Genomic DNA, 72,089 nt, shown 5'->3' on the forward strand with positions numbered 1-72,089 from the left:
TGGAAACAATTTTACTAGTGGTCTTCATATATTCACTGAGGATAAACATTACCCATTAACGGTGTTTGGGCAAAAATTGACCAGCGTATTAATGGCGGTCCACTCCGACTTTGATCTGCAGATTGCATCTGGAACTAACACATCGAGTGGTAGTTAATGAGGGGCTGGATGAAATGGCCGTTAATCAGACATGCGTTACTCCTGTAATTTGAACATCAAGCCACACGCTAAATATACGGTCAGACAATTGCGTAATTGCCACACGTTCGCTCGCTCGGCTGAAGATTATTCAAGGTGGAATGATTAACCGCTCTAGTCAACGCATTAAAGTGTTATCTTTATATTTCACATCTGGACGGGTATTAAAATCTTATCAACAGCCAGGTGTAAACATCAGAAAATCCCCACGGATATCCGCGAGGCCTGGACGCATAGGAGTTCAGCGTGGAGTAACTGTTGCTTGGCATTCGAAAATGTCAAAGGGATCGCTTTTACAAATTTGGTCAGGTATCGGGAGATTGCGTTTTATCAACATACAAATGAACAGCCGGTGATATTTTCATGCGATGTTCGACTTCAGTCTGGAATACAAATCCAGACGTGTGCTGGAGAGTTTCTAGTTAATCAATGAAAGGCCTCTGCCATGAATGATAAGAAGAAAGTGTGAAATCAGAAGAGACAACAAAAGTCAAGGAGATAAAATGACAGATTTGTATGTAACTGCCACCTAAACAATATTCAGAGACGAGACGCTTCGAGTCATTTGTTGTCTATCCTGACCCATTCTGACCATTTACTAAGGTCAAGCTCTACCGTTTGCAGAGTTTACCACAATTACTCTGCAATCAAAATCAAATTAAAGTTGATAACACTTGATGCATGTGCACAGTCTGACATAGGAACATTAAAACATGATTGAGGGGGTTTCTGCTATAAACTAATTATCTTAGTGTGGGTTATACTTAAAGAGCATTTCTCTTCGCCACATCCCTTCATCACAAGCCCAGGTGGTCGTCATAAACAAAGCGAATTGGATAATTGTGCCACTCACAGCCCGAGATGACATTAAAGTGAATTGTGCGCACGCTGCAGCGACTACATAAGCTTTATTACCCATAAAGCAGTGGGTCACAAAATTTTTGAGGTTGCAGCAACTTATCACGGAACGACCACCATTCCCATGCCGTAAACTCGGACTGACGTAGTTAAACAGACCCAAGAAGATAAATCGCAAATTATTTCGGACAAGAAACCACCCACCTGCACAGAAAAAGGCCACCTGCTGAGAAATAAAAACAACGTTGAGGTTTACAAGACACTCGGCAGAGCGGCTAACACACGTGCTTACATAAATAACTATGATAGTATAAAATTCAGAAAAAAAAATATGAATAATGAAAATGCCTGTTTAAATCTTTCATTAATTTTTAGACAGACTTTTAAAGGACATTTCGAAAAAAAGTACAACATTGCCAACATTTAGGATGTTAATAAATTAATATGGGTAAACAAAACAAAAAACACACCACAACACAACACACACCCCACAACACACACCACAACAACACACACCACAACGCAACGCCACAACACACGCCACAACGCAACACACACCACACCACCACACACACCACAACACACGCCACAACGCAACACATACCACAACACACACCACACCACAACAACACACACTACAACACACACCACAACGCAACACCACGCTAAACAACACACGCCACACCACACAACACACGCCACACCACAACACACACCACGCCACAACGCAACACACACCACAACACACACCACAACACACTCCACAACACAACATTTCCAACATTTAGGATGTTAATAAATTAGTATGGTTTAAATTCAATTCAATTCTTCACAATAAAAATGAATATACATATAAATAAAATTAATAAAATAAAATAATAAATAAAACGAAAGGAACTGAGATACAAAGTAATAAAAATTAAATGAAGTAGAAACTATATAGAAATGAAATTAGACTTCACTAGATTTTTTCATCATTCAATGTACTGTTATAGAATTTAGAAGATCACTGCGATCGCGGGTCTCAAATGTTATAGTCTTCATGATAAATAAACAAACGGTAGACTCCCGGCCAAAACGACAGTGTTGGCAGATATGGATATGACACAGCACCAGAAATAATATCAAAACACTTCAAAACAGCCTCCATTATTCGCAAACGGTGGATAAAACCTTGAAAAATTATATATGAGGCTGCCAAATCACAGAGATGCCGATTACAATTATTATAAATGACTAGAGGTCTACAAGTAATACTATCAGGGCATATCGAGCGATCTCTAACAAAGCAATAGTGATGCGTAGTACAAATATGTTTTTCTCACATAAGATTGCTGCGCCATTCCTATCAGATCCAATATTGACGGCAAATGCTTTTTAATTTTAGTCTCTCCGCAAAGACTTGTGTTCAAGGAATCCGCGTTGAAATGAAGCGAACAAACACTCAAAGTTTTCCCCACGTGAGCTGGAACGTCTTTAAAAATGGTTATGCAGCGACTGTGTTCTTCCACAACCAGGCGCTGCACAATATTTTGTGATCTTTAACGGCATGATGCTCACACTCGCTCTATCTGGTCCGTGCAGCTTGTGTTCAGTACTGTCATGCACGAACCAGTGGGCGGGGCTCGAGAAGTAGGCGTTGATATTCTTCTGTGGAGGCGGTGTTCAACCTATTATAGATAGGTGCATTCCAGGACCTGCCGTTCGCTGAGCCTCGTGTCAATAACAGTTGTTATTTCAGTAACAAGGGCGTTTTCTGGTCTGACACTTACAGGATGTTCGCTTGAATACGATTCCCTCTTATACAACACAAGCTCGGGTTAAAATTGTGGTCTTAGTTCACTGCACCTTTAAAGGGTTGTTCCTATTCATAAACCAATAGCAAATAGCAAGCTTTAGCAAATAACACTTTTTAAAATTACAGACAACACTGAGGAGTTCCTGCAGGCCACGTCAAGGACCTCAAACAAAAGTAATATGATTCAATTTTGAAGCAATAAAACTTAATTGCCTGTCTTTCTTCCCAAACGTGGCCCCAATGTGCCTTAGATCGAGCTACTCTCGAGGAACAACCGAGCTGAGAAAAAAAAACGTGCCTCGATTGCCCGCCAGATGTCAAGACACGAGAACTCCGTCTGTCAAAACAGCAGAAGGACTGGCAGTTCCCTCATGCCCACCGCTATTGCAAATCACACCATCCTCAGACAGTTCATCCCATGCCAGGTGCTGGAACGCTAAGGGAGAGAGAAACATACCTTGCATTGCACCGATGGTCCAGAAAAACCTTGCCTCCAAATTACCTGGCTGTGCAAGGGAATGAGTTACTGATGGTGAGTCATGTGACAGCTTGCCCTTCACACAGGGACAAGCAGACAATGACTTTGAGACTTCCAGAGAAAATGGACACGGAGAGGAAAGTGTGAATGTGAAAGAGCGAAGGAGTGAGAGAGGTGCGAGGAAAAGGATGTGTGATGCCGAGAAAGACGAGGAAGTGTCGAGAAAGAAAGACGATAGTGGATTCTGCATTGAGAATTGGAGACCGTCATGGATTTTATGCTCCGCTATATCTGCAAATGTGAAGGAGGTCTGTAATACTTGTCAAATCTTCAGGGGTCAAATTAGGCTGGACATGACCACCTTGCCACAAAATCTTGACTCTTGCAGTACTACTATTTACAAACAATAAACAAGGTTTCTTGTCTTTGACAGGTATAAAAATAGGAGCTAAATTATGACCGTGTAAAAGAAATTGCAGAAGCCATATTTATGTTCTCTGAAGGTTCATTTAAAGTTATCAAAAACTTTCATGCGGTGACGTTAAAAGAGTGTTTTCTCAACACGGTCATTGTTAAACATCCTAAAAACATTGGTATAAAAATGTTATTCTTACATTTTTAGTGGATAAAATAACGTCATAAATAACGCTTTAATAATGTAATCAAAACGTCAGCAAAACATGTTTTTGTTAGCTAGGACTCTACATGTAGTAGAAGCATGTGCTCTGCAGTCTGTGTGTCCAATAACAACAGCGTTTGCACAATATCAAAACCACTTGTGATTCTACAGCCCTGCAATTCATCTGGCAGCCCATCCCACAATACGATGCAAATCGCATGCACGTGCATCGATCACTGACAAACAAACATCCCATTATGCCTTACCTGAAAAAAAGTCATAAATAGCTCCCTAATGATTATACTGCAAATCACCCTTTAATGGCTTATGTTTTCATCAGCGAAACGGCAAAATTGGGCTTGGAGGACTTCATTACAAAAACAAAATGTCAAGCCATTTATTATCAGTCGTAATTTGAGCACGCGTCGTTCAGAGGAGTTGCTACGAGCATATGGTGAAAATATGAGACTTCAATCGGCACCCCATTGCACACGAATTGAATCAATAGCTCTGATAATACAGTCATAAAAGATGATATGGAATTAGAGTTTCTCTTTAATGGCGGTTTGGAGACGTGGAAGTTCCTCATACCTCTACAGTGATAAAAGAGATGGGATATTTAATGAGGATAGATAATTAAACATTTAATCATACATAGCGATACAAACAGCTAGCAGATGTCGACTACTTAAAAAAAAACGTATTAAAAAATGTGGTGTTTGCGATATAGTGTATGTAAATGCAGCCATTTGTATGTCAAGGTATGACAAATTTGACCAAATTACATGGATGAATGTTGCAGTAACTGTCTGGGTGATATAAAACCCCCAAAATCAAGAAAGAAATAGACAGCGTCTTTGTCTTAAAAAAGTAAATTTTGTTTTTTATAGGTTTTTTTTTCCGCACACTTACAATGTAATGCACTGTAAAAAAAATACCCCGATAAACGGCATCTGGGCCACCAGAAAAAAGTATTTTTTTGTAATTACAAGCAGTGTTGGGTGTAACTAGTTACGAAGTAATTAGTTACTGTAATATAATTACATTTCCCTTGAAAAAGTAAAGTAAGGGATTACTCTTATTTTTTCTGTAATTTAATTACAGTTACTTTTGATGTAATTAAACTAAATACTTTGTGTAATATACAGTATGTGTGTGTAATAGTGGAATTGACATCAAAATTCAAAGTCTAACTTTAAAATCTGTGCTTTAATGTATAATTCTCACATTTGTAATACTTTGGTCGGTTAATAAGAGAACTTTATGTAGTTTAATATTATTTATTTGAATGAATTAAATAAGCCCTTTCATGCCTATCCTTGAATCACTTAACTAATCAAGGTTGATATAGGATATAGAAAGTAATTAGTAATAAGTAACTAAATACTTTTTGGAGAGAGTAATTTGTACAGTAATCTAATTACACTATTGAATATGTAATTAGTAACTAGTAATTAATTACTTTTTGAGAGTAATTTACCCAACACTGATTACAAGTCATTTTACATCGAACTTGTACATTTGCAGTTTATTTCTGTGATTCAATATTATTTTTTACTGCATTTCAAAAATACATGAAATGTTTCTTTAAAATTCTGTGTAATTACAGGGTGCCTTGTGACAATTTTTATATTAAAAAAATGTATATAATTACCCCTTACCCCATTGTCAGTAGCTTACCGTACGTTTACAAAAATTGTCATAAACGAAATATGAAATCCCAAATGGCACCCTAGGCTCTTGTGGACCACGCTAGATGATGTAATGCAGCTTAAAGAATTGGTCTATTGTGTAGATTAGATGAGTGTGGGCAAAAATCTTCACCGAGGGGGTGTAGTGGCATTCATGAGCTCATTCTAAAACCCAAAAACACAAATGGAACATCATCAACATCAGATGTTAAACAGAAACCAAAATGACACAGAGTCAGTTGACATTTTGTATATGCCATTTTGGCAGATCCTGCTTGTGCTAATGTCTGGCTCATTCGCCACTACACCAAAAAGTCTGTATTTACACTAAAGACCTCATTAGTGGGGAAATAACATTTAGAGGGCTTTATGAGAGAGTGACAAGAGGACATAAGGATTTATGTGACCCGGTAATGAAAAAGATTGCTGAAGTGTCATCCAGCCCGCTAGCGCAATGATCCAATAATATGCGTCAAGCGGCCCCGGGGTTAATGGCAATGATCACGCTGAAGGGCCATCGTGGAGTTATCAGCGCTGCATTAATTCTGCTCATCGTTGACAAGATTCATGTTACCATTCCAACCAATGAGAGAGGATTTCATGAGATCCACAACAGAGACTGTGGCCCATTTAAATGTAAACACGCATTATGGGGATTACTGGATTTAGCTCGCCTATTTTGATTTGTAGAGTATTAGGAAGAAACCGATTGTTAATTGCCTTCTATTTAGTTTCTTTACGCATTTCTTGCCATATAATGACAATTCATAGCAATGTCTGTCAAACTTTAGGACCAAAAAAATATTAAAGCATCATAAAAGTAGTTCATAAAGTAGGATATCTGGACATTTTTGGTAATGGCTGTACAACGATTAGTTGCGACTAATCGTTTACAAAATAAAAGTTTTTGTTTACATAATATATGTGTAATGTATATAATAATTATGTATATATAAACACGCACACGTGCATGTAAATATTTAAGAAATATTTACATGTGTTGAAACATTTTAATATTTATATATAATCTCATATGTATCTTCTTAAAAATTAAACATGCATGTGTATGTATTTATATATACATAATTATTATATCATGTACACACACACATATATTATGTAAACAAAAACTTTTATTTTGCAAACGATCAGTCGTGACTAATCATTGAAAAGCCCTAAATCAAATACAGGTGTGCCGATTTAACACATGCATAACCTAAAAGAAGATTTGAGAGAATAGTTAATAATGTTAATGTCAAATCTCACAGAAGTTTTTTTTTACAGGAAATGTATGAATTTGTACGATGTTAATTATACAAAAAGATGCTTGTTAGAATTCGGCAATAATGAAGCCCCTCCCCCATTACTGGAGCAAAGATCGTACTATAACATGATGTTGTACGATTAAATATACCATTTCAAAGCTACGAATCGCTGTGAAATTGTGTTTTCAAACCTCCCAAATATACAATACATCTGTAAGATGTCTGCTAAAGATCTGGAAAACATCTGCTGTGTAAAAACATCTGATAAACTTCTTAGAGCAGTTTTACATACATTCTAAATGATACACATTTATGATGTCTGTATGACATCTGACAGCAGACATTTCAGTGACGTATTGAAGAAGAAGAAAAAAACGTCTTGCAGATGTAAATGCAGACATTAAATAGACGTTTCCCAGATTTATGTGTTCTATCAGGGCTAGTACAACATTTTTTTTAATTGAAACAACACACAAAATCTTTGTAAGACTTCAGAAGACTTGAATTATAACCCACACATTGTATTGACTGTTATTATGGCGCTTTTTAGACTAACCCGTCTGGAAAAGTACCGCACAAAGGTTCTTCTAAACATCTTCATTTTGTGTCCCCGACAGCATGTTCATTTTCGCATGAACTGTTCTCGGTTTTCATTTTGGCACCTCAGCCCTTCATACCCATTGAACTACTTGGACAGATTTCAACGCGGCAGGACGCACGCGAGAGGCGCAGGCCAGTAACAAAACGGGGCGCTTTGCCACAACCTTCCGTTCGCTTCTACAGATTAAAAAATGATTCCATGCTAGCATGTAGGAAATGTGCATCTGCGGTCATATAAAAATCCCTTATGGCTAACTAATGGCCCTGAAATAACGGCTTCCACTCAACAAGTACAAAGTAATGAGTTCTAGCTAGCTGGCCAACAAGATAGAAAGAGAGGGAGAGAGAGATCGCGAGAGGCCAAATCTCATCATGCATAATAGATTGTGCCAACAGCCTGCGTGGAGCTCTTGAGACCCAGTGCTTCATCATGCCTGGAACGGCGCAACGAGAGGGGACACCTGGGTTACCAAGGATGAATCTGAATGAGCGCGCCATGTATCAGAGAGAGCGAGGGCGCAGAGGAACCTACTCATCTGATGTCCTCTGGTCTTTAATCTTCTAGTCCATCTATGCTGACCTTATTTTTCCTGCTGTGTATGGACAGCATCTGATCTGTGTGTTAAATATTGCTCTTAAAGAAAAAGTTCACCAGGAAATTGAGCCTGTGTCGCTCTAACGCTTCATTATCTTTATTGTTCGTAAAACGCGAAAGCGTGGAATGTCAATGTTTTTCAATGAATATGCAAGTATAACAAATGGTGATTAGAATTGCCAAGCTCTTAAAACCAACCAATGAATTTGGTCACCCAAACAAGGTTCATTTGCCTAATAGGAGGCAGCTACTAATCTACTTTAAAGAATCATATGTAATCTTAATTTCATGTTTCACAAAAAGTTCTTTGTGGTGTAAAAAAGGTTCCCTGGATTATAAAAATGTAAGAAAGAGATGGTTCTTTAAAGAACCTTGGATTGAATGGTTCTTTCGTGGAATCAAAAATGGTTCTTCTATGGCATCACCGTAAAGAACCTATTAAGCACCTTTACATTTCAAGACTGTGGCTTTGGAAGACTTAAAACAGCTTAGTCTTGCTCCTTTTCCTCTCCAATCTAATTTACTTTTGCATTTAAGACTAGTGTGATGTGATTTGTTTCAATTTGTAACCCGTGCTGTTTATTTATCATTCATCTCAAACCTCGTCTAACGCATCTTTGCATACTATATTAAAATATGACGCAGAGTTGAAGTGCTGTGGATGGATTTTTTTGTGAGTGGCAGCTTAAATTTTTATTGTACACTTAAATATAAAGGTGCTTAAAAGGTTCCATAGAAGAACCATTTTTGGTTCCACAAAGAACCATTCAGTCAAAGGTTCTTTAAAGAACCATCACTTTCTTACCTTTTTATAATCTGAAGAACCTTTTTTTTAAACGGAAGGTTAGGGGTACTTTTTGGAACCAAAAGGTTCTTTTATGGCATCGAAGAACCTTTTGAAGCACCTTTTTTTAAAAGAGTGTATCCTTTTAAAGCCATACAAGCTTTTTGTGGAAAACACTACAATATATCATCATTTATGAGGGTTTTGAACCCTCATGGTTCAAAACCAGTATGAGACTCTTTCTTCTGTGGACGGCAAAAGAAGATATTTTGAGAAATGACTTGGTGGTTTTGTGTTCATACGAGCACAAGTCTATGGGGGTCATATTGTTTGGTTCCCACCATTCTTCAAAATATCTTATTTTGTGTTCTGCAGATGAAAGTCATACAGGTTTGGAATGACATGACGGTGAATATATGATGAAAAAACTGTTATTGGGTGAACAATCCCGTTAAGAAAATAATATGAGGTTTTTGCAACATGTCAGCAACCTTTTCACATGTATCTTTACTATAGCTACCTAAAATGGCAGGTGTCCTGTGGCCTGTTAAAGGCTTCGGTTTTTCATTTGTAATCACAGACATGATAGCCATGTTTTTTTCAGATACTGCAAAATTGCTTGTATTTTTAATTTTCTGTAAAACAAAAGCGGCAACAGTTGAGGAAAGTGAAAACTGCAAACTGAATTTGTATTTAGTAAATCTCAAAAGGTATTCCTGTCTTGTACATTCCTGTTAGTACCAGTGGCTTCCCCCACTCATACTGTGACATCCCGAACAGAGACTGTTTGGTAACCAACCTCTACCCATGTGGGTTTAACTCGCACTTCTGCTCCAAATTAACAACAGACTTCATTTATGTAATTTTTGTGGTCCTTCAGATAAGTTCTCCAGCACATTGCGTGTCTGATTAGAATTTGCATTGATTGACTTCATGAATATTTCTTGCTCATAATGAGTTCTCCCTTTAGATCTAACATCCTGTTTTTTCTTCTCTGAGAAGTACATTAGACAATACATTCTAAATTGCATTTATATACCATATACCATAGCACAGTGAGTGATGTAACGAACAGTAATAGCATTATATTTAGTTGTACTAAATAACTTTATTAACATACCATGGTATTACTACAGTGTAGTACATATCTGAACACATGCTAGTACTATTAATAGAAAAAACGTGGTGAAAACAAAATAACATTCTGACTCATAGTCATTTATTATTAAACTCCGGCACTTCCAGCAGTGTGGCAAGCTGGTTCATAGTAATACATTTTACTCTGCTGTGCACAACACAGATGACTGTAGTAAACTATTCCTCTTCTCCAACATCGTGCATGTAATGCTGACAGTGGGTGTGCTTCCAGTCCAGATTTTTAGCACATTGTGAACAGATCTTGGGAATAAATCCTCACTGCGACGCCACGTGGACTTCTGCATGTTCCACTCCATGTTTGCAAGCGCATGCTTTGCGATGCTGCATCAATTGCATACGAGATGATAAATCGCCACTGTCTACTGTGTGGCGCCTGAATGTTCTAGAAAGAAAAGGAAAACAATGGGGAAAAACAAACATTGCTCTTTTTTGCATTTGTCAATATGTCCCACATTTCTGTTCTGGTTTTAAAATAGGAACAGCCTCGCTTCTGTATACATTTCTAATTTAGCACGTAACACAATATGTTTACCCTTTATTTTATGTATAGATTTCTAGATATCATCTATGACTTATTCATCGGCCATTTGTTTGCTTAGTGGTAATGTAATAACTGTCAAACAATGAAAAGAGACTTCTAAACCTATTTCCGACAGTACTTTCATCTTATGAGATGGTAAACCAAATGGAATTTTAATATATACCCTTTAACTAAAAAGCTAAATGTTCTGTTGCCTCATTTCCAATGAAAATAAACCGTCATTGTAATGCAAGTCCTTCATTTTTCCTTTTTCATTCACGATGAATTGTGACCCAGACGTCTTTTGGATGCAATTCTTGACTCAACTATTTCAGCAACTGCAGCCTTAGGTAAGAGCAACACAACCACACAAAGAACCATTGTGCGCTTGCTTTTAATAAACATAAAAGTAAATTCTTTAATGCATCCAAGGTGATGCAACGTTTCCCAGGTACGGCACGTTTGAAGTTTATTGCAAAATGTAATACAGCAAATCAAAAAGGCATTACAAGTGTTCCGCACAAGCATTTCCAACCTCCTGTTTGTATTTCGTTGGATATCATTGTAGTATCTGGGGACACTAAGGGGCTCATCCATCCTAATAGCCATGGTTAAGTAAACACAGGAGTATGGAGACAGACCCATCTGTACGTTTCAACACAGTGCGTTCCTCACATCCAACGCTTTTAATCTTCATTTGTACCTTGCACTAAAACTACAATCTGTAAACCGCTACATTGCATCTTATTAGAATATTTAAGGGCTTTAGGATGTAATCCTTGTGGAGACTAGAACATCTTGTTGTTTGGGGGGGTCTGAATACGAGGTTTTTAAGGTGAATGCACACAATGACTTTATGTGCAGCAATTGGTTACTTTCCTCCTTGAAGGTTTGAAATAAATGCGATTATGCAAGCAGCGTTGGTTTTTCAAGCCATCAACTGTGAGGGGTCACAAGATTACGTGCGCTTTAAAAATGGTCGGTGCAATACCATTGATATAAATGTTTTCTCTTTGCCACGGAAGCCTCTGAAACTTAGGCGGGAAGTAATTGACAAAGTTTCTTCAAAACGCCTGCGAAGAATCGGCGAAATAAAAATGCATTTATCAAGCGCTCCACTTGCTTTTGAAGCAGACCGTCTCGCTTTCATCGTTGGCCTTTCAAGTAGCTTGACGAACAAAACAGACACTACCTTGTTCTTTGTCTTCATTTTCTAAGTAACATGTATAGCACGTGTAATTTATCTTAAGAACACATGAACCTTGTGGCAGTTGAACGATAACTAAAAAGAAAAACGGGAGCCCTGTTCTTGATCTTCAGCTGTCGACGGGGTTTAAAGGCTGTGGTGCACCGTGGGGGGCTTCAGATCCTCGAAAACGAAAGGTTTTTGTGAAGGGCACTCTACGCTAAAGGTCACTGGCTTGAGGGTTCACGTTCTTTGATGGTAATGAGAGGCCTTATGAAATAGCGCTAGATCCTAAACGAAATGGACACTGTGATACTACACTCGAGCCTAATAATCCTAAACTGAAGAAATGTATTATCTTGCATAACCTGCATTAACTTGCCATCGTGTCATTCCAGAAGCATGATTTATTTAATTTTATGGAACAAAGTGAATTTTTGAGGAACACCCTGGCTTATTGAAAATGTATTGTCTGAAATTATGGCCTGTGGTGTTGTTGATGTCTGTTATTTCGATCCCAAACATTTCTTTTTAACCCATCCTCCTGAAAGTTCAAGGATACAGTCACGAAGCCTTTATGATAAATGAATGAAACGCAGTTGCCGTCAACAGCAAAATGCAAAACGAACAAACATACACAATACACATCATCAAGGAACCCAACAAACATTCACAGTGAGAACACTTTTTAATACAAGATTCAATCATACAGTGTCTGAAGGCATTAATTGACCAACGCAGTTGAACATGAAGAAAGTTTTCGTCATGATGTAGATTCTTTCCTGGCTACTCTTGCAGCAACCGTGTTTTTGTCAGAGCTCAAACAGCATGGAGCGTCTCGCTCTGCGCACCACTGTTATTTGTTACACCTGGCACCGAGGTCAAGCAACGTCAGCACCTTTAATAATTCATTGCTTTAATGTTCTGATTCAATCTTTTGTCAGCTCCGCTTGTGTTTGCAATACAGCTTGCACACCTGGTAACATCGATGAAAATGAACTAAAAATTTAAAATATATCTGTGAATTACACGACTCATATACAACATACTAATCATTTCCCCTCTTCTGCCATACCATAGGATTGTTTCAAAACTTATTGTACTAGTAAACTAGATATACTGTAAGCTAAAACATTGAAACGCAGACTAAAATACTGTAAATACGCATGGCTGACTAAAGGCAACCTTCTGGGGTAAAGATTTAATCTTCAACTCAAGTTTTGTAATAAACACACTTATATGTGCTCTTGTTTTGACAGCATTCTTGAGATGGAGGAAAACTATCATCTTTATTCGTCATTGCTTTTATTTGACACGGTAAGTAAAGACAGCGTGTACTATTAAAACAAAGCAGCAAACGACAGCCATTTTTGTAATCTGCATCTTTGGTTTTTCCCCACCTAAGCATTTATTCAGCTGTGGTAATGAAAAAGTAGTAGCTTTATATCTACGGACTGATTGCTACGCTGATTTATAAATCATGTATTTTAACGCAATGCAACGCAACATAAAAGAAACTTAAAATTGCTACAAAAACGCTGATATTAAATACGTTAAGTTTGTCGTATGCTGTACTGAGATGAAGCGAATGTTTGAAAGAGAATTTAAATGAAAGAAATTATACCAGCACTCTAAAATAAATGGGTTTAAATCATAGGCTCTTAAAAACATACTGCACCTCAATCACACTCCATTTTAACATCAACCCTCAATACATCTTGGCTTTCTCGCAGAAAAAAGGTACAAAAGCAGTCACTGGGTTGGTACCCTTTTAAAAGTACGCTTGTACCAAAATAGTGCATATTAGAACCTCAAAGGTACATATTAGGACCTTTATAAAGGTACCGCATCAGTACCAGCGTTTGTACATTTTTTCTGAGTGTAGGTTAAATGGAAGCATTAGGAAACAAATTACAAGTAGGGACCAAAAAAACATTTATATAAAGTAATATCTGTGGAGAAATGTTTCAGACGTCTCGGATTCAACGGGTTGTCAGACTTGGAGGTTTCACACAGATCCTGCACGCTTCACACTAACCAACGCCACACTTTTATTATTGCAAATATCACTTCTGATTAAAAAAATATCTCGAGAGCATAAAACACAAATCAGAAAAAAAACACGATTTCAAAGAATATTTCTTTTTGATGGCACTAACTGCAATGTCATTAAAGCTTAATGCAAAGCTAAAGAATTACATCTCAGAAAACAACCCGTGATGAAAAGCTAACACTGAGGTTTTACAAATCGCAATACACTGTAGATCTGTTCTTAATAAACGATTTGAGATTGTATCAAAAACTCTGTAAAAACATTAGATTTTATTTAGCTTTTTTGTAGTTTTCTAATGATTTTGTAAATTAAACCAGTTTTTTTCCTCCTTATCCCTCAAGTATTTGCTCAAGGTTTTTTCTAATAACCATCACTATACAGTATATAAAAATAATCGTCCCTCATCTAAACACACAGCTCGTTTTTCTCTATTTCTTGTTTTTACCATCTGATTTACACACTCTCGGGCTATAAATACAGTTATATCCACAGGCAGAGAATATTATGTACAGAAGACACTTGCTGCAACACCACCAAGGCAGAATATGGCGTTCAACTGCAAACATAAACTTATGACGTTTAATAAATGATGCCATTGTGTAGAAGATGGGTTGCCGTTATCAAAATCTTCAGTCTTTATTTTGATTTATTTCGAGTGGATCCAAGGCATATACTCAATCATCACTGAAATATATATATATATAAAAATAACAAAAATAAAAGAAACAAACTACAAATCGTCTCAAAGCTCTTCCTAATTAAATCAAGTCTTTGACCGTCTCAAGGGCTATCAGTAGCTTGAGTTAAACTGGTACAGTATATACGTGGTTCTGACTTGAGCAATTAAGGATGCAAAGATCCAATTAAATCCCAAGATTTCTCCATGGCCCACGAGAAATACGATTAAACGTGATCAATATCAGAATCTGGACTGTCGGGTCAAAAGCAAAATCTGCATAGACAGCACACTCGAGACTACCACCTCCATTCACATGACTGACGAGAGGATATAAAAGAGATGTATCTTATACATTGATCTCAAGTCAGAACTCACTGCGATATGTTCTCTGTGATTTGATTTTTATTCGTACTTCCCCAAGATCGAACGGTGGAAAAAAGAAAAAGTAAAAAATATATATATAATAAAAATTAATGTAGATCTAGCGTAACAACTTTCAAATATACATTGGATTAAACAAATATCTCGTTTTGGCTACCTCTTCTTGTAGTGATTTTAACTAGACATGTGAAGAACAATAAAAACAGTTTAATTCTGTGTTAAAAGGCAAAACCATAATGAATCGACATCCCACGAAACTGTCTGCATGGCTGTCCAAGCCCATCCTTTTATTTCCCCTCTGTGATTGAATTTTTCTATGAAATCTTTTGCACCTGCAGTCAGTTTTGTTGTCCGATTATATTATTCAAGATTAACGAATTTAGAAGATAGAAAGAGTGCTGTTAGGCAAGGAGTTTGATTCCGTGTCAGAAAACAAAAACAAAACAAAAAACAAAAACAAACAAACAGAAAAAAATTAGTCAAAAAGCCCATCTAGACACAAAAGCGCCAGGACTGGAGGGTACATCCTCAACAGTTTAGCAAAAACCAGAGTAGTCAAGAGGCTGAGGTCGTTGTCTTTAGTTGATTATCCACGTAACCCCCATAACTCCCACCACTCCTTTAACAAGAGTCCACTTTAACAAAAACATCCTGTCACATTCAAACCCACATTCCCCATTTGCAGCACACCCTTTCAAACAATCCAATAATGCAGACAACACAACGGTTCGGAACTACGAAAGTTCCCTGTCCTCCGGATCCGGAGGCTCCTGCAAACATTAGGGAGGCACGTAAGGGGGTGGGGATCTGTATGGGGTCATGTTCTTGGGGCGGGAACCTTTACCCTCCATCGGGACGGAGAAGGGTGGTGGAGGCTGGTAGGGTGGGGCATTGGGATCCTCATCGTGTAGAGGTGCGTACTCTCCCAAAAGGTCCTGGTTTAGGGGTGTTGTCTCTGGACTAGCCATGTTGGGATACTCCGGTGGGGGAAGAGGAGGTTTTTCCTCCTGTAGGATAAGGGGCATGCTGGAAGATGGAGGCGGCTTGGAGTCATCGAGCTCATCTGCGAAAATGATCGGTACTCCTTTCTTGATGAAAGTCGCTTGGTCTTCGATAGTCAACTTGCCCTTGCGTTTCTTACGATAGCAAATCATGGCGATGATTCCTGCTATTAGCAAAATGGCAGCAACCACCACAGCCGGTATGACCGTGTGAAGATACACGTCGTCCGTGCTCTGTCTTCCCGCGCCCACGGCGGGAGTAACGGGAGATTGGGTGGGATCTGGAATCTCGCCCATTGGGACGAACATGTAGTTACGGCAGCTTCCTATACCTCTGACGGTGATATTTGAGGCCTTGAAGTCTGGCTCCATGACATATCTGAAGTGTGGTGAAGGTCTACCCTCGTTGTCGGAAATCCTTCTGCTCAAAAGCTGTATTTGATCTTTCGGGCAGGGGTTTTGCTGAAGGCTGTTGTTGGTCCATTCCACTATGATGGAGCCCTTCAAGATGTTCTTCAAGGTAACGGTGCTGCTGTTACGATCGCCAAACGATTGGGCGAGTTTCTTGACAAGGTGGATCTTCTTGTGAATGTCATTCGTGACAGTACGCGCATCCCCGTCAAATACGGCTGTGAACAACACCGGCGGCTTAACGTTGTTTCCCCAGCGATTGACACGGACCTCAAAGGCATCGATTGCGTATAGACCTCCTTTGTCTGTTGCCTGCATAAAGTACTCGTGCTTTCCTTCATGCTCTTGATCGGGTAATCCATAGAGCAACTGGCTTGTGCTATTGAACTGTATCCAAGAATCATCCCCGACCAAATCGTTGCCAAATCGCAAGGTAAGCTTCAACCTATCTGTAGTTCCGTCCTCTTTGTCGAAAAACGTATCCGGCGGAACCTTCACCTCAAAGTACGTGCCCACGTAGGCGTTCACCTGATCGATTGGGTTCTGGAGCTGTGGTTTAATATTGCCATTGGGCAAGACAACTACGGTAGTTGTTCGTCTCGGGGCCTTGGTTGTTGTGGTCTTGGGTATAGGGGTCGTCTTTGGCTTCTTCCCTGGTCGTTTTGTTGGTTTCCTAGTGGTGGGTGTGGCTGGGGTCACGGAGGCTCCAACGTATACAGGCCGGGTCATGGTGGGCTGGATGGTGATTGTGCTGGTGGTTTCCATGACTCGTGTTGGCTGAGGGGGGCCTAAGGTTGGAGTGTAAGCGATTGGTTCTCGCTGTCGAAGGGTTGGTTTCACAGGGAGTGGGACCGGACCGCGAACAGGTGGGGCAGAACTGTCAGTGGTAGGAGCAATGGAAGGAGACGTTGGTGTGGGAACAATACGAATTGGGGGTTCAGGGTAAGTTGTTGGGGGGAGTAATGAGGGAATAGGGGTTGGGGTGTTGTTCAGCTGCCTTCGCACCCTTTTGGGCACATGGGGCTTCTTGTTAGCGATGTGCCACCCAACGACAGGATATTTCAACTGTGCGGACATGGTCCCTTCTTTTGCTGGAACCTGAACGCTACTGATATCAGGTATGCTGCTTTGATCCAGATTGCAGCCCAGTTTCCAGGACAAAAGGGCACCGTTTTCCACAACCTTTTTGGCATTTCCCGGTCCCGCCATGAAAGCAGACATGTCAAACAAACGGTTGTTAACCACAGGCAAAATCTTCATGTGCTGCAGCCCCATGCCGGAGAATTTCTTCATCTTGGCAAGTAGCTCCACCCTCTGCTTGGAGCTCATCTTATTGAGGTCAGCATCCAGAATGACAGTAAGCACTGTGACGGGCTCCTCATTACCGCAGATGAAAGGCTGTGCGTCGTTGCTGGCCGATTGGATTGCGAGCTGAAAAGGGTCCGTGTCGGCGTGCTCCTCTGGGTGCACCTCGATGGAAAACACATCTGGGATTGGGGAGACACTGCTCTCATTGGAAACAGAAACAGAAATGTAGTGAACGCCCTTGTCTGTCTCTAGAGGAAGGCCTTGAAGTGTGCCACTCTCCACATCCCAATGCAACCATGCTGGGAGCACATCTTTGCTTGCTTCTGTGATCTGTAAAACAGAACAAAGAAAAAACTGAGTGCAACTGAATGATTCGCATTTGAAATACAACAGGACAAATGTGCTTGCATGGATGCAATGGCAAGCCAAAACACTTTAACCTCTAAAAGTGACTAATAATTATTTAGATGAATCCAAGTTCTGTCATTTTTAGTTTTCATATTCAGTCTTTTCCTCGCAAAAGCAAAAATTCTGCATCACGACAGGAGGGGAGAAGACTATAATGAATGAGCCCTCTTAGTGGCATAGAGCTCCCTGCAGTACGAGATACTCCACCAGCTGGAGAGCTGTTCAATGAGCGCTCAGTCAAAAATAACCAATAATGAATCAATGGCATGAGATTCATTACCCAAACAAGCCTCTTTACAAATACAAAAATATGTTTTTTTGCTTCTAGCTGTGTGAAGGGATAGTTCACCCCAAAAAGGAAATTTTACTAACCCTTTTACCCATTTACACACGTTTTTCTAAACCCGGATGACTTTGTTCTGTGAAACTCAAAAGGCCAGCCTTAGTCAACAGTCACTCGTATTGCATCTTTTTTTCACAATCGCATTGCACCACGAATGAATATACATTTTTGGGTAAATTCTCTCTTTGTTTGTTGTTAATTCCTGATTCTTACATTATGCTAAGCCAGCGCTAATGAGTCGGGTCAATAAAACTCTAACCAGTACACGGCAGTCACTAAGGGAATGGGGGGCATCAGCAGATGAGCTTTTATTTCAATTGATGGGCTTCAAAGATTTTTTTAAAAATCCACCAGCTCCTTTTGAATGTTCTCATCAACCAGTCAGAGCATGCATGCGCATTTGATCGTGAACCTGTTTGATAGGTTAGAGAGACGTTAATAATTCAGGTGGGAGTCTAATTATAGTCTGATCTGTAGTCCTGTTGATTGATTTAAAACACCAACGTTGCTGCACTTCGAATGATACGTGACTTGAACAGATCTGCTTAAAGGGTTAGTTCAAATAAATAGTTTGCCATTTACTTGCTCATGTTGCTCCAAATGCATGAGATTTTTTTTCGAGGCAGAATATTTACGCTCCTGGAGTTTATATAAAGTAAAACGAAGGAAAAAATGAGCAAAAACAAGAAAGCACTATAAAAGTAGCCCTTACAACTTAAGCACTATATTCCAGGTATTTTAAAGCCATACAAACTCAATTCGTTAAATTCCTAAATCTTATGAATATGCATTAGCTAAGATGGTAGACATTTAAAATTAATGATAAAAACAGCATTAGCGACACAATGGAACAAATCACGTCACACTAGTCTAAAATGAGATTACAAAAGAGAGTAGGGCTGTCACGATTATTAAATAATCGTCTCATTGCGATTGTTTTACCTCATCGCGATTGTTTCAGATCATCGCAATTATTGCACATCTCTATAGAAGACACTAGGGGGAGCTGTAGTGTATCTGCATATTGCATATTTTAGTGTATATATTGTTACTAAAGCATGGTAATACTTGTAAAATGTACCACCACAACACAATCACTTAAAAAAAAAACTAAAACATATACAAATTACCTGCAGTACAATTTAATATTATTTAAGCAAATCTCAGTGTGAAAACCAGTCTACCAAAATTTCATTAACACACAAGTAAAATTTAATTGTAGTCTTGCAAGTGAGAAAAAAACAGACTAGAAGCTTTTCTAAGGCTTCAATTCACACCTGATCAATTTACTTAATTTACAAGTATTTGGTGGTTGTATTATTGACAGGTAAAAGCCTAAACCTTAAATATATGATGACCCAATTTTTTCCGATGTATTTCCAAGAAAAAAACATAGTCTTGCATTCAGAACAATATGGTCGTTTCAATCGCTGAATCAAAAATGTATGAGAATTAAATGTCAAAGCTCAAAAACAGACAATTAATCGTCATAATCGCAATGATTTATTAGACAATTAATCGTTAATTAAATTTAATAATCATGACAGCCCTAAAAGAGAGTATGATTTCTAGTGAATGATGACTTTAATATATTTCATATCTTCTTAAGCCAAGTATTATCAAATATATTTTAATAGTAGATTCACAATAGCATCCATCCTGACAGCAGTGGCCATAATGGCGCTCTTTACTAGTATACATTATTAAAGATTGATTAAAGTGTTGTGTAGTGGTGCTTAGTGTGTCAACTGAAGCTCAGCTTTGAAAAGAATTTAAAGAGGCAAAATACAGGGCTCTAGACTAACATTTGAGAGAGGTGGCACCAGCCCTTAATTTGGTAGCACCAGAGTCATGGGGTGAGGTAAGAAAAAAGAATCCCTAAAACTTCATTCAAATGTGTTTAATACATTAATAAACTAATTAGAAATTAATACAAATCATTGTTTATGATTTAATTATTTTTATTGTATAGCCTATGTAAACTCTCTTTCAACACGTTGAATATGGTAAAGCACATCTTTCTTAAAGCTACTTTCTGCCAAACACAATTCCTTAAATATCAGTGAGTGTTTTTGGGCCCGTCCTTTGTTGTCTGAAGAACATTATAAACAGAGATCTTTATTATGCTTCTGCCCCTTTAAGAGCTAGCGAACTATACTGGAACACACATGCGTTTTGTTTCCCAACTGTTTGTTCACGAAACGGACTACTTATAAAAGGATTCTTGTTATTTTGGGAATTTTGACGTAATTTTGTGTTTAAATATCCATTTTTTTTCTGGGCTCGTGCATATCTCAAACAACCCGCGAGACCTGAAGGCTTTTAGCGATTAGGCTTTTATAAATAGCGACAGATTTAACGTGATGTATAAGGTTATACATGCGTTGCAGTATTGTTAGAGAGCTTTATACAATAGTTTAGTGCTTAAAGTTTAAACGCATGTTTCCTGCGTTAGCTCACATGCATACATTACACGCAACAGATTTCGTTATCTTTGCTGTTTTGTACCTTAGCCGGGGAAATTCTTGTTTTCTGCAGATGGCAAAACATATTAGAGTTTGCTCTGTCGGTCCTTCCGCTTCATCATAGCATGTAACATGCGCCTCTTACACCCGTGCATTACGTTTTGGGGGCGGGGTCACCGATAGATAAGTGAATGGTTTTTACTAGATAAGTGGAAAGGAGGGGAGACGAAAATGAGTGACTGAATGTGCCGCTTGCGCAATATAACATTTCTGCTAATTAAATTTATAATACGCAAAATCAATTATATATTGATCAGTTTGGCAGTCGCACCGGTGCGACCATTGATAAAAACTGGTCGCACTGGCAGTCTACAGCCCTGAAATAAAAACAACACATGTTCAAAGTTTATTGAGTCAAGACCCAGGAGAATGTCTCCTGACGTCAACAACAAGAGAGGATGAAGAAATAATAATAACTGATAAAACTGTAGTCAATGGTTGCTTTTTTCCCGTGAGCTGTTTTTTTTTTGTATATCAGAACAAAACCTTGCCTGATATGCTGCAGTTTGATTTTTGACTTTGAGTTAAAAATCAAGATTAGTGTTTGAATTTTGTACTAGCTCATATTTTGATGACTTTATTTTACCCGAGGGGTATTTAAAAGCAAATATAGAACAAATATGCCTTTGGGACATCATTTATAGCCTTTTTTGTTTCTTGAAAGTAAGTGCAATGACACCTGTCATCATTTATTTACCCTTAAGTCATTCAAAGCCTGTATATAACTCTTTCATCCGTGGAACACAAAAGAAGATTTTGAGAAAGTCAATATGGGCCAATGCTGTTTGGTTACCAACGTTGTTCAAAATATCTTTTGTATTCTGCAGGGAAAGTCATGCAGATTCGGAATAACATGAATAAATGAAGAATTTAAGTGAACTTTCTTTAAATACGCTAGCGATGACGCGATTTCACGGTACGCCTCAGTTCAGCACAAAACAGGGTTACGGTAAGTCTTCACCGCTGCCCTCTGAAACTAGAACAGGACCGTCAGCACACTGCCATTTAGGAAACCACACAGTTTCCATAGCGATGATTCATGCAACCCACACTAAAGACGTATAACTTCTGCCAAAGGCATGTTTCTCTTAACTAAAGAAAGCACAGAGAGGGAGGATTTAGTTAGTTGGGGAGTGAGTTATTTCTTTTATACGTTGCTTGCCATTGCATGCCTGCCAGGGTGCTTGTGAACAGCATGTATAGAAAACACAAGAGAACAAGTCTGAGCTGAAAGATTTTCCTCTAGATCCCAGAGCTGCAAAAACAAGGGACCATCTATTTAACAAACCTTAGGACCACTAATCTCTATAATAAGGTTGTAATATCAAAACCTAAAAAGCTCTGATGAGAAGAATAAACTTGTCCCTCCTGAAATGAAGGAATTACATGGATGAATCCAAACTCGCCTGGTTGCGGGGCGAATAAAGCCGCCCATTGTTAAGGCACACTTGCGGAGGAGACTGCCAGAAGAAAAGATCCCATTGTTGGGATATGAAGACAGCTGAAAAGATAAGATTCATAGTTCTGAAGGAGTAGGCTCAGGCATGTCTTTGTCTCCGGCTCGCTCTCTTAATATCACAAAGGCAGGGGGGTGAAGGAACTGGCTCGGAAATTTTGAAGAGGGAGAGCCCTTCAGTTTGGCCGGGTGGATGTTTGCAAGAACCGACCCATTTTCTTTGGTTAAAAATTAATCGTGGCCTCCGAATTCATTTGCACATGCTTCTTTAAATAAAGGGGCATCGCATTTTGTAAGGAGAGCAGGATTTGGGTTCTAATTTCGATACAGTGACGACAAATCTTTCATCTAGGGAAAACATCCTTTTGAGCGGACCGCAGAACGTGATCCATTTCACAGCTGAAAATTACAAGCGAAATGTGGGGTGTGTTCAGGTCGCCCGAGAGAGGGATTCGTGATTTCTGTGTGGCAGAAATCAAAACGGACTTGAAGCGGCCAATGACGGCCCGTTTCCGCTCCCTTCAATGAAAGTGATCAAATGAACGTCGATTCTGCGCGCTGACATTTTTCCGAGTGAAAGCAAACAGAATAAAAGCTCACCGGGAGAGCTGCTGTTTGTTTATATTAAAACTTAAAATTGCCATTCGACGAGGAGCGAATGTCAGCTTTTGATCTGTGCGGTGGAACAAGCATGAACAAAGAAAGAGAATCTCTGAATGTGCAGGACGGGGAGAAAAGACATTCAGGCACTGAAGATAAAACTCATGAATGCTAAGCAGCGTTGTTATCCTGGATTGTTATTGGAACACGGTCACGTTATGAAAGAGGGAAAATTACAGCCGTCCGGACCGCCGGGGCGGCAAACAGACAGACTTCCGCACACGGCGGCACGGCATTTGAATTCAACATGGTCCCATTTCCTATAGTCATTTTAGCAAAATAATGGCAGGAAAAATAAAGAGTAGCACAGGAGCTCATATATGCAGCAAATCCTCCAGAAACTATCACAAGGAGAACAGTCAAGGACACTTAACAAGTCAACCCCTCACTGCCCTCTAGTGGACATAAAACAAACCGCAGGGCAGGTTCCTCAGTCATTCAGAGTCATTTTGTTCCCTTCCCTTTTCAAAACGCAACTAAAATGAGGCAAGACAGAACCCACAGCCTCGTCGAGACCGCATAAAGACTCTGGGAAAGGGCAGCGGTGCGGCACAGTAATCCTATCTCGCGATGGCACTGCCCCGGTTGCTATGCAGACCATCTCTTAACAAATAAAACAGCAAGCACTATCTCGAGTTACTCGCATCTGCCCATCAACAAAGTGAGTGACTCCAAATTTCCGAAGCCGTTTTATTATGGGCTGCAGGGGTACGACTTTTCCACTGCCTCGCTGCTGAAGCTAATTAGGTTTCAGTGCCAGTCTGTGTGCTGAAGGAAAGGGAGGGGCAGGAGACGACGAAGATTCCTGCCGTCACGGACGAGCGGGAGAGGAATTCAGAGAAATAAAAGGGACGCGGAGAGAGAGAGCGATTCTCTTGTTCAAACAGAGACGGCATTAGCTGCAACAGAAACATCTGCCTCTATTTATTAGAACTGGAGAGATGTATGAGCGCTTGTCAGTTGCCTTCGACTCCAGCTTTGTGCTTTTATTTATGTTCAAACTGGACAAGGGGGGATGTTTTCGAGACCAGCTTTGCTTTGCTCTCTTTTAAGGGTATCCCCTCGGTTGCTTTTGATAAAAACGAAGCGAGAAATGGGAATGCATGAAGTAGGTCAGTGACTTCAAAGGGTGCAAGCGAGTTCTTTACGAATATCTGAGGGTCCGAGTGTCTCGTGCAAATTGTAGTGATGCTTTCGGTGTGAACAAAACGACGAGGACCTGAGTGACTCGACAAGATTGCCGTGCCCTTCAAAATATGCTTAAAAACGGCAGGACTGATATCAACAACAATAAACATGACAACATATTGGTGGGGTTTGTTGGGGGAAAGCATCACCATTACTGAACATATGATAGGATTTATTTATATCCCTGAATATCAATGGACGAGAATATCACTGACACTTCGGGGTGGGGCGGTTTTGACTAGGATCAAATAATAACCACCTAAACATACAGAACATGCTTGACATAACCCACAATAGCTTAAAGGAACAGTTACCACTGTTCTCCAAATTATCTTCTTTTGTGTTCTGCATGAGAAAGAAAGTCGTGGGGTGAATAAATTCATTTTCATTTTGGGGTAGGGTTGGCTCGATACCAACATTTTGGCTTCGGTACGGTACCAGAATGTAATGCCGGTAATATCGGTACCACAGGTGATCAATAACCAGCCCCAAAATAAATCATTTGAAAATATATTAAGAAGACTGCATGAAACTGCTCAAATCATATTTTATATTATTATTATATTTTATATAGCACAATTTTACTTTTACACTGTATTACTAAAAATGCTTTGGTTATATAGACTTATCATCATAATCCCACAAATATGAACGATAACATTTTGAACAACAATGAAATGTGTCAAGTAGGTCTATTTAACAGTAGCATTCAAGATGAATAAAACAAAATGCAGTCTTCACTGTATAAAATAAATATGCAATGACTCTAAATAAAGCTGCAAAAGTTCGTTTGCTCTTTAATATATGACACACATGTATTAGGTTACTGTCACTTTAAGGCAAATTCTTTTTGATGCGGATATATATTTAAAACACAACAGACTGTGCTTATGTGAACCTTTTGTGTTTTTGACATAACAGCTTGTATCTGACAGTATAGGAACATATACAAGACGCGAAAGAGAAGTTCATGATGATTAGTAGGCTAACGGAGATGTCTGGAACAGAGATGACGTTATATACTTATATACTCGTATGTATGCCGTTGAATGGGAAAGTACAGTCGCATCGCAGCATGTAACGTTAGAATATACGTTACACTGTAAAACAATCTAAAGATCTCTGAGCAAAAGTAGAAAGAGCCGAATTTGTAATAAATCACTCACAGTGATTTCGTCGCAAAAGTGCTTGTAGAGCGATTGATCTTGTTCTTCTATGTTGCCGGTTCTGCGCCAGATCTGTGGCATACTGCCGCATAGTGGTGAACTTTGGAACAGCAGCGTTTCAAGTACCGAAACGAGCAAAAATCTGGTATTGAACCGTTTGAAATCTAACATGTACCGGTAAATTTCCAGAACCGGTTTACCGCGCAACCCTATTTTGGGGTGAACTATGCCTTTGACCTCATTGCAATACAAAGCCTTGACAACCAATCACAACAATACGGCAACTCGCATCATCTCCAGGAAATAAATCATCTAGTTGATCTTATAAATAACATTGTATTCATAATCATAATACATGACTTCGCTGTCTTTCATTTCAATGAATACAAATGTATTTATAGATGACAGAACCGAGTTTAAATGGCATGAAGGCGAAATTCATTGCGGGCTATTGGTCTGGACAGGTCTGAATGGTTATAGAAGGGAACAGCTGTAGGCAGCTTTAACTGTTGGGCGTTAGATTCTTTGGCACAGCTGTCAAGACAGATTTTCCCAAAGTGCACAAAGGGGCTTGTGGTTGCGACTTAAAAATGCGCTTGACAGGGCAGAAATGATCCAGTGAATGTAGGATTACACAGCGGGCCGGGAAGAACCGCCCAACATTCAGACGGGACAGAGGAACACAATGAACAGAAAAGGGCAAGGGTCGTGCTTTTAACAACAGCTAACAGGGACTGGTTAGTAAAAATGGGCGCTGGGTGGTCAGCAAGACACCTGGTCAGGCTGACATTGTGTTTTTGACCATTAGTGGGTTGAGTGCTCTTCAAACGTTTTGAATGGTAGAGCTTGTTTCGTTTTAGACATCTACAAACAACCACAATAAAGCAGAAAAAAACGCCCTGGTAAACAAACAAATATAAGCACTTATGTGTATGCGTCTTGCCACAGTTCTGTCCCATCATGCATGCGGACCACGTGTTCTCAAGTAGTATTGCGTTATTACAGAGACCACCACATTTTATGGTCCATCAGTCATAAGCAAAGCGTAGAATAAGATTTTAGCAGCGCTCGGGGCAAAGTCATGTCGTCTCGCACCGACTGAGTAAACTGGCTGGCGAGTGTTGATGCGATATACCGCTGGAGTCCTAGAGGACAAATTTGTTAGCATACATTTGCAACACATCTGAGGTTCGAAAGGAGGCCTCTCACCTTTACTTTGCTCCCGGAGCCCTTGGCTTTGACGGGCACCTGCATTTGGAAAACCCTGCCCACCACCGCGGAGGAATCCGGCAAGCCGCTGGGCTGCGATATGCCCGCTTCCGCCTCCCGATGGTCTGCCAGCATGGTGGACTGCATAGATGCCTCGAGCTGCCTCACGTCGCCAAAAACTTCCCAGGACGCCCGCACATCCGCAACTAAAAGCACCATCACAGCCAGCAGCACCAAATCAGTCCTGTTCCCCAGCATGGGGCGGCCGGCATCCCGGAACTTCCTCAGTTTATTGCGCATGCCTGCTTTTATTTTCTCTCTCTCGCACAAAAGAGGACGTCCAGTTGAGGGGGCAGCATGCACCCCGCCGAGTCCGAAAGTACTGATCCTCTTTTGAAAAGCTCAATCCTTTCGTTTTGTTCTCGATGTCGGCCCCTCTTCCCTCCTTTTGTCAAAGCGCCCTCAGTGGTTCTCAAATCCCATAGTTTAGGGGCTGCCTCGAAGACCTGTGGTGAGAAAGAAAAAGAGAGGAATTCATTAGCAATAGAACATACCGACATGTCTGACTGAGGCATCCGTGACGTATCACAACGGCTTCGTAAATCACTTTGGGTTAATGGTATAAGCCAGATCTGATTTTTTTGGGGTGCCTGGCAGCGTCAGGGTTTCGCACCGGTTGCTTACCCACATACACACACAGGTGGATCAAGACTAATCTGATTACCATTCACAGATTTCTCTTGCGTTTTTCCCCTGACGCCCCGTGTCTTTCATTTGCTCCTTGCATTTTGTGTCAATGCACATCAGGGTTCAACAAAAATATTGTGGGTTTTTTTACCGCAGGCAGGGATGACCCGGAAAATAATTTTATATCAACATTAAATCAACATTGTTTTGATTATAATTCAAATAAAAATGATATTCAAGTCAATATTGCTGAATTTAGGCATACATAAATACACATACATTGCAATCAGATTTAAGTATTTGCAAATTTGCAATACTACTAGATCCTAGTTTTTAATACTTAGTTGTAATAGTAATACTTCAAATAAGTCACTACTTCAAATTACTAGGGATGTAACGATTCACCGTGAGCCGGTTGAAAATCGCTTATAATATGTGACGATTCAAGTCGGTTGAGACGTTATAAAAATCGCAGTACATGTTTTGAACAGCAGGGGCCGCTATTTTTCTTCAAACTTAGTAAACGTGGAGATGCTGATATTTCTTAAAAAAGTACAAGGGAGGAAAAGCACAGACAAAGTCTGAGTTTGTTTATATTAAATAGACTTTTGTATTATTCATTTTTTATTTGATTTGGAATTTGTTTTAAAACTGCACTTTAGTTTTGTTATTTGACATAAAATATATTTTTATTTTACGAAGAACTGTGCAGCATTAGAGAAATAATAAAAGGGCGGTTGTTCATTTAAAATTTTCCTCAACTCATTCTGTAAAAAAACGTGATTAAATCGCATCGTGCAAACACAAACATGTGTATATGAGTACGTTTTTATGTACATTGTTATATGTTTGTTTATAAATATACAATATATACATATAAAGAATATACGTATACGAGTATAGAGAAGTATATTTATAAACAAACATATAACAATATGTACATAAAAACGTACTCATATACAGAATTAAACACACACTGACATTAATAAATTGAATATGCAATCTTGCACTTAAACAATGCTATAGATTGCAAACGTCGATTCAGAATGTCCTGAGCAAGTTGTTCTTCATTTTAAGAACCAATCTTATCTATATAGCTACGTGAAGTTAAGCTTTGTCAAAAGCCCCCTGCACAGGACGACTAAATGACTCCATAAGGGTCAAAAGAAATGGGCTGCCAGCACGACCGACGGGTTCAAATGCTTCAGAAGAATGCATACCGACTGAATTGTCTCATGGGGGGCTCTCTACACTCTAGAGGTTTGTTATTCATGCAGGTCTTTCATTCAAAGAAAGCGAGGAGGAGAAAGCCCGCGGTGAAGGGATGGGATTTAGTGCAGGGTGGGCTGCAGATTTTACGCATGTTGAAGAGGGAGCAGCTCCGTACAATGCAGATGATTTCCCCAGAGAACCGCTCTTGAGCCGTGTCGTCCAACCTATGAACGAGAGGAGCGGATATAAGAAAGGTGGGGCGGTCTCTCACGCTCTCTGTCTCTCAAGAGGAGCTTCTTCTGAAGAACATCATAGTCAGAAAGGACCACATCGTGGATGCGACTCGCCCAGCCACCCTTCTGCGATTCATTCTAAAAACCAGCGGGAATGTTATCCATTTAACAACGATCAAACAATCAACGTCCGTTTTCAAAGTCAGGTTTATTTTGCCGTCTCAACCAGACGCTTGCAAAACAACGTCTCGGACTGTTGACAAAGCCACGGAAGGGAAATCAAAGACACATGGTCAATGGAAAAACAGAACTACTGTAGGGAACAAAAACATTTAAAGGTTGAGATAGAACATAAGGTGCGTTGGTGGATTACGGACCCCTGAGACTACTAAACTGCAGCTGGAATTTCAGAGAACGTATTACAAAAACCATCAGATTCACTCGACGGTTTGCAAGCCAAGAATCATCAAAGGCTGACAATCACCTGGGCTGCTTCCTGTATAGACTTTCAGATAAAAGTCAATCTAAATCCGATCCGTTCGGTTCAATAAGCTATTCATTTCAAGACACTACAGGTTTAGTGACCAATTTAAATTGGTGCAGCTCTTAAGAGCCACAGACTTCAGTCTGTGAATGCAGGGAGAACTCGGGTTCAAACACAAACTTTCATTATGCAAGATAACAACTTATAATAGAAGCACAGAATAGATGTACAAATAAATAATCCACAAAATGGTACTAGGCAAAGAAACGTCTTGTTTTTCAGATACCATAAAGTTAACACAACATGTTGCAAGTAGGGCTGAAACGATTCCTCGAGTAACTCGAGTTATTCGAATACAAAAAATCATCGAGGCAATTTTTGCTGCCTCGAAGCCTCGTATAATCCATTTAACTACAGTACACACGGAGCACTGCGTTTCCCCACGGACCGTTATTACTGACGCACAGCCCGCTAAACTCTATTCATGTTACAGTCTCATGCATTCACCGTGAGACACACGCATTTTAGTATGTTCACACGCTCACACGTGTTTCTCATGCTGATAAATAACTGATAGGTTTATAGGGCTGTGACGGTTGCCGTAACAACCGCACCACCGCGGTGGTAAAGTGCCATGACGGTGAACTGCCACCGGCTGTATTGCACGTCACTCTGACAAATATAGGTGTAATAAATATGAGAGTTGCGATAACGATTGCTAGTTGTAGCCTTTCAGTTGTGGGTGGTTTTATTTAAAAGATTTTAAATTAACAGAAATTATTGGCATACGTGTCCGTTGGTGCGTTCGAGCGCAGGCCTGCACGGCAAAACCCAGGTTATTCTGCGGCTTCTGCAATGGATCTTGTTGGGAAATGAACAGATACGTAAAATCAAAACTGGCTATGACCCGCTTGCTTAGTGTCGGAGCGCGCGCAGGTTTTGCCGCGGTTGCGGAGAGACATCTCTTCATTTGCGCTCCTGTGCACATCTTCTGAACGCGCATTTAGTGCAGCTGTACACATTTTAATCTGGACAATGTCAACAAGTAAGTTTCACATCAACGAGTCGGAAAAAGTAAAGTTTTTATGGCAATCTGAATAGGAAAGCCAAGGTAGGTTTAAACAGTTTGTTTCAAATGGAATTGTTAAGGACTGTAAGGGTTAATACGCCACTGACTGAAGTTACTGCAACAAGAGCTTTTTTATTTAGTATTTAGCTTTCTTATATCATTTAAGTTTTCATTATTTACTGATGTTTATTTCAATGTTTTATATGCTGTAGCGTGCCGTTTCACTGATGGATTTGCGCGTTAAACATTGACGGATGCTTCATCCTCATTTATTTCAAATATCATATTTCAATTATTTAACAATTTCAAGTATTTAAATAAGGTCTATATTTCTCTTCCACTCGTCATGTGGTTGCTACACGCAAATATAATAATATAAATATTATTTATATAAATAATATATATTTCTCAACCACCGCACCACCGCGGTCGATTTGTCTATTACCACCGCGGTGGTAAAAAACTGCCACCGTCACAGCCCTAATAGCTTATTGAAATGGTGAACTGATATTTTACTTAGTTTTAGTCTATTTTACGAGTGAAACTTGTTTTCCGGCTGCATTGAGTCCATCAAACTAGATGCGGACTAGTGGACACCGAATCCTGTTATTTACACATTTCATCTGTCTGGTCTGCGTGTCTGAGTGAATGAACTGCACAGTTTAACGTGCTACACGCGTGATGCTCATGAATTTGTCTGCGTCTGCGCTGAATGAGGACATGAACTTCACCTCCAGAGTTGCGCTGAGAGTTTATTTCACAAACATGTTATTGTTTGAGTGAAGAAACAGACATACTAAAAAATAAGGGTCTTCTGACAACCTTCCAAAATAAAAGTCATAGGCTATTGTTTGAAATTATTATTTCCATTTTTATTCATGTTTCTTATTTATATATTTGTATTATATTTTATTTTGAATTTAATATGGCAATGGAATGTACTAAATGGGTTTAGTTTTCACAGATATTAATGTATGCTATTTCAGCAATAAAAACTAATTGTTCTAAAAAGGAAACAAATTAGTTGTTTTACTCATTTTAAGAGACCTGTCTTATTTTCTCTTGTATATTTAGTATTGCTTTTTAATAAAGAAAAAGTACTTATTATCCGAATACCCGATTAATCGATGGAAAAATCAGTAGAATACTCGATTAGTAAAAGAATCGATAGCTGCAGCCCTAGTTGCAAGACATCAACAGTATCAAAATAGCACACTTTGATTATTTAATATTATTTAATATTTCAAAAAGTTACGTATTAGTCAGTATAGAGTTTTAGCAGTCTGGCACACAAATGTTGGTGATCAAAAGTTATGACGGTTTCGATTTCTAAAAAAAAAATTAATCGTATGTTGATTATATAATCTTACATTTTTATATATATTTGAAGATTTTAAATTGACATTACAAACCTACGGCATGAACGCATTTTTCTTCAATATCGTGCAGCTTTTTTGTAGACTTTAACTGATGAGGCGAAATAAAACATTTGTCTTTGTAATCGGGGTGGGCTTTATATCAGTTAAATAGTTAATCTGGCAAAAATGGTTGTATATCATTTCGATCATGGTTTCTATCAACTACACCGCTTTTTCTGAAGCCACTGAATCTTATGCCACAACAAAAGAAATATTTGATCACAGGTATGGACGAGTTTGTGGTTTGATAAAATCGAGACTGGCAAAAACAAACAGGCCGCGCAACCGGTGTCATCTCATTCAAGAACAAATGACTCTTGGGACTCGGTTCTTTTTGCAGAGTACATTATAATGCAAGTACAAGGGTTGCGAACGCCACATTTCATTTTCTAAGCCAAGTATCACGACCATTCCACCACTAGAACACCTGAATCTAGTAGTTCCTTCAACAAGACTGAATCACAGAAACATTTGCCCTTTAAACATTCCACACCTCCAGTCATGTTTATAACACCTGTCATTCACGTTTGAAACACGTGTTACATCATTGGCAAAAGCTGTTGACTAAAGACAACGACTCCACCTGGATCTGCCAAGTCTTAAAGCACATCATTGGAGTTGACAGATACGGCTCGAGGTACAGTCGGTGACATGACCCTCTTCAGCTTTCCACTACAGTCCCACTGTTGAGCATTTACAAAGAGCCTGATGGAACTGGCAGGTACATGAAAGCACTTAAACCTCACCTCCGGTTACGGATAAAGACGCCCTTTCAGTTCTCAGGAATGGCGGGCCGCTCACAAAAAGGTGGAAAAAATGCCTATCACAGCATTCCTCCCTTGATCAGTCCGGCATTGCACTGGTCGCAGGAACCCTGCCGCCAGGCTTACTGGCGGTACACACGGACCCTTTCAGCAGTCGAACGTGACCCGAGAAGCTTTTGAAACGGACCTTTCTGATTTCGAGACTCTAAAAGGGGAATGAAAATCATTTCATCGGTGAGGGAAAAAAAATGAGAATCCTGAAGGCCCCTATGTGCCAGCACCACTACAGAGGGCCATTGTGTATGGGCTCTGAAACAGTTCACTGGACGCTCGGGGAGATTAGAATTTGACAGGGATGTATGTAGGTTGGGGAGAGGGCAGGCGGTAATAGGTTTGCAGAAATCAGTAGAGCTGGCGAGGCGAGAGAATGCCCTTTGCCCCGGTACCATGGCGACACCCCTTGTCCATCACCCTCCAGGGGCCCGTGCTATTGGACAAGACTATAAAAGGCATCGAGTCGCGCGTTCCAGTTGGTGCAAGTCGCTATAATTTACTCACAGCTTTCACCTTTGAAAAATGAACCAAGGTGCCACTCCGGATTAGTCTAGAAGCCCACTTATCATCTGATCTTTTATAAAATGACAATGCAGAAAACTGCATTCATCTTAGTCCTATTTTCTAAATATAGAAAACGCATTACTCACCAAATTGGAATTCATTGCTGGAATATCTGCACAAATATTTCATTCCTCTCCAACTGGATAAACTAGTCCCGCACACCCTCCATCCCTATCCTAACTTCACAAATAATGTTTCCCGCATCGCTATGCGTCACCGCCGAATCTACAGCACCATGGCAAAAGCAATTATATTCTGCCCGAGTTGTGGGTTTGCAGTCTGAATTGAATGTGCTGAGATAAAAAGGCCAGGTACCATGAAATAATACTAAGACATTAAACAGACAACACGTCTCACTGTTGAGTTTGCAAACTGCACATTAAAGTAAACGTACAGGGAACCGGTTCTGTCCTTTTCAAGACGAGCTTACTTTTAAGAGCTAGTTCTTTTGTTTAGAAATACTCACAAATCATTAGTTGTTCAAGAAATGATTTGCTAAATCAGACAACGTTATATTAACGCTATATTACCATCTAACTCTGTGATTGAATGTTTATGTGACAATGTTTAGTTATATGGGGGTCACTTCTCATATTTACGTATTTCTGAATACCACATAGAAACGAATAGCCAAACTAAAGCGCCAAATTTGCATGGATTATATTGCCATTTGCATTCCTGACAGTTGAAGCGTTAGCTTGGTCCGCTAGCTACGCTAAAGTTTGCATCTCGTAATTTAACAAAATACATTAATCTGCTAATCGTAGTTATGTAGTTAATAATAATAGCAGTGTGGCAGAATAATTATTTTGATTTGAAGTTGAAACGCAACACAATAGTTTCTTACCACAGAATGCTGCCTTTAAATGTCTATTAAGCTATCTAAGTTATCCTACGGTTTGCTATCCGGAAAAAAACATGAATTAGCACTATTGTTGTACCGACACTGACAGGTTATTATTTATAATGAACTGATGTGTCAGTAAAAATGACCATTTAAATATCAAGCCGTGAATACCATATATAATACATACAGTATGTATTTGACTATGCATGTTAACTACACTATTGTACGGCATCTTTAGCTTAATCATCACCATTACATGTGTTCACTTACTAAAATCTAGTATGGAGTCAAATGTGTTTTATCATATTTAATTAAACACCTGACAAATAATCAGTAAGCTGTACATTCTATTTATTTCTTATTTTTGGTTGCTATTTGAAAAAGTTATTCAACTTGACACTATAACACTGATATTAGCTTATATTTTCGACCTGTTTTTGTAATGCATTGCTTCACTGTTACACTACAGTCTACCATAATAAAAGCTTTATCAATTGCCGCCACATACAAATATACTACCGGCACAAGCCTAATACTAAATGTGCAATATTTTTATTTACAATAAAAATAAAATCCAACAAACCATGTTTTATTCTGGTTGTTGTAAGGTAAAGGAAATGCTGTTCAAGCCACGAAAACAAGTTTACCACAAGCATACGGCTCTGCTTTGACTGCTGTAAAATATAAATGCTTGACAACTTCTCACCACAAACCAAGATCTGAAAATCCAGATATAAATAAACATCAACAACCAAGAACCCAGTAGCCTAACATAGGCAAGGTGATGTCTGATCTATTTTTAACAATTCTGAAACTAGAGCCGGACAAAGTTCAAGCGATAACTTCAATTAAAATGCTTCAGGCAGAAAACGGAGAATATAACCACAGGCAAGGTGCTCTCAAAGAAGTTTATAAAAGTTAAACCCAATATATTTTCAAAGCAAGCAAGCAAAGTAAACTTACTTCAAGAATACTTTAAGCATTATGTTGCCAGCAAAAGCCACAAAGTTAGTTTCTGTAGAAATAACGAAACTAAGAAACTGAACAGTGAGAAAAAAGGTACGCACCAACACATCCCATTTTTTGCATTCATGTAATAATTTCTGATTCAAGAAAGTAATATTCATGAATTATTAAACAGACAGAGATCCCAAATTGAATCAGAACTGCTTGACAACAGCTCACTTAAGCCAATTCATGCAACACTTCTGTATTCATTGGTGATGGCTAAGATACCCGATGCCACGGCTTCAAATCCCAAAAGAGCTACCACAACACTAAAATGTTCATCCGGTGATGCTTACACTATCCCGGTATAGTTCAGTGGAGTCCCTCAGTCGCACTCTTCCCTTTATAGTGAGGTATGCACCCTCAGCGGGGTCAGAGGTTACAACCACAATCCTCATTTGGCGAGTGAGTAACAGAGAGCGGGCCTCTCCCTAAAGAGACTGCCTGCGGTGATTTATGACTCGGATACGCTGCCATCAATAGCACAGGCGTTCACGTGAGCAGTCGGCCTGCATGTCCGCAGCCACTGAAACACCTCCAGGAGCCAATCAGACGACTCGTTTTCGCCTAAGCCCCGGTCGACTCGAAGCTGACCTTCTCCGCTTCGCACTTTACTTCTCCCCGCCCTTCTCCAACACAGCTGAGCCTTCTATTAATGGCAACCGCAGGGCACGGGGAAAAAGACAGAAGCTGGTTAGACGAGCCATATTCTCGACTGCAGAAGCACGCCAGTCGTGGCAACAGGATGAAAGTCACAGACTCTGGGCAGTTTACATGGGCAACGGCAGTAAAAGATATAGGCTGAACAGCCAAGTAGTCAGTGGATTTTGCAGTGACTGAACGAATCCATAAATGTGTTGTGCTTTTTTTGGCTGTTGAGAACAAAGAAGGAAAGCCAAGAATTTTTGGGAGCTTTGCTACTTATCTAAAAGAATACATCACGTGTAGGGGGAACGGGGCTAGAACATGGCAGGCCAGAATTCACATTACGAAAAGTTGACTGTTTAATGTATGAATCAATAAAAATATTAATTTTGAGCCAGATTGAAATCACATGTGAAGCAAAAAACAACAGCTGCTCATTGGTCAACAAATGGCTACATCAGAATACATTAATTTACAGCAAACTTACATTTTCAAACTATTGGTTGCACGTTGAAACATCACTTTATTTTTGTTTGACAACTTTCCTTTATGAAAATGTACTACAGTTTTATCAAAAGAGCCACGGCAAAATCACTGTAACCACGAATTAACAATGGTTTTGCTACGGTTACCATAGTTTAACCATGGTATTATAAAACTGGTTCAACAAATTGTAACAAATCGAGGCAAAAAAAACTACTAGGGATTTTGACAATTAATCGATGATCAATTAATTCATTGTGACCATTTAATCGATTAAATTGATTAATCGACAACCAATAAGCATCTACCACAAATGTTTAATCATGTATGCAAATGGAAGAAACTGCGAAACTGCATATAACACCTGACATGTTTTTTTTCCTTAAGTGATCAGACACATGCATTCAGTTCAAAACGTTTTTGAGATCACTAGAAACATTTCAGTCAAGTAACCCTAAACTTCTAAACAGTAATATACTGTACATCCTGTACCATTGTAGGCATTTCTATTACGTGGACTTGATACTGTTGCTTTTAGTGATTTTATTGATCAAACGATTAATTGATGAATAACTCTAACAATAAGTCGATTAATTGAACGTTTTCAGCCCTAGTAACTGAACTTTTTCTAATAAAACCATGCATCATTTTTGTAATGGGCTGTGATGCACAATTCGCATTTGCAGGATTCTTAAAAGCAACATAAACTTCAGTTCGACAACACCATAAAACATAAACGAAGCCAGTTTATGCCACGCTATGTCCCCCAATATAATTCAATTCATGGCACGCATGAGTGAGGCTTAGTGACTCTTTGTGGTACACAACAGGAAAGAACGGTATGGGGTAAATCCATAGTAAAACAACAGAGTGATACAAAACATAATAAAAGTGATCAGCAGGTCCACTGCTGCAAGGGGTGGGACGTCACACCCAGGGTCCTTTTAAAGGAAAGTGCCCTTGCAAACACTCGGGTCCACACATGTCTGCAGAGCAAACATGAACTGGATGACCCAACAGCATATTGATACTTGAGAAAGGGGTGTGGAAGACATATTGACCCCACATGCATGCCTACAACAATGGGAGTCTTAAAAGCCTCCGGCTTTTTACGAAAGCTCCATCTCAAGTGTCAACACCCACCTGTAAGCCGCCGCAAAAGATGTTTTTAAAAACTAGACCTTTAAATGGATTACAAAGCAATTATATCCACCCCCGCTTTGCACATCGCATTAATAAAGACGTTTTATGAGCGGCTAATCAAACAACGGTATCTGATAATGGCTGCGTGCAGGAATGACGTAACTTGGTTTGCTCTCGATTTCTTGCATGGGAATCCGTGTTTGATACCTCTGTGCTTGGAGATATGAAAACAGGCAAGGGTAGCGGTGCTTTACACCTCTCTAATGCATTTTTAATTTGATGACGAGCTAAAATGAATCGAGAGAAACAATTTAGGGAATTGCAGCGCTTTCCCAAACGAAAAGGAATGCATGTTCCCTTTGATTAAAACTTAGTCGGTCGTCAGCTATTTCTCTTTGATGGCAGTGTGGCTCGCGAAGTGTCTGACTGTGATTCACTTAACAGTCTTCTCGGTTGCCTGCAATTATGTGACGGCAACAAAACAATTACGAAATTAAAAACCAAAAGTAACTCTTGTTTAAACACACAAGTTCGTTGGAAGCAGGATCAATTACACTGCTTACAACACTGTTTTGAGACCTTTAACCTAGGACACTGTTAGTGAAGGGAAAAGTGTGATGCATCACAGGATGCAATTCACAGCAAGACTCTCAAAGGTTTAATAGCTAGTCATCCAATTTTTCCAATTAATGAAATGATAGTCCTTGGGCGATCCAGGCAGCCGTTCCAGAACTTCAAACACCATCCTTAAATCTCAACAAATTGTGGTTCAGAGACTTCTTTCAATAAAAATCATGCAGAGCAAGAGGAGTTCCGCTAGCAACACAGTGACCTTCGTAATTACGTCTGACAAGCTTTACTTCGGCTATGATAATGTAAAACTGCCATCTTGGTGCGAATCAGCCTACCACAGGGCACTCCAGGATCCAGATAAACCTAAATTGGCAAATCAAAAAATGATACATTTTAAAACATGAATTAAATCAAATACAATCGCATCCTTGGAGAAGATTGGGGCTAGTTGGTAAAAGGACGCCAGTGACAGCTGGGAACCCACAGGCTCCTAACATGTACCAAGACACCATCCTGACCCAAAATAACTTGACAGATACATCTTAATTGCTTGTAGGGCCAGTCACCCATCTCTGGCTCAAACCATGTCAAAAAGCCTTCAATAAGATTGGCATTTTGTCTCCCTTGTGTAACTTTTAACAAACCATCTAACTTTTAAAGTCAACATAAAACTGCATCCTATTATGCTTCCATTATGTCACATCCGTATTTGTGAAACAGGACAATAGAAGAGGAAAATATCCATTGGAATCTGAAAAGTGGTATCTGTGTGACAGGTGGACAAAGGGGAGGGTTTGGAAAATGTGAGCTTGGTGATTTCAACCTGGAAATTGTATCATTTTACAATTACACAAGCGATGAATCATTCTCAATAAGTTATAATAGGGTGGGTTTGATTTCATGTCGTCTAAAGCAGTGGTTCTCAAACTGGGGGCCCCAAGATGGTTCCAGGGGGGCCACAGATTTTGTGGCATTTTAGAAATATAGATATTTATCATAAATTTTGTACAGTCAAACATCAGAAAAACAACGCCACCAACCGAAAGAATTGATGTTTTAGCATTGTTTAACTGAATATTTTCTTGGTTTAATTAAAGTTTTAAGTTTAAGATTATAAGTCTTTATTTGGGGGGCCGCAAAGCAATGCACTCTACACAAAGGGGGCCTTACAACAAAAAAGTTTGATAACCACTGGTCTAAAGTAACTGGACCTGACTCTGCTGGTCTGGGCATTCTGGGAAGATATCTGGAACACACACCCGAAGAAAGATATTGTCTTTGGTCACCCGGTCATTTTTTATCACAGACAAGTCTACAAACAACACAAACACCCATACAGATTTCCGCAAGGTCAAATTAAAAGAGCACCAGACACCAAAAAACGGTTATCAGGACGACAACCAAAGGTAAGATAAAGCTGCTCTGTGAACGACGAACCGAAAGGTGGGCCAACCAAATTGCCCACTCTAATGAATCAGACATGGCTATGTTAAATGCTAATATTCTAAAGTGACCAAGGCAGGGAGATTAAATGAGATAAAGCAATAAAACACCGTTCAAGGACGTAAGACATTTACGCTCCATTATTTCCAGCAGAAGTAAAGCAAAAACATGGACACACATTCTGCCTTGTGAATTTATACTGAATCTCATTCAGGTTTCAGAATACCATGGTTTAAGGGACCAGATGGCCCGGTTTCACACGCACCTGACTTAACAGCGCTTGGTGACCGAAGGAGGGAATGTGCAAGATGTGTGAACGAGTTGCTGGGATGAAGCAGTGGAATGCTGGGACTGTCACATTTGGCACACTAGTCTGGACAGTCAGGGTGGATGGGAGGGGTCGGGGTGAAGCGAGATGGCTTTCGGCACATGCAACAACCAGAATTTCCCTCTATAAAGGCCACGGCACAGGTGCTTAACCGCACTAGTGACACGTGCATGTTGCTCGGGAGAAAGAGAGCTCTTCAAAGAAGATCAGTGTTTGTTCAGAACAAACGACAGCTCGACGGCATACGAATAACCCATTTTAGCTTACAAAAACCAAATCAAAGCCAGGCCACTGTCCTTCCAAAAAGTACACCGATTTGACATGAAGAGAATGGTAGGCAGCTCTCTTAACCCAAACCAGGGGCCGACAGATGGCCTTAGAGACGCAACCGCTGACTTGTTTAACAGAAACACATCTGTTGATGGTGTCTTGGTTCAACGACCTGTGTCAATAAATGGCTCACAATAGACATCAACCACCTATTTGCCTACTTAGCAAAGATGCCGAGATACGTGTGGTTTGGGCTAGACAATAACACACCCTAGCAGGAGAAAATGTACTGTTTGTTATGAAGCCTACAGACATAACACAGGACAACATCACTGATAACACTGTGCCGAGGCATCGCTCTATATCTGCGAAACCCGAGAAGACTAAACTGAAAAGTCATGGCGTTTTCTTGAGGAAAAAATATTTTCTGGAATATAAGCCACATAAATCAAATGCGCAGAGATATTAAAGAAATAAAAAGCCAAATATGAGAAAAAGCTCAAAATAAATCACATTTTCTGTGACTTTTTAGATGACAACCCCAGGTGATCCTACACTTTTTGTAATATGCTACGAGAGCCATATTTCAACTCAAGAAAGGCTAAAAACTGTGAAAAACGAACTAACCCGGCATACGAAAAGACTCATTTTTACAGGGCTTCATGTTTTCTTTGCCACAAATTTATGTATCGTTTAAACTTTCAGTCACTAAAAGTTTTTGCCCTTTCAACTTTGCAGAAGTTAAGACTTCAAAAACTAAAGCCAACTTTAAGTAGTTAGTGGGGACATTTAACAATGACTGATGTATTCAACCTAAAAACCATAAACTAGACGCTTGAAAAATCCTTGGCTGAAAGATTCTTTGCATGATATCAAAACAATTCTTTATCTTTTGTATCTGGAGCCGCACAGCATGTCAAAACAGAACCCCATTACATCCCATCCATCTTTTCTAGTTATTTTCCTATCCAATGTACAGCCATCTTCAGACAATACTCTCAAAGCAATGCTGACTTTCTCCATACAGACAAGCATTCCTGAAGTGGTATCGCCTTGCCAACCTTCCCACATGCACATGGAAAATCTGAACAACACCCTTTCTGATGGCGACTACATAGTCAAAATGGATGCTACTGGAAATCACAATCTGTCTGTAATCTGTTATGTCTTTGCACTAGTACGTGATGAACCACCTACAGTGCATGTGTCGATGTGACATAACCAAATAAAGACAGACAACGTCCTTCAGTGAGAAGACACGCGGTGTAGTTGACTTGCGAGAAATAGCACACATGCGTTCTTTTGGTTCCCTGGTTCCACAGCGGTTCTGCAGTATTTACTTGGTCAGCACTATGAGTTACCGAGCAGCTGGAAGCTTATACTGTTTGTCAGTGTCAAACACACCTGGTCTGCCCCTCTTTTCCCCACCACCTTCTCTCTTCTCTTCATCACAGGCCAAGATTTTAACACCAAAGGAGGTGTAAAAAACACGCTTGGAGTGATGTTTGGTGTCCAAGATGTTTAATGATTTAAGGGACTGCTGGGTTAGATGAGGCCTAACTAATGATCAACTGCTGCACATATCACACGTCATGACCTCAAAATAGAAAGACGGCAACGCTAGACTAAAGCCCATTGCACATTGAGTACCAAATTTGCGTCCGAAATTTCCGCACGTTAAAAAATAAATACGACCTCACGTTGTGTCAATCACATTTACACACTGCCTCCGATATTTTCGTCCGTCATAAAAAAAATCGGACCGGGTTCGATTTTCTGCGTTTTTCGCATCCGTCAAGCATTTTGAGTGGCCTTTTTTAACAATTCAGAGACACCGTACAAACGAGAGCCAAAAACAAAAAAACGCATACGAAAATGTCGGACTGTATGTGCAAAGACGTGAAAAATGACAAAATATAAGCACAACACACAGACATGTGCGTATAAATGAGGAGTTGAGATAACTCGTTTTTTGAAATTGTTCAAGTCATGTTTTTTTACTGTGCATTCTTAATATCAATCAAACCGCAGATAGTTTGTTTTGATTTAAGCCATAATAACTCAAAACAAATACAGCTAACGAACACAATAAAAAACATGATTTTTGGAAGTCCTCATTTTGGAAACAAACTCTTCAAATATATACATTTATATGTACAACTTGCATACATAAAATGAGTTGGGCAAAATAACCGAAAACCTATTCCACTCAAATAATTTTATTTCACAGTAACAATGTATACAACAACATAGCTATATAGTTGGCCACACCCACTTATTTGCATACCATGGTATACACCGAATTAAAAAAGTTGCAGTATGCATGTTTAGTCGCAACTATATATTTATACTGCCCAGCCCTAACAAGAAAGTTTTTTTTTTTATTAAAAATGTTTATCAAGCAAAACTTGTTACCAAAATGCTAGTGATGCTAGCAAGGCTATACAATGTTTTTGTTTTCTAGCCCATCCCTAAGCATCTATAATATTTTGGTCTGTGTGGCTAAGAGATTAAAAATCTTGTCATTCCAAACCTGTATGATTTGAAAGATATTTTCCATAGAAGAAAGTCATAGACAGGTTTTGAACATGATGGGGTGAATAAATGGTACCTTTGTGTTTTCATTATAAGCCTATGATTTGTAACCGTTTTATTGTCTGTCAGGAAAAATCATACGTCTGGTCACTTCAAAAATAACACCCCAGTGGTGCCAGGGTTGTGCTTTAATCCCCTAACCAGAATATGAGCAACGGCAATCCAAACACCACAAATCAGATGGAAAAAGACATGTTTTTGGTTCACCTTGCACTCTGTCTTTTGATTGTACCGTCACAGGAGTGGACAGATTTGATTCTGGAATTAGTCTGGGGCAGAGCCGACTGAAAAATCCACTATGGGCACTCAGTATAATTCCTTGAAGCGATATTCTACAAATTGACAAGTTGTGCGGCACGAGGACACCCCCTCCTCCGCGGCACAGTGCCATTCAAGGAAAATTAAATTGACGGATTTAAGATTCACAAGGAGTGGACGGAGCGCAGCCGGACGCGTGCCCTGAATTTTAAGATCTAATCAGACCCCCTGCTCATTGCCCACACGGATTTTATCGAGCGGTGCAAATGGCGTAGCCGAACACAGACACTTGTGAAAGATACTGAAACCATATTTCCTCGAAATGCATGCAGCAATGCATAAATGATTTATCTCATAAGGGTAGTCTTAATATGATCTGAAAGATGTGACCTGGGCTTAGCACGTATGGATGTTAAGAGTGATCAGTGTCGATCCAAAATCCACAAAGGAATATTCTGGTATAGATGGAGTGTAAAGATCGGAGAGGGTTAGTATTATGTGCCATAAAATAGCAAAACCATGTTTGCACTTCATAGGAGAATAAGTAGATATTGTTCACTAAATACTATGACTTCCTTATTACTCTTTGTAAGACTTTCTTTCTTCAGCAGAACACAAAAGATGATATTTTGAAGAGTGTTGGCAACCAAACAGCACTGGACCCCATTCGCTTCTATTGTATGGACGCAAAACCAATGCACTGTGGTCCAGTTAACAACATTTTCAAAATATCTTCTTTTGTGTTGTGTGGAAGAAATAAAGTCCTACATGACTAAATGATAAATGACAGGATTTTCATTTTTGGGTGAACTATCACTTTAAACCCCATTGACCTCCATTGTATGGACACAAAACCACTGAGACAAAGTAAATGTGGATTTAAGAATGCAATAAATGGCTCCAGACTGAAAAACGCAAGCCAAACTATAATAGTTAATACATCATTGTTCAAACCGAGTACACTGTTAATCATTTTCTTAAAGTAGATGTTTTCAGAACCCCACGCCTGAAGCGATCCACATGACCTCTGTTGTGACTTCGCAGGTGGCTTGAGTACAACTGGCTTTCTCGGCCACAACCAACCTCGCACTTTACAGTTAACCAGGCTAATCTGTTAAGCAACGGCAGGTGTTTTCCCCCTCTCTCTCCCGCTTGGTGTAGCTCTGGAGTTAGTGACAGATCTAAGCTCGATCAAGACGAACTCCACGGTCGCCTTCCTGAAGCATTCTTGCAAAGATCACAAAAGACACGTTGGCACTTCGGTAAACAGCGGGCAATTTGAGTCTAAGAGCAACTCAAAGCAGTGGCATGGAAGGCATCTTCCCTTCATCTAAAAGGATGCTGGACACAAATTGGCTCTTGCAAACATTAAACGTGCACAACGTTTCATTTCCCTCTTAAATCCTGCAGACACAACACCCTGTTTATCAGCCGGCCGTAGCGTCGGGCAGGATATGTAAACAGCATCTTTAAAAATCAATATTATTGCATTTTTAAGCAGGTAATTTAAGTGTGTGTTCATGTGAGTTGGCTTTTATCTGCTCGGCTTACCCCATCCAGAGCCGACAACGTGTCTTAGTCTCCAGGCCATCGCGCAAACATCCTATGCTACATTAAACTCGCGTTCAACAACGTGCTGAGCTAGTGAATCATGCCGTCTTCCCTGTAAGACAGATCTTACCTCCTGTTTTTCACCCTCTGCTGAGACCACAGGCCAGGACGTCTCCATTGAGTCCATAGAAATCAACCTGAAAAACACTAAGAACTTGGCAAGTCGACCACTGGGGAAAAAGTGCTTTCTTCTAATCGCCTCTTTGTGTTCGAGGTACACGGAGGAGAAGGTCGTGTGTTGTACTCAAAGCTGTTTTTCCTCAAACATGTCAAGAGTGCAGTTTTGGTCCAAAGGTCTCAACACTACCAGGGTTTTTCCTGGCTCAAAAAGAGGCGGAGGTGGTGCCATCCTGATCTTGTACACACACACACACACACACACACACACACACACACACACACACACACACACACACACATGTAACGTTAGGCCTACCGTACCTTTAAGTGGCTTAACCAAAGTGACTTTGAGTTTGACATATTAAAAGTTCTAATAAAATTAGATAAAAATGACAATTATTAAGTTATATAAAACATTACTTTTATTCAACCAAACAGAAATGTTTTTTTACTTTTCAGCCCACAATAGCCAACTGAATTAACCAGTCTTTCTAAATGAGCAAAGCTCATTCACACCTTGCATTCTCTGTGGTTCACTTTAAATGATTCAAGGATCTCTTATATTCGCTAGTGACTGAAAAGTTCAATAGTTTAAATGAATCGGTTCAAATGAGTCATTCGTGTTCGAGTCGTTCTGAACGCAATGTGCGTTCATACTGGCGAACTCGCTGTGTACAGTATACGCTGATTCAACGATCCAACTGCACAGCTAAAGACATTACAATGATGTACGTCATGTTAATTTAAGACATTTCAAGAAATTAAACGTACTTTGATGAAAACGGGCTGAAAAACCGTGAAACACAGGCTGGCTCTTGTTCTGCACCTCTTTTTAGCGCCTCAGTGTGCTGATAACGAAACAGCGCCTCCACTGTGGCCTAATGTCGCAACTGCAGTTACAAATGACAGTCTGTTAAATGCACGCAGCATTTCTTGTGAAGACTCGCAACATAATTTTGGTGAGAGCCTGAGGCGGCACGACATTTGACGGAGGCGGCCGCCTCCAATTTCTCTATGCAGGAAAAACCCTGACTACAGAAAGTCTTGACCCAAGTTATGCAGTGGCATTACAGCTACATGTTTTTCCCCTCACCAAATGTTGTCCTATTGCTTTTCTCAACTCTCTAAAGCTGTTGTTGCTAATATTGGTTTTGCTAGTCACGAATTATACAGTCAATCTGTGCCAATTAGAAATCTGCAGCATTACTTGTTTTTTAAATATGTAAAATCTGCACAGCCAAAACCAATTACAACAAATGGGCCTGTTTGTTTACTTCAAGTGCAAGAGATATTGGTTTTACGGGGTAATTGTCCACAACTAATAGGGCTATTTATTTTGATAATCGGCTAATCTAACGATTATTAGACTAATCGTTGATTCTTTATATATAATCACAAATACAAACGCTGTATATATGAGGGTTGTACGGTTTTGTTTTAAATCATAAATTAAATAAAAAATATGATTGAAAATGAGCAAAATAATCATGATTATTATGTTACCCATATTTGTACAGCACTGGTATATATGCAAATATATAGGCCTAAATTCAAATATAAATGCCGTGCTTCTCAAATAATGAAATCTATATTTTATGACATCACAATGGCAAAATATATATACGGGTAGTTGACAAATATACTATAAATGTGTCCTATGGTTTGTCAGCAAAAACTAACAATGAAGATAAATCTCTGTAGTGCTACTGTAGTGCTTGTCAACTACCCGTATATACATTTTGCCATTGTGATGTCATGAAATATTGATTTCATCATTAAATAATTATATTTTAAATATTAATAATATAATATTAACAGTTTGTTTTCTACATTTTGCCATTGTGATGTCATGAAATATTGATTTCATCATTAAATAATTATATTTTAAATATGAATATGAATAATATTATATTATTAACAGTTTGTTTTCTACATTTTTGCTATATCGCACACAATGAGACACATGATGTACAGTATATTTGTCAACTACCGATACACAAAAAAATCACAAAATCCACAAATAACTTCGTTGTCTTTTAATAAGATAAAATTAAACTCGTTCCCTCAAGTAAATGTACCATGGTTTTATAGAATAAAAGTGAAGTAACCATGTTTTTTGGTGGATTAATTACTATTTGCATATTAATGTATACACTGGGTTTTTTATTTACTATAGTTTAACGACATGGTTAAACTATGGTTACTGTAGCAAAACCATGGTTAATTTGTGGTTACCATTACTTAACTTTGGGTAAAGTCATTAACCCAAAGTTTTTTGGGTTAATGACCCAAAAAACCAACCATGGTTGGTTTTCATAAGTGTTTTTTTATTTCTACTGGTGTAACACAAAAGTATTCACATTCTACTCCCATAATGTGACGTTTTAACGAGAGAAACTATATTGATTGTGAAAAATATAAGAACCAGACTTGATTTTATCCTTTAAAAAAAATGACTGAATATGACCATTAGGATCTATATGAGGTCAGTCTATTGTTGTATAGAAATGGGATGAACAATTTGAGTTTCAGAATCAAAGTGATCACTCAGCAAGCTACAAAAATAACTTTTTAGGGGGATAAACATGCCAATAAATCATTAACTTGGTACAAAGACCTGCAACATGCTATAAAATGAACCCTTTTCTAAATTATTGAAATGTCCGAAATTGCGAACCAAGCTTTGGCCACATGCGCAAAGCAACATGACAAAACATGAACTCATTAAAAAAACATACGTCTCCGCAAAGGTATTGCGTGTTATTGCAGATAACAGATGTGCACACTAGTAGACATCTGAAAAAAAATCTGTTTGCCCCGTGCCAGTAAGAAATCCGGATTTCTCTGCTTTCTTCCTCTCGGCGCTCCACACCTCTGCTGATGATGCAAGTCTTATCACAGCACAGATCGTACGCAGCCTTGCATTAGAGCTGTTTCCCACTGCCTTTAAAGCCCCCTCCATCAGAAAAGAGACCCAGGGTTATTTACAAGCGGTGCTACAGAAATCTAGGTTAGGCTGCAATCGAAGTGTGAACTATTGCAGTCCTTCAAAAGACGGAAGCTGCTCGCTGGAAAATAAACAAGAGCTACGTATATGTGCATGCAAAGAAAGACAAGCTTGTGGCAGGACGCAGGAGCAGCCCGCCACCACGGAGCTCGGGCTGCGGCGTCATCTCAAATCCAATCACGCTGCAAGATTACAATGTCCGATTACGAAAGCACGAGAGATCCGGTGCACGACTCCACACATGATAAATTTTGTTGTGGTCGGCGACAGTACAGTATAATGAAACTTAAAGGCTTTGAGCAGAGAGATTTGCAACAAAGCACATAACTACTTCACAAACACATATTTGTGACTCCACCGTACAATCATCTACAATAAACTTCCAGGCACCCGCTGGGAGAAAAGCACTTCATACTTGTTCTATTTTTAAATCCAAACAATGGCGAAGTCACGTGTGCGAGGATAAATCAATATTGTCACCTACTGCTAACGTTTTCTTAGCGCTCCTCCAGAAGGGCCGCGCCGTAAAAGAGCATTTTACAAGGTACACCAGAAATAAATATCTCGGTGGACTGGTTAGCTCAAACAAATTACAACATAAATGAACATGCAATTACAGAAGCAAGAGAGTTCTTCTCAGGGGCAAACAAATCAATAACTCTTGACAAGTGCAACAGTACAACAGGCCAGAACGTCTTCTGCATCTTCAGCCCAAGGGGCATCGCAATACCTGCAATCGCAATCAAATTAAGGACATGGGAGAAAAAACCTAGGACTAATTCAGTCTCCCACCGCAGACTTTCAATAGTCCAAACTCGGATTGAAATGGGGGGGGGAGAACATGAAACTGGGCAGCATTTTCAGAAACCCGGAGATGAGGTTTAGAACGTGAAACCCAATATGCAGACGTGCTATTACAGAACATATACAAGAAAAAAGGTTAGGCAAGAAACGAATACCTGTCCTCTAATTTCATCCCGCTTTACTCGCTGGATTTTCCCTTGGGAAGGAATGAGGGGGTTGCAGAAAATAGACTTAACTACATGCCAAGACAGAGATATGGCCTTATTCCAGAACAACTCGGTAAAGCCTTGTTCCTATGAGATATTCAAAGCCTACACAACAAAGCATCTCAATACTGAGAAAGTTGAGAATGTGTTTATCTGCTACTAGGTACATGATGACCACATCTTGGCTACACTAAATTATGGCTGTCGAACGATTAATAGAGATTTATCGCATCCAGAATTAAAGTTTGCGTTTACGTAATATGTCTGTGTATTATGTCTGTGCATATTAGTTTTGTATAAACAACTAGGGCTGGGTTTTGCGACCAAATTGGCGATTCGATTCGATTCTTATTTATATGGTTTCGATTCGATATCGATTAGTTATCAGTACTTAGATTAAAATGCTAGTTTGCGGGCATGGAATCCACATTTAAGTATATATGCTGGTAACTGAAACTCTCCTTGCATGTCACCATTGCGTATCTCGGCTCCAAAACATTGATAAGATTGTGAAAGCCCTCGTTCTCAACTATCGCGTACAGGCGTAAATCCTTGCAAATCAGCATTACTATAGCGTCAGTTATTTTCTTAGCGCGAGGTGAATCTGACTGTAATTTGCAGGCAAAAGCAACGTCTAGCCGTTGCTGTCCAGAATCGCATGAACCAGATATCGCGTCAGGGTGACATCTCGACAGGTGGTTTCGTAGGTTTGTTGCAAAATCGTAGCTCTTGCGGGCACAACTTTCAAACGACAGTTGATTTGTCGACCTCAACTTTGCCGTCATTGCCTTTAAACATAAAGTGCTTCCACACATCAGACTTTAATTTAGCCGGCGCTGGGGTCCATTAGCTACCGTGAGCTTCCGCCATGATCCGTCCCCCTCTCCCACTTTTTATTTGAATTTGTTTTGTTTTAAATGTATCAGCACGAGTGATTGCGACATTTTCAGGAAGATAGGCGGATTTTCTCAATATTGTTTCATTAAATTGAAGATCGATTCAAATCGAAGAATCTATATTTTTTACCCAGCCCTAATAAACACATTCATATATTTAACAAAAATATAAAATTAATAAACATTTATATATAATTTCAATTATTATATTATATATATATATATACGTACACACGTGTATGTTTTTGCGTTTATGAATACAAAATGAATATGCCCAGTACACAGACATATTATGTAAACACAAACTTTTATTCTGGATTCGATTAACCGCAAACAATCACTTGACAGCCCTTTACACTACATAGCAACTTTAGTATAGAGTTAGACTGGACTAGAACCTAAAACCAGTTAGACCAATTATTATCCACTTAATGGAAATATCTTTAAGTAATATCTGTGATGTCATAAAACCTTTAGCACAACAACTTTTTCCCAAAAGCCTTATATTCTTAAATTGGAAGTGTGTACCACTTTAAAAATAAAATAAGAGAATTCAGATTTGCAACCATTTAGAGAGAATATATATATATAATATGGCATATTATTACTATACAAATATTTGATTTATATTTTTGTTTTTGTAGTCTATTGGTTATTTTTAATAGCATCTGAATGGGAATTAGCCTAAACAAAATACACTTAAACCATTAAAATCATTGTGAAATATACAAAAACGCATAACTTGTTAGTCGCGTTTCGACCGAACATCATTATTGAACACGAAGGCACAGCATTATAAACAATGCATGTGATACTATAAATAACTACACAACAAAGAACTGATAAACTGTAGACATTTAGAGTCAATCTGGAGACACGTTCAAGTTCACTTAGGTGCATTAAACGAAGAAAGTAAATGTTAAGAGAGGGAGAGAGTGGAAATGTCTGGTGTGTTTATGGAGGTCTTCGTGTCCCTCGACCAGAAGAGGGAAAAAACCCTCACACAGCTGAAAGGTTTGAAAACGTCTCCATGGAGAGTCGGACGTGACGAACATGCTAAAAAGCCAAACAAGCCAATAAGCAAAAAAATTCTCCTGGTTCATTAGCCGTACACACTGGGCTACTTTGTTGAGTTTCTATTAGGAGGCAGAGACAACAACAAATTCACACGAACAAATTTCAGGGATTTGATAGGGACACAGCCTGTGCTTATTTAACAAAATTTCCTTCCAAAACGTCAGACACAACAATGCCACATTATTTACAATCTAAAACCACACATCAAAGCAAAACGCGAACCGTAAATTTAAAAAAAAACGAGTGTTTATGAAGACCACAACCTTGAACAGCCTAAAACGTTCAACAGAGGCGCCAAAAGCAACAACCGTACAAAAATGACACCTTAAGAAATCATCTGAAAGCAACACGGAAATGAAGGTTGGTTGCACCATATTCACGATTTACATGAGCAATAACAGATTTAATCGCTTTTCTATTGAGATTGATTCTGTCGATCATCTGTTTGTGGTCAATAACACCTTAAATGACCCACTGATGTCCTTTAACGACTATATTAACACAGAACGTCAACAAACCGGGATAATATTTTTACACAGAAAATGAGTTACCCATACGGGATTTCACCACGCAAATACAAAAGCCCAAGTAATGTTCGTTTATTAAGTGGTCACCAACTTGACAGTTTATTTAATCGATCGCCCGAGACCTTCATTTAGTCCTCCAAAAATAGCTAAAGGACAGTTGTCAAAAGACATCATAACTAACGTAACAGCTCGCTAGACTACACTGCTCATTCAAACATACAAACACGAATCACGCCGTTGCGATTCGTGTCTTTACACGATCATTATTCGTTATCGCGCGACAACCGTTTACACGTTTGTGAGGGTCCGTGGTTTAAAAGCCCATCTTACCCGCTAACGACGCGTTTAAGGCGTCGCGACAAACTAAAAACGCTTGCGAGACGCGTAAACCGCCTCGTCGATTATAATAAAAGCGTTCCGGTATGTCGCGTCGGCGCTCGCAGTTAATATGTGGGTCTTACACCTGTTTGCATTCGGTTCGCAACAGAAGCGCCAGTCTCTCTGCAGCACAAACAAGCCAAGCCTAAAAATACCACCAGTAACGTTAAGCTGCCTCAAAAGCCCCCCGCGCGGTCTCTTACCTCCGTTTACACAGATCGGCGTCACATCTCGGCTATTTTAACGACTGGATGTCAAACTTGTTGGTGCATCCGAGCGCAAGGAGGAGAAGAAATCTCGCCCTTGTGCCCCTCTTCTCTTCATCTACACGAATCAATCTGCACACTTTCACTGTCCAGCCTCAAGGCCAGAGCAGCCGAACCCCGACACGCTCGCGTCGATCTGAACACCTCACTGTGCAGCCTCGAGACTCGACCAGCCGAGCGAAGATCCACGCCCTCGCGCATACTTTTACTGTGTCCGCCTGAAACTATTTCTAGCTTTGCATAACCATGTTAGTTTGAATCTACTTTATTATTTGCTCTGGTTTATTTTAATCTTCTTTAAAAAGTTTTGTACCGCCTAATACTTCGTAATGTGCATTTCTTTTTATATGCATAGAAACAAAAATGTATTTTGGTGTTCTACCATTTAATGATTAAAAATTGTATTTCAACAATAATAAGAATTATTCATTAAATATAGTAGTAGTAATACTACTAATACTAATACTAATATAAAATATAGTTTCCTTGCTTATGTTAAATTTCTACGTCAAAAAACTACTGAGGCCTGATTTATAATTCTTGAATAAAAACTTTCACTGGCCAGCTTCAAGACTCGACCAGCAAGAGTCCGTCCACTCGATCCCACAAACATCTGATACGAAAAACCACATTAAATGTTTAACAAAAACACACATTACCGTTTGAGATGAATTAAGATAAACTGTCCCGATGCCAACAAACAAATCCTTTATAATGCTTCTTGAACCGATGTTTAAACCAAAAGTGTCGACAGGTGAATATGTGTCGCTGGTTATTGCTGTCTTCTTCCGTGTATTTATACACTCGCTCTCAGATTGTCTCGTGTCCCTTTTAAGATACGACAAACCGGGATAGAGGTTGAATTATTCCTGGCAAATCCACGGGACGACTGCGCGCCGCTCGATTAGAAGTCCTACTTCGAGTCTTTATGACGGAGAAAACGAATGAAAAGAAAGATCAAATGAAAGTACATAACGACAGTCAAGGGCGATCACACGGCGGAGCGAGAGTTTCGGCAGACTGACATCCCGATGCAGAGGGCTGATGCGACCAAGCGAAATGAAGGTTTCGCAGCGGCTTTGTCGACGTGAGAGCTGATCTGCACTTGCTGTGTAACTCCAGTAGATGTGCTTTGAAGAATATCAGCCTTCAGACTGAGGAGGTGGAGGAATATACCTTTACACCCCACCCCTTAAAAGCCTCCACCTCTTGTTGCTACTGTGCTCCACTTCCCAGACCGTAACAGACAGATAGATATTATTATTACTATATAAAGAGTATGGTTCCAAAATGAGATAACTTCGTTTAAAAAAAAAATCAGGTTTTTTAATTGTGCATCCCAATTAATTTCAATCAAACTGCAGTTGGTTGGCTTCGATTTAAGCCATAATAACAAAAAAATACAGCTAACTGACACAATGAAACCATGATAACATATAAAAACCATGAATTTGGAATTTGGAACCAAACTCTTCATAAATTACATTTACTTCTATAATTATTCTTATTGTTGATATTCTTATTGTTGTTGTAGTTATTCTTATTGTTATTAATATTATTACAACATTTTTGTTTCTATGCATATGAAAGAAACAGAAGCAAAGGCACATTTTAAAGGCAGTCAATTATTATGAAATGTCACTTATAGATCTATGGTCAGATTTAACATAAATAACATCGATCCAGTTTAATATTGTCTCATATAAGGGCTTAACCTTTCTTGACTTTGTCTTTGTATGTGTTACTACAAAAGGGTGAGATAAGATTTCTCATTCCTCATGTACTCGTGTATATCTTAAACAGGTCACATAATCCCCCCAGACACAGAGATGCAGTCCTGTACAAATGTTTGTCTCAATACCAGGTAAGATATAATCAGCAGTGCACCTCTGCGGTTTCATCTGCTGCAACCATTTCAAGTTAGACAGTGAATACCCAGATTTGAAGGTCTCTGGTGTTGCGCTGTATATCTGTAGTAGAGGGTAAGATTATCACCATCCCCACAGTTTCTTACTCTGCAATCAATATCTGGCCATTTCTTGGATATAAAGGTGGCCATCTGAGAGACAACCTGGGGTGGCTATCACAGATCAATAAAGGCCATCTTTAATAAGGGCGAATGTCCCCGGCAGTACCTGAGATCACATTTATAAGAAATAGTCCAAATGCATCCAGGTGTTTGATTGATGATGTTAAGCCTGGAAGCTTTCCGACAGGTAGATTAGAAACTAGGGACCCTATTGTGAAGTTTATACTTATAGTATATTGTGTTGAAGGGTCTTAGATTGGATTTAAGTGCAGATGGCATTGCGTTTAATACTTGTCAAGCAATATATACTTCACAAACATACAAGAGATGGGTTAAAAACGATAGAAATTGCTTTTATAACATGCACGTCTTCAAGGTTCGGTAAAATAAATGAGAGTGAGCAAATGATGACAGTATTTTCATTTTTTGGATGAACTGTTCTTGTAATACACAGCATCGGTACAAGGTTAGTTTATTAACTTCATGTGCAAGTAAGTTAATCTTCTTAACGAATAAGTATTTCGAGCAAAATAAATGCCTTTATATGTCATGCAGTATCACTATCGGTTGTTTTTCTCCATGCTAATATCATTTTAAAAGATGATGAACGAACTGAAGCCGAACACGGCTATATGTTTGTCAGAGCAAATCCAATGGAGTGTGTTTAATGTAAAGTGACAAAGCAATGTCCCTGAGAGCAGCCGTGTTTGCTGGGCTTCAAATCCTATTTGCTTTTTCACTTAAGGTATTAAAAAGCAACGACAAGCCAGAAACAATGGTGCCCTTGACTCATTGGACTACAGCTGTTAGACGTGAAGATGTTGCCCCGGTCAAACTGTAACACTGAGCTGCTGTACCGTATACACACGGCTTCGGTGTACTGTACTTTATGCACACACATTATGGCATCTTGTAGTGTGTCACGTAAATTATTATGACAAAAGGTCTGTTGGTCTTTAAAAAAGTCAAATTTCAATGAATCAAACACATTCTGCATGAACCACTAGTTTTTGTTTGCATTGTCATTATGCATATTTCACACTGATACTGTAATTTTAACAACTCTCATTCTCATTATGTAATGAGTGAAAATATATGTTGTAAAAGATATAAATGAATGTGTTTGAAATTATTATTATTATTATTATTATAAATGAAGAGTTTATTTGCAAAAACAGATGACTGTTCAAAAAAAACATTTTTAATGTTTTTATGTGTTAGTCTATTTTTAAACTTTAGTTTGATTGATATTAATTGGAATGCACAATTAAAACAAGATTTAAAGTTGGGTTGGACCCAGCTATGAGTTGAAAAAACCCAGCATTTTTAGACGATATTATCTAAAATATATTAGTGATAAGTATCCACACACAAAAGCATAACAACAAAAAAACACCATTAATTTATGCTCACGAAAATAATATACATTTTGTTCACGACAGGAAGATTCTCATTACTGTATTACAGTTCCTAATGAGAATCATCAATGCAAATAATAAAAATGTAAAGTCTCATTCACGTTACAGTAATGAGAACATGTGGGAGTAATATCATGAAAATGGAGCCCAATTTATGACTATTAAGATGTTTTTTTTTTTTTGCATTGTGACTTTGTTCTTTTTGTAGACTCTTGCTTTTGAGAAATGTTTTGTTATATGTTTTTGTGAGATTCACCTACTGCATTTTGTTAAGCTTTGTTATAAACGCAGTCATGAATCTCACACTGTAAAAATCGGTCGAAAATGAGCAATCAAATATGGCGAAACGCTGGATTTACTTCAAATCAACATGTCATTGTGATCTCGTTAGGCGGATTATACCGTACCATAAAAGTCAACCATCACGGGCTCAGCTGTTCGCATCTTCAGTTTGGCCCTGTGGGATTATGTGTGGGCACAGGGCTTCTGCACTGCCAAAGAATTTAGTTTGTTCTCAGTTGTTCTTGAAGCGGCGGATATCTACATTAAGCATCTGCTTGACTGGGATACGGAGAGTCGTGAATTTTTAATGCAGAGGTTATGTTTATTGCTCGGGTCGCGTTAAAGTGTGTTGGCTAGAAACTGACGTCTACATGCTCTGATGCATGAACGTTCTCTTTTAATGCGCCTGTCTGCTTTAGTTTAGTTCTACGGTTGAGCAAACAAGGTTCAGACGGGACGCTCATGAGCGCATGCTTACCTGTGTGCTTGTTTTCCGCGCCGGAGGAGATTAACCCAGTCACACTAGTGCGTCGTAGTGAACTTTGCGTCTCTGTGATTAATAATTTATCGCCGTTGTAAATGGGCTCCAAGTACTAAGGGTTGGATCTGAAAGACAGACAAAGACAGCTGAGTACCAAATAAAAATTGGCATCTCTCATCTGGGACAACTGCTCCATTTGCACATCATTCACGGTCATCTAGGCAGCATCTGTTTAAAAGTCGCATTTGTTCTTTGTTGAAAAAATATATCAAGATGGCCAAAAAATGTCTCCGTTATGAGGTTAAATGGGTTCACTGGAGCGAATTTATTTGTCTAAAACAGAAAAACGGAGATAGTGACATGTATCAAGGTTTTGCATTATGATACATTGTGTCATTCTGTGCCGTTTCCGCTTAAACTAGAACATTCTGGTTGCATCACATGAGCGAACGCATCCAAATTCATAAATAAAATTATCATATCTCTGCGGGTGGCCTGTCCTGACATGCAATATTTTTCAACTTGCAGTTGCGAAAAAGTAGGACTCTGCATCAATTACAACTCTTGATAAGAGCAGTTATCAGTTATTTGTGAAATAAGACGCCAAGTTGATTTATTTGAACAAAATTCTGTATTTTAAAGGAAAAGGCTCATCCAAAATTCTGTCATTATTAACTCACCCTCATGTTGTTCTTAATTCGTACGCTGATTTTTTTCTGCTGTGAAATGCATTGGTAGCAGGGCTGGATTGGCCATCGGGCATACCGGGCATTTTCCCAGTGGGCCGCTGTACTTTTTGGGCCGAAACGGGCGCATGGGCCATAGAGATGGACGGATTAGAAGCGTGAAATGGGCGCGTATGCACGGAATGCGAACGCAATTGCGAATCGCACACGTATGCAGGAAAGGCAATGACAGCAGCACAACATACCACTCGCACACCCCCCCACTCCATCCCCCCCCCGTCGACAAAAATGGTGGAGGGCCGAAGCTGGTCAAAAATGCCAGGGCCAAATTAACGTCCCAGCCCAGCCCTGATTGGTAGGTTTTTTTTAATGTTTGTTATGCAGCATTTGCAACTCAACAGCAGCTCAAAGTGACCAAGGGCTCTCAAGTTTGAAAATGATATTCCATGTCTTCAAAAACTATATGCTTTGTGCAGGGAACAAACAGAAGTTATTTTTCACTGCCTTTATTCTAAGCGTGTGTCTAGACTGTGCATGTGTTTAGAACCAAAACTAATTTTACTCAGTTTCTTCATGCGTTAAAACTGATGGACATCAATAACGTTGACACACATTTTTTTAATCATAGTGAAGAGATGGACACAAGCTTCAGTAGAGGTTAACATTATCAGTGAATAACAACTTAAATTCTATTCGGTTTCTTGCGTAAAGCCGTTACATTTTAATTTCAAATACTTGTCTATAATCTATTTTTACAATGTGATCTCATGAGAATTCGTATGCATTTAACTATTTTATGTAAAATCTGGTTCTACAAAATTTACATTTCCTTACGCTTGCACAAACACAAAAGGTACAATACTGACATATTTACAGCATCTAAACGTACAATACTAACGCACTGACAACACCTAAAACATAAATGATTTTATCTGTCTGTCATGTTTTTCTTTATACTGTACATGGTTTTAAGTAACCGTTTATGGTTAGCTTTAGAGGTAGGAGTGGTATTAGTGACTAGCAAAATATCTTTTTAATGCTATAATGTTACTAAAATGGTAATTTTCCTGCATATTTTGATCTATTACGTTTTACATCTTTTAATATTTGCTAAAAAATGTGTAAAACTAGGTTTAGTATTGGGGGTAGGTTAACGGGTCTAAAAATTGAAATCACTTATCAATAAATTATTGAAACGCACTGTGAGGCAAATATCTTAATGGTATAAAAGGTTCGTAAATATTTAACATTTTTAAGTTAAAAATACGTAACAATTTTTATGTTTTATGGTGCGATACGTCCAAAAGGTACGTTTCAGCATCAATAAAACATTTTGTGCTTGTAAACGTTAAGTACTAATACCTACGTATAAACAATGAGACAAGGCTGATTTTTATTATGCTTTTTGGGATCATGACAGGCCTGACTCTAAAAAAAAAAAATGCTGGGGTATTTTTAACCAAGCGTTGTGTCAAAAAGTGATGAGCCCAACCGTTGGGTTAGATTAACACAGAAAATGTTTATGACCCAACAAAGGGTTAAAACAACCCAGCATAGGTTCATTTATAACCCAACGATTGGGTTCATCCCTTTTTGACCCAAATGCTGGGTTGAAAATAACCCAGCATTTGTTATTGTATAAATGTTGCAAGATTTATGTAAAAACTTTTACTTTAAGCTTCCACTAAGAAAAACACAGCGTACATGCTTTGGAAAGCCGTAAGGGAGACTAAATAATGACATAAAGCACTAGAATAAGGGTTAACTTGATTGAATCAACAATAAATTCCAACATGTTAGAAACTTGTGTCGATGAAAACTTTCCCATAAATGTGTATAACAATCACACATTTTAATCAAATTATCTCATGGCCGCTGAAAACTTTAATACAAAACTTTGTTACAGCAGTTGACCCGACCCACGCACAAACCTTTCGCAAAATGAGAGACTGAATCGCATTAGCATCTAAATGGTGTGTCAGAGGGTGAGAAATCTGATAAATATGTAATCTATGCTATATATTCTATTAGGCTTCATGTCTTCCAGTGTTAGAGAAGCTATCATTAACTTACATTTAAAGAGCAGCGTTGTCGTGTCCCATCACTCATCTGTACAAAATCCGATAGGACGGAACACTTCGGTTGTTACGACTCATAAGAGACACAATGTGGCTTTGTGCGAATTGATAACTGTAGGCCACTTCTGTAAATGAAAACTGTAATAAAATTAGAAATCAAAAAAGTTCCTTGCGTCAGATGCGTGCACTTCTTTATAACTGCATCTTAATTGTGTTCGAGTAAATATCATGCCTTCCAATTTCTCTTGTTTGTATTAAGATAAATGATGGAGATTGGTGGCTAAACCCATTTCAGCCTATTCTGGCATCAAATTTTCCTCATGTTTCAGTAAAGTCAAATTATGATGCTGGCAGACAACAATAGGAATTGGATGAGATTTTATAAACACAGAAATTGATCTGGTCAAACTAAATGCAGCAAACATGCTCATCACTCACAATATAACATTACAGTCCATTGTCTTTAATGGATGACATGTGATGCTCAAGCTACACACACTGGTGAAGTTTCACAACTCTTGCACCAGCAAAAAACCCCATAAGCTGTGCAATTAAAGCACCACCACAATAAAACACATGTTAGGTTTTTCTTTTTCTTGTGGGTCAAACAATGGTGATGAAGCATTATTTGGTTATTTATACAGTAGTTGTACCAACGATTGTTTGAATTTGAATTGTTAACATAGGATATTTCATATACTGTACTGTTTCAGATGTCTATTTTTAAAATGATCATAAGTACATAATCACATACACTGTACAACACAGATTATTTTAGAATGATATTATCTCAGAAAAAGCTGTTTATTTGCTCTGTATTCTTTTAAAGGGCAATGTGACTTGTGCCTCTATATCGCCACCTCTGTTTGAAACATACAATTTTAAATCAAACGTAGTCAAACTGACATTGCCCACAAAATCGTACACAACATCTCAACTCATAAATCATTATTATATGCTTAATGTTGTAAATTGAGACAAGAGAGACAGATTTTTCATGACTTATTTTCATTTACCAGGGGTATTCAATTATAGTTCCAAGAGGTCCAGTTTTTATATTTTCTTCCAAACGGAGGTCCGGACCATATGTTTTTTGAAAATAAATAAATATTGAATCAATTTAGCCCACTTGGATATATATATATATATATATATATATATATAGTGTATAATATGACACAACAGTGTCCATTTACCTGCTCTACGTGTCTGCACAACTGTTGTTAAAATAAGCATGTCTGCTGCTCTTCATGCCGCGCGTCTTTGGCGGGAGAGAAGCAGCGCGCGGAGCGGAAAGGGTTAAAATAAAGCGCGTTTGGCGGCTTGGTGCTAGATAAAGATATTGGAGGATATAGCTGCAAAAGATCAATTACATAAATGTTCATGAGAGCGCGTGTGATGTGATTCTCAGTTGTGTAGACTCAGTTTAAACAACCGAAATGGTCAAATGTTTTAAATGGTTTATTAGGCTATGTCTCGCGGTCTGGATGAAACGAAGCAAAGGTCCGGATCCGACCGGCATCCGCCAATTGAGGATGACTGATTTATTCTCATAAAAAGTTATATACTGCAGCTTTAGGATTGTATGAAAAAAAAAACGTTTTATGCATGTCCTCATGGAGAACTACTACAAAATCATATTTATTATAGTTTCGTTTCCAATTTTATTGCAGTTTTATAAATATTTTGAATTAGCTTTATTTTTATTTAGTTAGTTTTCATGTTATTTTTAGTATTATTTTTAACAAATTTGTTAAGATTTTGTTATATATTTGTTTATTTCAAGTTTATAATTTAATTTATTTTAGCTCGTTAATTTTTATTTATTTGTTAAATTAATAATTAATTTTAATTTTAGTGCCTCAACTTAAACGTTTACGGAATTATCATGTAATTATGAATGCGGTAAAAATGTCAAATTACAGAAATAGACTGCTAATTTTACCAGTGAAACTTGAAAATCGTGTCATTTTAAATTTGATTTTACATTTTTTTCTGGCTCCCTATCTGCCAGGATATTACTATTTTAAAATGTATTTTTACAGTAATTATTTCAGTTTATGGCTAAAGCAACTTTACTAATTTTATGCCGATATTTCATTTTATTTCAATTAACAGAAATGTTTTAATAGTTTTAGTTTTTGGTAAACTATAATAACCTTGGTCAGAACAGGTCTAAAGCAATTGCACAAACCAAAAGTAAGAATTTCTACCATCATGCATAGGCTTTACAACAATTTTCACTTTTATATTTTTCTACTTCTTAGTCTTGGTCAATTTACAAGTTGTAATTTTAAGTAAGGTGAAGTGAACCTAAACCAAACTCGTGATACTTTATCAAATGGAATTTAAAATGTGATAGAGGCCATTAACTTATAAGGTGACCATGAGATAGCTCACGGTCAAGCTACATGATTCTTGAGTGCTTGCCTTCTTCTACATCTACAAATATTTGCCTTTCTGATTGTAAAGGTTTTGACCATAATTTACTGTACGCTGCTGTTAGTTGTTTTTACTTTCTTCCAAAGACAGGTGTTCATATATTTCAGCAAGTTTTAGACATCAGCGGTCAGATTGAAAAAATGCTTCGCCAGACATGCATTCGAGCAGCTGAGCAAACGGCAAGCGAACAATGAAAACTAATCGCTCTGATTACGCCCGTAACACAGACGCTCGTGGACAAAAACCCCACTTTCACACCCATGCGCCCACGTTCCTCGAACACCGCAGCTTGAGTACACAAAAGACGACGTGTTGTGGGAGGGTCACCCTCAGGTAGCTGCAAGGCTCTGATATCGAATGACACCGGGCCAAGATAAACATCTGATTGGACGTGTTGGCTTGTAAAAGAGATGGAGGTTTGGAGGAAGGATTTAAAGGGGCAGCACCTGTCTCCTTAGCAAATTAAAGACTTATGGGTTGGAGTTTCAGAAGCAAGGCCTGAGGTCATGTCAGAGAATGATTTTATTGCTCAGAGGTCGCTCTTTCATAGCTCAGAGAACTTCATAAAGTGCTTAGTTGTTTTTTACTTGTTTCAGATTTGTTTCAGAGCAGAAATAAAACAGACACAAATTAGACACTATATTATTTGCATATATTTTGTGGTAGCATAGCCTGAATTGGTATAGAAATGTTTAAAGTGATCCCTAACAAAAATAAGTATACTTCAAAATTATTTTATTAAATATACACAGGGCTGGAAATAGGTGGAACACGGGTGGAAGGAATTCAGGGAGTGAATTTCAAGGGGGATGAGGTTACACCTCAAAATGCAGAGGAGTTCCATCTTTTATCCATGAAATGGCCTCCAAACGCTATGCATATTTCATACTTAAAGTGTAATTTTCTGCATCTTTGGTTTAAAATTTGAAATATGTTCCCATCTAGAGTCACCCCGTGAATCTTGGCCATTTCCACCACTGAGTATACTTAAGTACATTTTAAGTATACTTTATCTAAAAAAATGTACTAGTAATATACTTAAATGTGTACTATTTCAATACTTCTTGAGGCTAAATTCACCCACTTTTTAGTTTGTTAAAGTATACTTTAAGTGTAACAGTACTAAACTTTTTAGGACACGACTAGTTTACAACTGCTTTTCATTTGTACTGCACCTATACAAGTGGATTTAAAGGTATACTCTTAGTTTACTAGATCAATACTTGTAGCACATTTTTAGTTTATAAAAGAACATTCTCAAACTAATAGTTTAGTCTATACTGCAAGCCTGCTTTACATTTTCTTTGTTTTCTTTCAAACTTCTAGTTTACTATCTATGTATTTTGTTCCACTAAGCATACTACTATGTTCCCACTAAGGTATTCGTTTTTATTTTTGAAATAAACCTTTAACTGCACTTTGAGAAGATCTGAAGTAAACCTTGACCAAAAATTCGGTACAAGTAGATCAAACAAACTTTTCGGTCAGTAAGTCGAGCACGCTTAGTGTAATGAAGTATATTTCTGAAAAGTACTTAGAAACTGAAGGTATGCTTTTTAAAAGAAGCAAACTAATAGCACGCTTGAATAAACCAACATTTCTTCTCAAACTAAAAGAGTAATGTACTGTAAGATTACTGGAGCCTGACTTGTACAAAAGCCTCCTTTGATGTCCCGAAGAATCAGAGAGATCTTGTTTTCGTTCTCTTTTGTATCGTTCTTCTTGACAGAAGGTCTTCTTGGTAGTCTTTCACAAAGATTAGTACTTGCTGTACTGTAAATAATTACCTGGAGTTAGGATCCAACTTCACTTCTCTAACCTCTTACAATGGGGAAAGTTAGTGAGAACTAGTAACACCCTTTATCTTTCTCCTTTTCGTTGCCTGGGGGCATAAAGACGGGTCACTAAAGTTTCTGAGCAAAGCCACGCCATTGATCTTTTGTCTCGGAGATTCCTTCAAAAGCCCTGACCTATTTTCTGCAAACCTTTGGAATTCCACTCGGCAGAGGCCTTTGCGATCACCTGAGGCCTCTTCTATTGTGAGAAGCTTGTATGTCTGCAGGGTGCCATAACTAAAAGCGTCTCACCTTGCTTATCAGCCGTTCTTTCATTAAGAGGCTTGTTTATCCTAAAACACTCCCTTGCATTTAGCAGAGACCCAGGGAATGCTTGCTTTGCGCCAAGAGATCCCTAAAAACAAACCTCAGAAACGGCGCCCTTAAGCCTTTGGGCCGTGTTGGCATTCCTTAGTAATTTCACTCCGAGACAGTGTTGCGAAATGTAGTCACCTCACAAACAGGAGTTTGTGTTTTTGTAGCGTCGCATCTCATTATTCAGACCGAAAGCGGCTGTCGTTGTGCACTGGCGTGAGTTGCAAAAGATGTCAGATGTCACATATGATGTCACTGTCTTTGCAAAGCAGAAAAAAGATATTCCTGAAGTGTTGCCGTGTATTCAATGAGCCGTAAAGAAAATAGTAAGTAATTGGCGAATCCTTCATGGCAATTCTTGGCCATGGAAGAACTTTTAAACAAGATTGTGAGCGAGCCTCTTTGAGGAGAGGGCACGATACAATCCTTTGAATGCAAGTTTATGATCCATTGATTTCAAAGTAAACAAGTGCACCATCAGGCACATTGGTAATTTACATTTTGTTAAACCAACATCCGTGGCTCCGCTCCCGACGCCGCCGTCCGATGCCAAGAAAAAGTCAGCTTCCTTGGAACGTGGCTATCTCACAGTGACATTTCTGTGAAGCCCGGTGCTGTTTGTGTGTATCAAGTTCCCAATCAATTCCCAAATCATGGCTCCACTCGATAGGAAAGGACTTATTACTTGCCTGCGACCACTATAAAGCCCGGGCTATTGATGCAGAGCCTGGATGACGTAAATGGCTGAAACTGGCTTAGAAGGTCTGAGAATGTCAGCTTTGCCCAGACTACAGCAGTGTACATAAGCATTCTCAAGATGAGTATCTCTGTTTCTATGGCGATAATGTTGTACTGTAATTACATTGTCATTATTGAAATATGCGAGATGAATTGCATTAGGATATGAATAGGTACATGACGCTGTGTCTCTTTGATATTAAATCTCGCCCTGCGTTAAGGGACTTTTCTTGTCGCACGCACGTACGTTATTATGAATAATAAATTCGTATTCAATTGCATTATGCAAAATCGATTAAAAATTCCATCTTCATTAGATGGCATTCCCAAATGCACGTTCGAGGATGTTGACGCCACACCCCTTCTAAATGTACAACACAACTCATAATATTGCATGCTTTATTCAATTGAATGTAATTTAATTTATATCAAATTAATTTGCATTGCAAATCTTGCGGGATAGCAATGGCGGTCTTGGGTGAGGAGCAGACCAAGAGTGAATATCAGAGGTTAACGCAATGGAATGTTGCTAGGCAACATATAATTTGGCTCTGTTATCTGGCATGCGTGTCACCATCCAAATGATGCCTCTACATTCTAATTATATGTTTAATTGGTGCCTGTGAACGTTGTTTCGTGTGAGGGCAGAAGGGAATGTTTCATGAATGGGGTCATGGAGAATAACTGCCAAAGACAGTCCAATAATACTGCTGGATGGAGGACAGTGTCAGGGGTGGGTTTCCGGGGCTTGAGCCCCCAATGTTTCTTTATCAACTTGCCTGGTAATGCCTGGTAATTTCTGTCAATTTGAAACCCATTTAGAGCTGCAATAATGTTCTATAATTAAGACAATCTCACAGGCCAGATTTTCGACAGCATAAATTACAATATTTTTACAATACTGGCATATTGTAGCATTTCTGGAACGAAGGCTTGTATAATTTACTGCGCACTTTTCTTTCCAGACATCACCAGAATAATTATAAACTGTTGTGTTCATGGGTAAAGCTTCCTGAAGTGTTAAGCTTCATTATTTCAGAGTCATAACTCAACGCAGAATATTGTAATTCTTGGTTGTGCTTGAGGAATTTGGTGGCAAACTTAAGATGTAAGCCAGAACATTTAAAGTCCTTGTAAAACTATTTTACTAAGACATGATGCAATTGCAAAGCCTTGCAAAGTTTGTCAAAGTCAGCAACAGTAGTTTTGTCTTAAAAGTTCTTATTGTAACAGTCTGCTAACTTCTAAAGACACGACAAGTCAATGACAATGAATATAAAATGAAAAAAATATTAAATCTACACAGTGTGCCTTGGATTACCTGAAACCAAAATTTTCTTATAGGGCTAGTTTACCCAACAGAGGATATTTTGAGAAATGTCTTGGTGGTTTTGAGTTAATCCAATGGAAGTCACTGGGGGTCGACATTGTTTGGTTACCAACATTCTTCAAAATATCTTTTTTTGTGTTCTGCGGGTCATACAGGGAAGAAATAATATGAGGGTGAGCTTTGGCCAGGACCATCAAAACCTTCAAGCAATAAATGAAGATACACCTCGTCTATGATCACTTAACCAAAAAAGGCACTTCCTAGCACAAAAGACCTCTTTTGTACTACTCTGGATCACTCCTGAAACTCACTCCTGTACATCTAATAATGTTGGCTACTGTATTATAAATTGGCTGTGCTTTTCTTCATTTTTGAGGCATTTGGGATAAAAGCGTCTGCTAAATAATAAAATATAAATGTCATTCCCATTTCAAATGTGTCTAGTAAAGAACAAAGCCAAGAAAACTCTTTCAAATATAATTTATACAACTGGATGATTGGGATTTACAGACAAATAAAAGTATACTCCTATTGTCCCTAAAAGGAGTGCTTTTTAGTGCAAGCATTCATGAGGGATTTAAGAGAGAACATATTTCTCATAAATGAATCCTTTTGCATGACTTGTTTTTGGGCAATTTTCTGCTCAAGATGATGATTTCGTGACTGCGCTCTGATTTAAGGTGCATTCCCATAGTTGTTGTCATCCATTGACCACCTGTTCACCCTCTCCGTGCCACTGAGGCCTAAGTAACTCGGTCACGGCTGCTTAAAAATTATCGAACCATAGAGGAAAGGTCAACCCCCTCCGAAACCTCGCCTACCATCCCACCCAGCGAATTCCACACACTCCTACAGTCAAAGTGTGGGAGCGAACCTTGAACGGACTGCTGCGGCCTTCGCTCCTAGCCAAATTCATACATATCAAACATCCCCTCTGGTCAAAGTGTTCCCTTTAAAGTTCTCCTAAACCGGATCAATGAAGTTTGGCCATGCTGAAGTAGATCAATGGTGATTACTCGAAACCTTCTGCTCTTTGTAATTGCAAAGCGAGAAGAGATTGGCCCTGTGCCACCAAGCCGTCCCCGATCCAGACTGTTATTGGGTGGTCATTGTTATTTAGATGTGCTGACAGAATTGCTCCCCCCACCCTTTCATGCCACAGACACGATTGTGTTGCTTTGACCAAACAGATGTGCCACTGAGCTGCAGTTATTTTTTTTCTCTTCCAGAACAATGCTTTCAACCCTTTCTAGGCCGAGCCAGGCTCACAAATCAGCTTGGGGTTTTAGCTTTCGTTTAAATGCTAGTTCGCAGCAATACATTTTCACAAACCCGTGTCTCTCTAAACTCAGAGAAAAGTTTTGTCTGTTGTTGCTGGGCAGAGCACAGTTAATATGTGATCTTGTTTTAACAGATCTGGATAACAAGTTTGGCCAACAAGGTCACGATCCTTGGGCTCTGATGAAAGTATGCTTTGATCATCACGTGATAATTTTGGGATGTAACTGCACGGCATATACAAACCAAAGTGGTCAGTCATTTTGCAAGAGCAGCTTGTGCAGTCTTTGAGAAACAACCTCATGACACACAAAGAGATTTTGACTTGTTTGCTGTATGTTGCAATTATACTAGCATTTACAATGCGAACCTGCATAAAACAGTAATCCCCAACAAGATTTTTAAAGTTTGCTATAATTATTAAAACATTTCTGTTGACATTAAATAAAATTCAGTTCAAATCAATGAAAACGTTATATGAAAAACTGCAATGAAAACAACCAAAATGCTGAAAAGCCTTTGTCTCTACCCAAAGAGCGAGAGACACATAAGAAGGCGTTACTAGTTTTGGTTGTCCTAGAAACAGTATAAACAAACACTGCAGTAACTGACGAGAGATGGACAGTGTGAGCTCCACTGATTTACTTCCATTGGTAGTCGCACAAAGTTGAACAATGGGCTAGTTGCAAAAGATGGCGTCGGTGAGCTTTTGCGACGCCAGAGTCTGCAGACTAATTTCCAGTCGTAAAACACTATCAAGTTGTTTTGGCTTAACGAAGTGCTCAGCAATGTAATGAAGATCCATCATATCGCTTATATATTACTTTCTTCTTTTTCATCGAAAAAACACCCCTGTTTGCCGGCCAAAAATCCTCCTTTTCCCATACAGTGTTATACGACCGGAAATTACGCTGCCGACTCTGGCATCCCAAAAGCTCACCCGCGCCATCTTGTGCAACTAGCGAATTATCAACTCGTGACTCGTAGACACACCCACTTCCTGGTGCCAATGGTCACTGTTGCTTGTGACGTCGGAAGTCACTAAGCTCCTATTGAAATGAATAAGAACCTTCATGTCTCGTTCAAATCTCGCAAAAACTCGCCAGATGGACAGAAATTTCACTGTGAGCGGAATCATGAAAAATCAATCAACCTGCGAGATTTCGCCAGATATTAGCCAGAGGTTGGATCCCTTCAAGCCACAACCCGTGTCGCTCTAACGCAACTGAAGCTGTGAACGGAGCTTGAGCAATAAATCCGGAACAATAAAGTAAAGTAAGTTTAAGTTGAGGTGCTAAAATTATTAACTGAAAAAAAAACTAAAACTGAAATAAAAAATAAATTAAACATAAATAGCGACATAAAAATAAACAAATTAATAAAATGATCGATGCATCTAACAAAATTGGTAAAAGTTAAACTACAATTAACATAAAAGTAAAAAATATGAATGAAACCACAATAAAACTAAAAACAAAACTATAATAAATAAATAAATAAATGTTGTGTTTTTTAGACTGAGCATGAGCTTTATTTTTCACAATCTACTGAACGACCACACAGGATTGCACAATTATCGCAACTGAGTTCCTATTCTGTCACATTCGCTTTTGGATTATGTTAATTTTCAATCACGTTTCCGTAAATTGAACCCTGGCGAATTGGCTGTAAACGTCTGGCCCTGCTTTTTGGCTTTGCTTGAAATTTAACATGCACGTTCAACGGAAGATTTGACTCTGCGCCTAAAACTGTAATGATCTGGAAGGGAATCCTGAAATTGGCACCGAAAAGCCGCGACACCAGTGAATCCACATTTGCAACCACAACCAGAGTTTGAAATGAAAAGGGAAAAGAAAGACACTGCTTGTGTCTTCTTACTGCTCTTCGCCTTGGAGCTGTAGATATTAATTACAAGAGCATACGTTTGCTCATCTTACCTGCCGTTTCCAAGGCTAAGCGATGCAGAAGTGGACCAGACCTCTGATAAATCACTCCACAATCTGTACAGAATGATTGCTTATATCTGTGGCGGGCCTGCGGTGGTTACCCAGATTAGATGGCCATATGGTACCTGCTGTAATGTGCCATGAATTTAATAAAACAAGCACCATAAGCACCTGTTTGAGGAGCTGATGTGTCAGGAGGACCGTTTTGATTCGATTTCAACCCATCCTTGAGGGAAAGGTCCTTGGTTTGCATCTAATCTTGAATGAACAGGGCTTTCACTTTCCCCCCCTAATAAACAGCCGGTTTGCTGGTCTTGCTTGGTTTTAGATGGTCTCCTATTCTGGTTTAGCTTGTTGGCCAACAAAACAAGGCTTTGAGGATGACCAAGTAAAAAGTTCTGAAAAACTCTCTTAATTGGGCAAAGACCGGGCAACTTGAAAAGGGCTACTTTGGTTTTTTCCAAAGCAACATTTCAGAACTTCCAATGATGGCAGATCCGGAGGGTTAAATACCCAAGTGTTTCATATCAAACATTTCGTTCATCAGACCCGAGCGTGTTAACAGAAAAAGCGCAGGGGCGACTCTCAATGTCAGCGGGGCGTACGCTCCTATGCATCTGAATGAAAAAGAATACCGACTCAACAGTAAACCAATGCGACGCTGCTTTCTTAATGACTTCTGCTATTCTCAGTTGTTTGTTCCATTATTCGGTGCACTGAGGACAGCTGTAATGAAAACAAAGAGACGGTTGTCTGCAGCGCAAACGCCAGCTCCGGGTATCGCTCCCACGGCCAGATTGTTAAGGTCAACTCCAGAGTCTGATTGTCATCTCTGCTGTAAAATAAGTCTTTGAACTTCTACCATTAAGTAAATTCGAGCCTTTCGGCGGTGATGACACGGCCTCATTATCGTGGCTTCGGTGCGTAGCGGCAGATGCACTGACCCTTGGGGGTGTTCAGTGACAAGGTGGCGGCGATGATGTATATCTCGGCGGCCGATCTGTTCTCATTTTTCCACCCTATTACGAGCTGGAGTCCTTTAATTTCGCAGAGAAGTGCTTGTGGTCTTACGGGGGAGACCTGTCTAAGATTCTGGTCTTTCAGAGTTATCTGCTTTGCCATTTTTTGTACGTTCTGGTAATCTGAGAATGACCTCACCGACCCCATTTGGCCTGACCTATCTGTGGCAGTAACCTTCAGAATAATAGTCCTAAACAAGTCCTAAACAGACATTCTTTGAATGCTTGGTGGTGAATAGTACAATGTGTCAAATGTGACGTGAGGAAGATTCAGTGTAACAAATAGAAATCTTTTGATTTCATGACATAGATCTGATGTGAACAGGTCTATAGTTTCATCATACTGTATGATGGACGGGTTGTTGATATGTTCTAGCAGAGACAGTATACTGTACATGTCATTCATGGTAATGGACAAGCAACCAGAGCTCAAACTTACACAAACAGTAGGACATTTGTGATGTTTTGTTGAACATTTATGGACATAAAAAAGAAAACCAACAGTCATAGTTACTTATTTTTAGTTTCAAGTGTGCTAACAGCCACATACGATTGAAGATGAATACAGTAGATGTTCCATGTTGTTTTTGGTAATCCATTATATTTGTTTTTGTTTATATCAAGGAACACCACGGGACTGCTTTTGTCTTTTTATATTAAAGGGATAGTTCACCCAAAGATAAAACTTCTGTCATCATTTACTTACCCTCAGATTGTTCCAAACACATTTCTTTGTTCTGCTAAACACAAAGAAAGATATTTGGAAGAATGTCAGTAACTAAACAGATCTCATTCACTGCCAGAGTAGGGAAAATAAATCCTATGAGAGTCAAAGGGGGATGGGATCTGTTTTGGTTACTGACATTCTTCCAAATATCTTCCTTTGTGTTCTGCAAGAAATTTATCAGGTTTGGAACAATCTGAGGTTTATTACAACTAAAACTATTAAAGTCTTACACTACCGTTCAAAAGTTTAGGATGTCTTATTCATTTCATTATTAATATGTTTTTTTAGGATGTAGAATTTAGAAAGAATTCCTTAAAACAATAACGTGATGACTAAATAATCTGAAGAACTGAAATCAAATAAAATATTGGCCTGAATGTTGTTTGAAAAACCAAACTTAAGAAATTGTTTCCTCAGAAATTAACTGAAATAAGCTAAAGCATTAAAATGATTAACGGAACATAAATCCAATTAAACTAAAACTGAAATAAGTATAAAGTTGTATATCAACATAAAAATAAAAAAATGACAAAGGCAAAAAATGTACATGAGAATAAAATGTAAAAATAAAGGTTAATTTAAAATATGAATTAAACTACAGTTAGTTGTGGTTTATCTAGGATCTGTATTTTCATTCAAGGAAATAAGTGAATGTTGAGAAATTTCTCAGCATACACCTTCAGCTTTTGACCTTTGTATCTCAGTGATTCTCTACGAGCCAATTCATTTGAGCTTCAGTCAGTGGCCAATAGGAAATCTAAAATAAACAAGTTCGGCCGAACTTTAACGGTCTCTGTGTTTTGATTCATTTGATTCAGGACCTCGAAACAGCTTCACCCTGAGCTTATAAAACTTGCAAACACCACAGATGAAACCAAACTCCAAACTATCTTTATTCTCCATGCACATTCCACCTTTCCAGATGTGAGGAGGCAAACTACATTTAGATAATACTGAGGTATAGGTGGGCCATTGCAAGAATGCATGGCTGAAATCCAGCTTACCTCTCAGGTGATTTCAGGTTAAGCCCCGCTGAGCCCGCCACAGCAATCTTCATGAAATAACTATAAACCGGCTACTGCTTGATAAGAAGTCCAGTAAAACGAAAGGCTCACCCAGACCCTGAGCTCTCACGCTGTTCACCTCACGCTTATTCCGGTCCTGTTATTCAAAAAAGACGAAAAACATAATATTATTAACTTTCTCTGACATTAATCTTAAGGTGCAATTAATCACTAATTATAGTTCACCGTTTTGCAATTTCCTACATTTCTTCTTGAACGGTTGCGCAAGATTATACGGCAGTAAATCGTCTTCCGTTTCATCGCAAGACCTGTCAACATTTACAGTCAAAAATCACACAAAAAATGCATTGCAACCGTGTCTCAGTTTGCTTACAATACATCAGTTGGCTTGTTAGCGAATATTAAATGGCCTTTGTTTGTATTTGCAACTCAAAAACATGAAACCTCAGTCATTTTTAACTGCTTGCAAAGGTCTCTTTTAAAAATGCAGTTGTGGACTGTGGCATTTTTTCCATAGGAAAAATGTAGCATCAAGTGAGTCAGGAGCACATGCCATTAGCTTAGCAGCGCGTTAGCTACGCTCTAACAAGGCCTATTTATGTTCCTCACACAGAGACGCTCACAGTTTTATCCTAACTTAGTTAGCCTTGCTGTCAACTGAGGCTATCTGTACTACGCCTCACAACAGACAAATTTAGAGGGAGAAAAACGGCTTCGGTGAGGCCAAAAATACATCATCACGGGCAAATTAGAGCTGATAAGGCGAAGCAGAAGACTCCAAAGGGAAAAGATTATCAATTGTTTTGGCGTCAGGGCGCGGGATGCAAAGAAAAAACTGCTTAATGCTTCAGACGAAATGATATCACCCCGAGACTCCCATGACTCCACACTATCAGGCCAAATACATTTGACGCAATTATCAGCAGCAGAAGTTGATAAGAATATATAAAGA

At 38.9% G+C, this 72,089-nt stretch overlaps 1 protein-coding gene across 3 annotated transcripts; it reads right to left on the reverse strand.

Annotated features, from left to right (window-relative positions):
* Nucleotides 1-14,414: 14,414 nt before the first annotated feature.
* dag1 (dystroglycan 1) lies at nucleotides 14,415-52,640 on the reverse strand. 3 transcript variants are annotated; one of them, XM_057325353.1, is made up of 4 exons: nucleotides 51,446-51,645; nucleotides 44,298-44,582; nucleotides 26,539-27,044; nucleotides 14,415-17,913 (listed from the first exon to the last, which is right to left on the reverse strand). In XM_057325353.1, the coding sequence occupies exons 3-4, from the start codon at nucleotides 26,836-26,838 to the stop codon at nucleotides 15,643-15,645; spliced, it is 2,571 nt and encodes an 856-aa protein (XP_057181336.1). In that variant the 5' UTR covers nucleotides 26,839-27,044; nucleotides 44,298-44,582; nucleotides 51,446-51,645; the 3' UTR covers nucleotides 14,415-15,642. The 3 variants fall into 3 exon arrangements, with proteins under 3 accessions (XP_057181336.1, XP_057181335.1, XP_057181334.1); XM_057325352.1 differs by lacking the exons at nucleotides 44,298-44,582; nucleotides 51,446-51,645 and adding an exon at nucleotides 52,168-52,640; XM_057325351.1 differs by lacking the exon at nucleotides 44,298-44,582.
* Between the last annotated feature and the right edge of the window lie 19,449 nt (nucleotides 52,641-72,089).

Source organism: Triplophysa rosa, linkage group LG25 (genome assembly GCF_024868665.1).
Source record: "Triplophysa rosa linkage group LG25, Trosa_1v2, whole genome shotgun sequence".
Taxonomy (NCBI): domain Eukaryota; kingdom Metazoa; phylum Chordata; class Actinopteri; order Cypriniformes; family Nemacheilidae; genus Triplophysa; species Triplophysa rosa.

Excerpts from the sequence above, each read along its gene's own strand:
- dag1 (XM_057325352.1), bottom strand. The coding sequence starts at position 26,838 with ATGCGCAATAAACTGAGGAAGTTCCGGGATGCCGGCCGCCCCATGCTG. Across the intron at positions 17,914-26,538 it reads GCTCCGGGAGCAAAGTAAAG|ATCACAGAAGCAAGCAAAGA; the intron begins GTGAGAGGCCTC and ends TCTGTTTTACAG.